Consider the following 72089-nt stretch of genomic DNA (forward strand, 5'->3'; position numbering starts at 1 on the left):
AGTCCAAATGAGTTTTTGAAAAATTTTATTAAAGGAGGAAATGTATTAAATATGCTAGCTGCATATGGCTGACACAGGGCAACAGAGACAAATTGTGCAGCCCCCAAAAATAGTTCAGGGGCTGTTTATATACTCCTCATTATACAGGGGAGGGGAGAAAACCCGACATCACAGCATAAGTTTATACCTTTTGTTTAAGATATATACATTAACTACATGCTTTCAGGAGGGAACCGTGGTTTCCATAGAGACAGATGCCTGTAAATGACTCATCAGCATAAGAAAAGATTTTACTTTAACCTTTTTTTCTTCCCATACCTGGCTAGCTATTCACTCCTCCTCCCATGGGTATGGGAGAAGGTCAGGGAATCCAAGTCTCCTTCCTCTTCTGCGTTTACAACACAATGCCATTGGCCATCTTAGTTTTGATGCTAATCACATAAGAATAGAAATCACACTTACAAGACCTTTCTGCACACCTAGCCCAAATTAATAAAATGTTCTTTAAATTTCCTAAAATATTAATATTAATTCTGCAGCTTTTGGCACTTTACACTACAAATTGGTGCTTCCCAATTCTCCCTTGCTCTTTTTCTCTCTCTAAAATAAAATAAAATAAAATAAAATAAAATAAAATAAAATAAAATAAAATAGTGATTAGTTTTCTGTTATATATTTTACCTCAATTTTTTTAAAGGAGGTTTTATCAGTTAATTGTTCTTCCCATCCTTTACATCGTAATTGATTAATAAAAGTTAAATGAACTGATCAAAGCTCTATATTATGTAATCTCCAGTGTGCTCCCCCAAGCACCCTAACCGTGAGGGCAGAGATTGTAGCTTACTCTGTTTTGTAATTCCTGCAGTACCCTTGCATATTGCTAGATACCCATTCTGATACACAGAATTCTGTTCAAAAATCTGGTTTTTGTCAAGGAGTCAGAATAATGATAGAAGTCATAACCTTTAGGACCTAAGGACTTAGAAGTATATAACAATGAGGGAGAGGCAAAAATCTAGTCTCCAATTTTTTCCGGCAATTTAAACACATGATGAATTTTTTAAATTTCTGAGACATAGAAAACCCTGGAAATAGCAAAACAGAAACAAGTTAGTACATACTAAATAGAGTGCTAGTTAAACAGAAGATAAACAAGAGTTCTCACAGATTATACTCATAAATAAGGTTGTTAGAAATCTGTAAATACTCTTTTCTTTCCAAATGCTCATTCCCCTTATAATTTAAATTATTACCTGTGTCTCAAATTTCTGGCCCTCAGACTCATTTTCAGCAAAGTTTCAGTCCCATCATCCCTGTCAGATGGTTATTTCTGTCTTAGTACTAATTCAACAAGCATGGACAAGTGCTCATTCTCTGCTCTGCTCACATTAAGTACGGAACAGTAGGAAGTCACACTGAAATATATACTGGGGATCACTGCATTCTACAGTTGCCTCCACACAAACCTTTACGAGATCCTATTTTCCTCTAAACTCTTGTAACAGTCATCCATTCGCATGTTATTTAGCATATTCTCTCTTGTAAAATTCTGCAACTGTGAGGGGTCCCAGTTTAAAGTCTGGGGTTAGTCTAAAATCTACTGACATGAGGCATGAAGAAATTCCTGGGAAATCATTAAGAGTCAGAGCATGAAGGTTTTGCCCAATAACAGGAATACTTTGGTCTTCAGCATTATGTCTGTCTCTTAAAGTTCTTTGGCCAAGGCTTCATGATTTATAATTGAGACCTAGGTGTATGGCCAGTGGTCGCCACCATTGTGCTCATGTAGATTACCATTGAATTTGGACAGATGGTAAAGAAACAGTAAGGCCAAAAAATAGTGGGACATTCCTTTATTTAAAGTCTTGCATCAGCCGATAAGAAAACACACAGGGAAGATCTCTTTCCTCTCATTCAGTGGCTTCTAAAGCCCTGACATATTTTCTGGTTCCACAACCAGGAGAATCTTCTCTGGTTCCTCCTAGAATCAAAGGCCCCCAAATCCCCTCAGCTCTGGTTCCCTATCTGCACACTTTCTCTTTCCCTGCCAACATGGCTTCTTTTTCCTTCTTCTCTCTCTGCAAAACTGGCTTCCTCTTCAGAACTCTGCATTCTCTCCACTCTCTCTGCTAGACTACCTGGGTCTACCAAGACTCCTCCTCCAGCAAACATTAGCAAAACAATGACCCCCTCCCAAGTAGGAAGGTAATTTGCAATTTCACAGACCACTTATACCTGGCACTGCCCAGAGCCATTTTTTAATAATAAAAGTGAGCAAAGTCAAAAAATACAAATTTTACAAACTCATTTGCACAACACTAGGGAAACAAGACTGTAAGTACAACTGGTAGAATTCTTTCACACACAAAAACCCAGTAAACCAACCAACCAAACAAACAAACTACATTAGAACTTGGGTAGCACTGCTTTGGACCTGTTTCAAAGGAATTTAACACAAAATTGAGGCAGACAGATTTTTTCAACTTTATTGAAATTATAGCTCAGCTTTACCATAGGAGGGCAGCAGGGGCTCCACGGGACGCTGGGGCTGACTTGCAAGGCTTCATGGCACAAGGAAACAGCAACTGTGATGGAAGCTATAAGTAGAGCCAGCAACAATGCTGGATGCCGAAATGGGGCTCCTAAGACACTCAGAGAACAGTGGACACCGACAGAGGGGGATCTAAGTCAGAGCCAGAAAACTGTGGACTTCATGTAGGAGCTAGGACTTGGGTGGGTGAAAATTTATGAGATATTCCACTGCCTTGAGGACACCTAGGGACAGTTGAAGAAAGGGCTTTTAAGATACACCAGAGATTCTGCAACCGACTAAAGGCAGAGACAAGAGAACACGGACTATCATTCTCAATATCCCCTCATGTTTACCCCAGCTTGGTGTGTCCTAAGGATTATTGATATGGGTATATAATTTTTCTTGTATATGTTGTTTCTTTTTACATTTGTATTAGTTTTCTGTTGCCGATGCAACAAATTACTACAAATTTGGCCTAAACAATACAAATTTATTATCAATATATCATGTTTTGGAATATTATGGCAACCATATGCTCCACTCATTTCTTTCTTCCCCTTTTTCTCCTTTCCCCAAGATTCTCAGAATCATTCAGTGCAATTTAGAGATTATTAACCTACAGATAGTTAATGTAGCTGACATCAACATGGACAGGTGGACCTTTCTGGGCCTCAAGTTTCCTCACTTGTCAAATGCAAAGGTTAGAGTAAATTAGCCCCAGGTCCTTGGTAAGTTTCATATCCCACGATTCTCCAATTCTTAAACACGAAAACTCATCTGTTCCAAATTCTTGCCTCCTGGAGACACTGACCACAGCGGAACATCTCTGGCAAGTAGTCATCCAGCTCTGTGTCAATTTTATCAGTGCTGAGGACCTGCTACTAAGCAGCTCATTCCATTCATAACTGCTCTAATTTTCATAAAAATTTTTCTTTATACCAGCAAAAAACATAATTTAACATCACCTCACCTTTTTTTTTTTTTTTTTATTCAGTGAGAGGAGGGGAAGCAGAGACAGACTCTTGTATGTGCCCCAACCACTAGGGGGTGATGCTCTTCCCATTGTTCTGTTGCTCAGCAACAGAGCTTTTCTTAGCATCTGAGGTAGAGGCAATGAAACCACCTTCAGTGCCTAGGGCCAACTCACTCCAATTGAGTCATGGCTGCAGGAAGAGGAGATAGAGAGAGAGAGAGAGAGAGAGAGAGAGAGAGAGACAGACAGACAAGAGGGAGTGGGTTAGAGAAGCAGATGGGGCTTTTCCTGTGTGCCCTGACTGGGAATCAAACCTTGGGACATCCACATGCCAGGCCAATGCTCTACCACTGAGCCAACCGGCCAGGGCCAATTTAACATCTCTAACTTAAATTTATTTATTCATTAAATGGAGGTGAAAAATATGTATCTCAGAAAGTTGTTGAGCAATATAAATTTATCTTTTAAATTTTTTCTTATTTCAATCCCCTTCAGGCGTAACATTAAAAATAATCCTGAATCAAATCTCACATGTACACCTTTCTGACTAAATTATCACAATATGGTCAAGTACAAGTTAATTTTTTAAAACTCTAGCTACCTCAACCAGACCTGTGGTGGTACAGTGGATAAAGCATCAACCTGGAACGCTGAGGTCCCCAGTTTGAAACCTGGGCTTGCCCCATCAAGGCACATATGGGAGTTGATGCTTCCTGCTCCTCCCACACCTCTAAAATAAATACAGCCTTAAAAAAAAAAAAAAATCCTCTACCTACCTCATTGATAATGGTAAAAATGAGAGGGTTTTAATACATGCCAGTAATAATTCTCTAAATTTTTATACTAATTAATTGATAAACACTCTCTGGATATGATTTTTTTTAAAGTTGCTTATCTCCCTAAGGGGCTATAAGCTTCAAGCTGAATACCATGTCCACTTAACTGCAAATTAGTAAGCTCGGGAATGTTGGATCAATACTTATTACTTTTTCAGCTCATTCCACCCCATCAAATAGCACCAAGTACAGTCCTCCTACCTTGTACATCTCTATAATCCCTCTTTCTTATTTTCCATAGTCTTGAGTTCACTCCTCCTTTTCTTGCCTGAATTTTGCCAATAGGCTTCCGACTGGTCTCCATTCCTTAGTCCAGGGGTAGTCAACCTTTTTATACCTATCACCCACTTTTGTATCTATGTTAGTAGTAAAATTTTCTAACCGTCCACCAGTTCCACAGTAATGGTGATTTATAAAGTAGGGAAGTAACTTTACTTTATAAAATTTATAAAGCAGAGTTACAGCAAGTTAAAGCATATAATAATAATTACTTACCAAGTACTTTATGTCGTATTTTTGCTAAGTTTGGCAGAATAAATCTTTATAAAACAACTTACTATAGTTAAATCTATCTTTTTATTTATACTTTGGTTGCTCCGCTACCGCCCACCATGAAAACTGGAACGCCCACTAGTGGGTGGTAGGGACCAGGTTGACTACCACTGCTTAGTCTCTCTCACGCTCCCTCTCAAATTCTGTTATATTGCTGCCAGAATGGTCTCTCCAACAAGCAAGTCTTACTATGTGAAGACTTTTAAACTCTTTCAAGTATTATGGAATGAAATCTCCTAATGACTGCACATCTCCAAAAACATCTTATTTCTCTTTTCTCAGTATCTTCCAATCACACTATTCATATTCCCTACCACAATAACAAAAAATAAACATGGAGTAATAAGTAAATGTTCTCAGCCTACAAGTATTTGCATGCTCTGTTTCCCACGCCTGTAATCCTTTCTCTCCTAATTTCCCAGTTCCTCCTGGTTCTTTAGGACTCAGTTCACTTCCAAGAAGAGCTCCCCGATCTTCACTTCAAATTGTTTCCTGCACAGTCTGTCCTGTTTTCTCAGCACCCAGAGTGCTTCTCATTTGTGAAAGTTTGTCTGTTTCCCTAAGGGAAAAGTCTACAATTTATTACTATATCTAGACACTAGCAAAGTGCCTGGCACATCTTAGTCAGCTATGAAAAGCAGATAAGAAAAAAAGTGATGATCTTAACTCTTTGAGTAGTGAGTTTTTTTTCATGCTTGCTGACCCTTGGGAGTGAGTTTTTTTTTTTTTTCTAAAAATAAAATCAGCTCCAGTTACAGTTTTATTAACTTAAAATCATGTTTGATAACCAATTTATGGAAACAAGAACATACATTTGCCTCTTTTTTCCTTTTTTTTTTTACAGAGACAGAGAGAGAGTCAGAGAGAAGGATAGATAGGGACAGACAGACAGGAATGGAGAGAGATGAGAAGCATCAATCATCAGTTCTTGGTTGCGACACCTTAGTTCTCCATTGACTGCTCTCTCATATGTGCCTTGACTGTGGGCCTTCAGCAGACCGAGTAACCCCTTGCTCAAGCCAGCGACCTTGGGTCCAAGTTGGCGAGCTTTGCTCAAACCAGATGAGTCTGCACTCAAGCTGGCGACCTCGGGGTCTCGAACCTGGGGCCTCCGTATCCTAGTTCGACGCTCTATCCACTGCGCCACTGCCTGGTCAGGCCATTTGCCCTTTTTTTTAATGTTGTCTTACACATTTTTAAAATAAAAATTTTTGTTTTTTCATGCAATTATTGCATACCTCCCATCTGTAAATAAAGAAGTTCTGTTAGCAGAATCTCAAATATGTACTCGCATATGATGATATTCTTAGGACAATTTATAGGCATTTTTATTTATTTGCTTACGATTAAAAATTTTTCAAACTGTGGTATTCCTCAAAACATGGTTGCTTATGCTTTGAGGCTGTTGCAGGGACTGGCTTTGGGAAGTGACGCCCTGAAAGACGAAGGTGTCTCTCCTACTGACGATGGTTGGCCTCCTCTGGGTGATTTCCTCTCATTCACAAACTCCAGAAGCTGACCAATGAGCTTCAGTCTGAAGTCATATAGCTGTGGTCTTCTTCTAGTCTTCATTTGGTACACAATGTATGAGTTCAAAACAGCAATGTCAATTTCATGAAAAGTTTTATAAACCATTTCATGGTTTTTCTTACATTTCCTGTGAAACTTATTTGCACATCAGCCTGTCAGTCAAGCCCATATTCTCATTATCCCTAACCACACTCAGTGGCTTGGTGATGCTTTGCCCAGTAGTGTGATCACTGCCAGTTTCAGTCATCAAGTCCTCATGAACTGTAGTTAGCATGTTGACCTCTTTTTTGTCATGTGCTATCTTTGAGCTAACATGACTGTAGTATGTCTTAAGACATATTCACCCTTTTTTATATTCTTAGGAAACTCGAGCATTCTCTTTCAGTTTTTTCTAACAGTACCACAAGCACCAGTTTTGTTATCATGTAAATATTCAAACAAATTAGGACTTGTATACCAATCGTCAAGGTAAATATTATGGTTTTTTCCTGTGTAAGGAGTATGTAATATCTTCACCACAGAACCTGAGATTCCAATTTTTTCATCATACTCACTCTCAGTTTCCTTACTTGTATAAACTATGTGGTCAAGGACAAATCCTGTTTCACAGTCACAAAAAAGGAACATCTTTATCCCAAATCTATGCCATTTAGATAGAATAAACTGTTTCCATTGAAGGTGCTCTTTCTAAACCACTATGCTTTCATCAATGCACAAATTTCTAAATGGATAAATAACGGACTGATGTTTTCTTCTGAAGTGATCTACAACAGCCCTAATTTTATACAGTCGATCACCTTGGGGTTGAGGATTGTTATCACAAAAGTGCAACAGTCATAGCGTCAGCTGAAAACTATCCAACGACATAATTTTTCCAAAGGTTGGTGTTTTAATCAAAGAATGTTTTGACCAGTAGTCCTTTAGTCTGTTCTTTTTTATGTGCCTCATCAACATAACAGGAGCTAGAAAAATATACATACAAATCTTCTACAGTAATTCCTTTCCACTGTGTAACTTTTTTTTAAATTTATTTATTAAATTTAATGCAGTGACATTGATAAATCAGGGTACATATGTTGAGAGAAAACATCTCTAGATTATTTTGACATTTGATTGTGCTGTATACCCCTCCCCTAAAGTTAAATTGTCTTCTGTCACCTTCTATCTGGTTTTCTTTGTGCCCCTCCCCTCCCCCAACCCCTCTCTCCTTCTTCGCCCCATCCCCCTTCCCCCACACCCCACCCCTGTAGCCATCACATTCTTTTTTTTTTTTTTTTTTTGGTATTTTTCTGAAGCTGGAAACGAGGACAGTCAGACAGACTCCCGCATGCGCACGACCAGGATCCACCTGGCACGCCCACCAGGGGCTACGCTCTGCCCACCAGGGGGCGATGCTCTCTAGCGCCTAGGGCACTCTAGCGACCTAGGGCAGAGGCCAAGGAGCCATCCCCAGCGCCTGGGCCATCTTTGCTCCAGTGGAGCCTCGGCTGTGGGAGGGGAAGAGAGAGACAGAGTGGAAGGAGAGGGAGAGGGGTGGAGAAGCAGATGGGCGCTTCTCCTGTGTGCCCTGGCCGGGAATCGAACCCGGGAATTCTGCACGCCAGGCCGACGCTCTACCACTGAGCAAACCAACCAGGGCGCCATCACATTCTTGTTCATGTCTCTGAGTCTCATTTTTATGTCCCTTCTATGTATGGATTCATATAGTTCTTAGTTTTTTTTTCTGATTTACTTATTTCACTCTGTATAATGTTATCAAGGTCCATCCATGTTATTGTATTGTAAATGATCCGATGTCATCATTTCTTATGGCTGAGTAGTATTCCATAGTATATATGTACCAAAGCTTTTTAATCCACTCGTCCTCTGACGGACACTTTGGCTGTTTCCAGATCTTCGCTATTGTGAACAATGCTGCCACAAACATGGGGGTGCGTTTCTCCTTTTGGAGCCGTTCTATGGTGTCCTTGGGGTATATTCCTAAAAGTGGGAGAGCTGGGTCAAAAGGCAGTTCGACTTTTAATTTTTTGAGGAATCTCCATACTCTTTTCCACAGTGGCTACACCAGTCTGCACTCCCACCAGCAGTGCAGGAGGGTTCCTTTTTCTCCACATCCTCGCCAGCACTTACTCTGTGCTGTTTTGTTGATGAGCACCATTCTGACTGTTGTGAGGTGATATCTCATTGTGGTTTTAATTTGCATTTCTCTAATGATTAGTGATGTTGAGCATTTTTTCATATGCCTATTGGCCATCTGTATGTCCTCTTTGGAGAAGTGTCTATTCATCTCTTTTGCCCATTTTTCGGATTGGATTGTTTGTCTTCCTGGTGTTGAGATTTACAAGTTCTTTATAAATTTTGGTTATTAACCCCTTATCGGACGTATTGTCAAATATGTTCTCCCATTGTGTAGTTTGTCTTTTTATTCTGTTCTTGATGTCTTTAGCTGTGCAAAAGCTTTTTAGTTTGATATAGTCCCATTTGTTTATCCAGTCTTTTATTTCACTTCCCCGTGGAGATAAATCAGCAAATATATTGCTCCGAGAGATGTCCGAGAGCTTACTGCCTATGTTTTCTTCTAAGATGCTTATGGTTTCATGGCTTACATTTAAGTCTTTTATCCATTTTGAGTTTATTTTTGTGAGTGGTGTAAGCTGGTGATCTAGTTTCATTTTTTTGCAGGTAGCAGTCCAATTTTCCCAACACCATTTGTTAAAGAGGCTGTCTTTACTCCATTGTATTTCCTTACCTCCTTTGTCAAATAACAGTTGTCCATAGAACTGTGGGTTTATTTCAGGGTTCTCTGTTCTGTTCCATTGATCTATATGCCTGTTCTTATGCCAGTACCAGGCTGTTTTGAGTACAATGGCCTTGTAGTATAACTTGATATCAGGAAGTGTGATACCTCCCACTTTATTCTTCTTTTTAAAAGATTGCTGAGGCTATTCGTGTTCTCTTTGGTTCCATATAAATTTTTGGAATATGTGGTCTATATCTTTGAAGTATGTCATTGGTATTTTAACTGGTATTGCATTGAATTTATAGAATGCTTTGGGTAATATAGACATTTTAATGATGTTTATTCTTCCTAACCATGAGCACGGTATATGCTTCCACTTGTTTGTATCTTCCTTTATTTCCTTTATCAATGCTTTGTAATTTTCTGAGTACAAGTCTTTAGTCTCCTTGGTTAAGTTTACTCCTAGGTACTTTATTTTTTTGGTTGTAATTGTGAAGGGGATTGTTTCCTTAATTTCTCTTTCTGTCTGTTCATTGTTGGTGTATAAAAATGCCTCTGATTTCTGAGTATTGATTTTATATCCTGCCACTTTGCTGAATTCATTTATCAGGTCCAGTAGCTTTTTGACTGAGACTTTAGGGTTTTCTATATACAATATCATATCATCTGCAAATAATGATAGTTTTACTTCTTCTTTTCCAACTTGAATGCCTTTTATTTCTTCTTCTTGTCTGATTGCTGTGGCTAGGACTTCCAGGACCATGTTAAATAAGAGTGGTGAAAGGGGGCACCCCTGACTTGTTCCTGATCTTAAGGGGATTGCTTTTAATTTTTGCCCATTAAGTATGATGTTGGCTGTGGGTTTCTCAGTTGGCTTTTATCATGTTGAGGTATGTTCCCTGTATTCCCACTTTACTGAGAGTTTTTTTTTTTTTTAATTATTTTTATTTATTTATTTATTTTTTTTAGAGGGGGGGGAGAGAGAGAGAGAAAGAGAGAGAGAGAGAGAGAGAGAGAGAGAAGGGGGGGAGGAGCAGGAAGCTTCAACTTCCATATGTGCCTTCACCAGGCAAGCCCAGGGTTTTGAACCAGCAACCTCAGTGTTCCAGGTCGACGCTTTATCCCACTGCGCCACCACAGGTCAGACCTTACTGAGAGTTTTGATCACGAATGGGTGCTGAATTTTATTAAATGCTTTTTCTGCATCTATTGAAATTATCATATGGTTTTTCTCCTTCTTTTTGTTTATATGATGAATCACATTGATTGATTTACAAATATTGTACCAGCCTTGCCTCCCCAGAATAAATCCCACTTGATCATGGTGTATGATTTTTTCCATATATTGTTGGATCCGGTTTGCTAATATTTTGTTGAGGATTTTAGCATCTATATTCATCAGAGATATTGGCCTATAATTTTCTTTCTTTTTTTTTTTTTTTTTTTTTTTTTTTTTTTTTTTTTTTTTTTTTGTCTTTGCCTGGTTTTGGAATCAGAATTATGCTCACCTCATAAAAGGAGCTTGGAAGTCTTCCTTCCTCTTGAATTTTTTGAAATAGTTTGAGAAGGATAGGAGTTAGTTCTTCTTTGAATATTTGGTAGAATTCCGTTGTGAAGCCATCGGGCCCTGGACTTTTCTTTGTTGGGAGTTTTTTGATAACTGTTTCGGTCTGTTTAGGTTTTCTGATTCTTCCAGATTGATTTTTGGAAGATTGTATGTTTCAAGCAATTTGTCCATTTCATCTAGGTTGTCTAGTTTTTTGGCATACAGTTCTTCATAGTATTTTCTTACAATATTTTGTATTTCTGTTGTGTCAGTTGTTATTTCTCCTCTCTCATTTCTAATTTTATTTATTTGAGTCCTCTCTCTCTTTTTCTTGGTGAGTCTAGTTAAAGGTTCATCAATCTTGTTTACCTTTTCAAAGAACCAGCTCCTAGTTTCATTGATCCTCTGTATTGTTTCTTTAGCTTCTATGTCATTTATTTCTGCTCTGATCTTTATTATTTCCTTCCTTCTACTACATTTGGGCTTTACTTGCTGTCCTTTTTCTAATTCTTTTAGAAGCAGGCTTAAGTTGTTTATTTGAGCTTTTTCTAGCTTCTGAAAGTGTGCCTGTAGTGCTATGAACTTCCCTCTCAGCACTGCTTTCGCTGTGTCCCATAAATTTTGAGTTGTTGTATGCTCATTGTCATTCATTTCTAGGAATTTTTTTATTTCTTCTTTGATCTCATTCTTAATCCATTCATTATTTAACAACCTGCTATTTAGTTTCCATGTGTTTGAGAATTTTTGAGCTATTCTGTTGTGAATCATTTCTAGTTTCATGCCGCTGTGGTCGGAGAAAGTGCTTGATATGATTTCAGTCTTCTTAAATTTGTTGAGAGCACTTTTGTGCCCTAACATGTGGTCTATCCTAGAGAATGTACCATGAGCACTTGAAAAGAATGTATATTCTGCTGCTTTAGGTTGAAAGGTTCTGAAGATATTTATTAAATCGAGTTGATCTAGTGTGTCCTATAAGTCTGCTGTTTCTTTGTTAATTTTCTTTCTTGAGGATCTATCTAGTGATATTAGTGGGGTATTGAAATCCCCTACTATTATAGTATTGCTGTTGATCTCGCCCTTTAAATCCATCAAAGTCTGCTTCATATATTTGGGTGCTCCTATATTAGGTGCATAGATATTTATAATAGTTATATCTTCCTGTTGGATTCCTCCCTTTATCATTATGTAGTGGCCTTCTTTATCTATTACTATATCCTTTGTTTTAAAGTTCAATTTGTCTGATATAAGTATTGCTACCCCAGCTTTTTTTCATTTTCGTTTGCATGAAATGTTTTTTTCCATCCTTTTACCTTCAATCTATGTGTGTCTTTTGTTCTAAGGTGTGTCTCTTGTAGACAACATATGTATGGGTCCTGTTTTTTTATCCACGCAGCTACCCTATGTCTTTTGATTGGATCATTTAACCCATTTACATTTAAGGTTATTATTGATATGTAGTTGTTTATTGCCATTTTCTTCTTTAAAGGTGTATTCCTTTTTTGCTATATTCTTTTCCCACTTTGATCTGTTTACAACAGGCCCCTTAACATTTCCTGCAGCATTGGTTTGGTTGTAATGAATTCCTTGAGTTGTTTTTTGTCTGGGAAGCTTTTTATTTCTCCTTCGATTTTAAACGATAGCCTTGCTGGATAAAGTAGTCTTGGTTGTAGGTTCTTGTTCTGCATTACTTTGAATATTTCTTGCCATTCCCTTCTGGCCTCAAGTGGTTCTGTTGAGAAGTCAGATGTCATCCTTATGGGGGCTCCTTTGTAGGTGATTATTTTTTTCTCTTGCAGCTTTTAATATTTTCTCTTTATCACTTAGCTTTGGTATTTTAATTATGATGTGTCTTGGTGTAGGTTTCTTTGTGTTTCTCTTTAATGGAGTCCTCTGTGCTTCTTGGACTTGTGAGTTTCTCTTGCATTAATTTAGGGAAGTTTTCAGCTATGATATGATTGAACAAAGTCTCTATCCCTTGTTCTTTTTCTTCTTCTTCAGGAACCCCTATGATGCGGATGTTATTTCTCTTCATGTTGTCACAGAGCTCTCTAAGAGTTTCCTCTGACTTTTTGAGTCTCTTTTCTCTTTTCTTCTCTGCTTTCATGCCTTCATTCCAGTTGTCCTCTAACTTGCTGATTTGATCCTCTGCTCTATCTATCCTGTTTTTAATTCCTTCCATTGTGGTCTTTATTTCTGATATTGTATTTGTCATCTCCGACCGATTCTTTTTTATACTTGCTATTTCTTTATTTAGGTGTTCATAATGACCATCCATTGTTGTTCTAAGATCCCTAAGCATCCTTACAATTATTATTTTGAACTCCGCATCTGGAAGTTTGATTATTTTCATATCACCCAGTTCATCTCCTGAAGGTGTCTCTTGTGGTTTCATTTGGATTGCACTTCTTTGTCTTCTCATTATCTGTTTTTGGGTGTTTTATTTGTAGAGTTGGTTGAGTCTAGGGTTGGTGTTGTCTGCCTCCAGTTTTCAGTTGTGTTATTTCTAGGTCTTCTTGGGTTGGTATCAGCTGTTATCTGTAATCCACTTTTGAATTTGGGCAGCTTTGAAGTTTTGATTTGTTTGTTTTCTTAACAGGTGATAGTCTTGTTTACTGATCTCAGCAGGGGGCTTCCTTGAAACTGTATCCAGGAATGCGATGAGTGTAACCTGAGACTCTGAAGGCCTCTTTAGCCAGCTAATCTCACCTGGGGCAGGGTGTTTTCTCAGCTTCAGTGGGGGGAGGTGTATCTCAGATCTCCATGGAGACCTGAGTTACTGCCCCTCCTCCCCACTTCTTGTTTTCAGCTGTGTCTTGTTTGCTGATTTGAGCTGGAGAGATGTCTGGAAATCTCTGATCCGGGAGCACTTCAGCTCTGTTTTGTGAAAGGTTCAGTCCCTTTTTCCAGCTATGGCCGCCTCCAGCACGGATGAGTCAGCTTTTTTAGTTCGTTTCCTGCATTCCTTAGCCCCTCACAGTCTGTCCCTCTCCCTGTCCTTTGCACTTGGGAGATAAGCTGGTCTTTTCAACACACCTCACTCCCTGGTCGCTAGGCAAGTAGCTGTGAGCAGTAGTTTCTGCTCTTCTCCCTGTGTGAGATCTCCTCTGGGCTCTCAGCCTCACCCCCCCCCCTCCATTCCTGTAAGCAGAGGAGATTCAGGCACTCATTACCAGGTTTGTTGTGCCTTCTTCTTTGCTCCTTGGTTTTTGAGAGCTGTTCTTGCAGTTCAGAGTTGGTTTTTCATGCTGATTTTTCCTAAATTCATTTGTATTCCAGTTTGGTGGTGAGAGCTGGGTGTCTGTGCGTCTGCCTACTCTGCTGCCATCTTTTTCCTCCACCTTCCACTGTGTAACTTTGATTTTTCTTTTACGTCTGTATTTTACATCAAAATTTTCATTTTAATCACAATTTTGCTCAGAAAACCTTTGTCAACAATCTCTTTAAAAATTGAAATTTCCAGTCTATTGTTGTCATCAGCGTCATCCAGTTTCTGAGAAAAACTATCAAAAATACCCAAATTTGAATCATCAAAGACAAGAGAAATTGTTGGAAGAAACTTTCCCGCAGATAGCCACTTCCACAACACAGGTGTTTTATCTGGTGTCAAACGAGACCTTTTTGCTTGTGTTGCTGGCCCAAAATCAGAAGAACTTTCATCAGATGAAGAATTGATTATTTCATCATTGAAATCACTATCACAGCAAGATGAATATTCATCATTGGACTCTGCATTTGTCTATTATGAACATCTTCCAGAGCTAGCCTTCCTGCCTGATTGTGTCTGTGACATCTTTCCTGGGGAAGAGCTGAAAATTTTAGATGAATAAATAATGTATATGTTGAGGAAAAAGCAAAAAAATTATAAAAACAAGTGTACCATGCAAGATCCTGAATATTGTGGTATTAGAACAATAACTTATAAAGTGACAAAAACCAGCTGTGAATGCAATAAGAACTGTCACCAGAACTACAGCAACTACATATGTTATGCACGTCCTCAAGGCTGAGAGTAGTTACCAGTATTATGGAACAGGTGGTAGCACCCTTCAGAGATGCTTTATAGTGATAAATGGGCTCACCAGCCTCCAGCATAGATGGCAACACATGCTACAGTGCTTCTGCAAGGGAGGCATGCATGCACGCCTTTACTGCTCCAGCTCAAAGTTTAAAGACGTACGATCGTACTCTGTATGGTCAGGAGGCATGAGGACATACATGAACATTCGTACTGCTAAAAGGGTTGAACTGTAGTCTCAACATACTTTCAGACTGATCATGTTTGGCCCCTGTAACAGGTTTCTGAGGCACAGAGGCTAGAGTGAAGAATGTTTTTGTTTTTTTTATTGTGCCGTACAGCTTCCCCTCCCTATTCCAGAAACTCGGGTGATTGTGGAGCTAGGTTATCAGATGAAACCCTGGGAAAAGACCAAGCTGATGCAGTCTACCCTTGCCACTGACAAGATCAACTTATTTGCAGATTTAAAAATCAGCACCTATTTTCTTTCTAGATTTTTCCTATTAAACAAGACACACCATAACATAAAAAAAAATCATTTCTCTGGAGCCAAGGTTTTTTCCCTTTTCAGCTGAAACCAAGTACTAGCTTCCAGAAGTTTTAATCTGTGTCAGCTCTAAGACTTAAAGAACTTCATGATTTCTAATCTCAAAGTATTAGCCTTTATAAGTACATTTTCCCACTCCACTAGAAGTATTTTCAAAAATTGCCTCTTTGCAATCATCACAGGAGCCCTTATGATACTGTTGTAATTGAGGTATTTGTAATATGAAAGCTCCCAGATCACCTTTGGAAAATAGTAAGTAGTCACTTAGTGGTACATGGCTACTGTCTAAATAGGTGCTATTCCATCTGATATGCAAATCTCAAGAGCTTCACATTAATACCAACCACAGCTAATGTGTGATCAGGAGCTGCCAGCCTTCGAGTTCATCTCTGGCTGTGCTCTCACCCAGGGAATCTGTCTCTTTAGTAAAACAATACAAGTCTCTGATCCCCTGCTGTGAATGAACTTATTTCAGGCTCATCCTCAAATCGTATCCAATTTGTCTCCTGCTATATTTTCAACCAGTGTTTGCAGGCTGTCCAGATGTCTACGACCAAAGCTAAGATCGTTTTTCCCAACTTGTTAAATTGTTTTAGGTAGGAATAGCTGTAACCCTGAAACAGATGGTATTTAGGAGCAACGGTGTTGGAATGATGAGATAAAGTGTTTATAACTGCAATTTTAAAAACCCTCCATAATCAATAATAGAGGACAAAATTATGGAAAGCTAGAATTAAATGTTATATAGCCAGTACAAATGATAAGTGCACACTGGTAGTGGAAAAACAGTAAAAATATTAGGTGAAAAAAAACTCAGTGCCAAAAAAACACATGGTACATTTTTTAAGACATTTAAGTGAGGACCAAGTGGATAGTGAAGTTACCAAATTTTAACAAGCTTTTTCTAATGATATATTGTCGTGGTAAGCACAGATAAAACCCCTTCCTTCTCCCTAAGTGTGGATCTTTGGATCCATTTACCAATCTCTCTTACACACACTCACCACAAATATATCTGAAAAAGATGTATTTTTTTTTTAAGAGGAAAAGAAACAGAGGAAGTGAGAGAGAAGCATCAACTCATTGTTCCATCAATTGTTTCTCCTATGTGCCTTGACCAGGGATCAAAATGGTGACCTCGGACACAAACTGGAAACGTTGGGGGGCCAAGCCACTGACCCCGCACACAAGACCTTGGGATCAAGCCAGTGGCCTCGAGTTTTGAACTGGTAACCTCTGGTTATGAACCGGCGATCTTTACTTTCCAGGATGATGCTCTATATACTGTGCCACTACTGGTCAGGCTGAAATAGATGCTTTGTTTTTTTTATTTAAAGCATGCAAATTGGTTGCCTTGAGGGAATCAGGACTAAAATAGGAGATTTCTTATAAAATATTTTTTTATGCCTTTGAATATTTTTACCTTGTGCATATTACCAATTTTGATTTCTTTTTAGGCTTGTAAGGCAATGCAAGGTTCTTGAACAACCCACTTTCTCCTACTTGCCATTTCTTAACCAGGCCAAGTATGGTCTGTCCTTAGTCTTCGTATCTGCTCCCCCCGCCAGGAATGCTCTTCTCTCAAGATATTCAAGTGGTTACTGACTTTCTGAGTTAGGACTCCATGTATGCACTCTATTACCATTCAGGAAACCCCTCTCCCCGTTAAAATAAACATACTTCCTGAAATTATGCCAGTTTCCATCCCTTTATCATGTTTTACTTTTCTGTATAACATTTATTGCCATCTGACATTAAATTTTACATTTGTTTAATTCTCTGTATTCACTCACTAAAATATAAGCTCATTGCGACTAGAGTGTTTTGTTCATTTGTTCCCTCCCAGCCACTAGGGTGGTGCCTGGCACAAACCTAGGCTCCATATGTACTTGAGACAAGTATAAATCATTTCAAAGGTGCCGTGGGCCTGAGAAGTTATCTATACAGCATGGATGTATGCTGTGTGTGTGGGGGTACCATCTACTCCCTGGGGAAGAATTTGTTATGCAGTTGCAGAGCCACTGTCCCTCTTTCTGAAAGGTACACATATAAACACACAATACAACCTCAGGTCGGAAGTTCAAGGATGTTAGTGCTAACTCTGTCATCAACCTGAAGGAAGCTGTTTAACTTAAGTACCATCCAGTCAGCTCAATGAAGATTACTCAAAATATACCAAGGACCAAACAAAAACACAGCATGCCTACTACTGAACACAGATGCAAAGGTGTTCTTTCCTAGCTGCTCGTCTCTAAGGGAACCGTCTTCTCTCCTCTCACTCCTGTGCCTGCAGTCATTAACTAGCACTAATGCACCCTACGCTTGGCTTTGTGTTTACTATGAAGTCCAGTCAATGCAGTAAACACTGCATCCATAAACACTGCCTGAGTGTTTATGTCCCCAAAGCCTAACAAAAACGGTCAATCTCAGGCTTATTTAACCACCAAAACTGCTCTTTCTTCAAAATCCCAATGCAGATGAGGGGATGGTCCAGGTGGATCACAGAACTACACAGTTTGGAGTGATCTGTGCTATTGTTGAAAAATCTATGACATTTAAAAAGACAAAACATGCTAAGATAAAAAAAACATACTCCAGTTATACACCTTTTCCTTTTCAAGGGTAAAATTTTATTTTTGAGGAACTTCATGCTGCACATTTTCAAAGAGAGTCACATAAGAAAGCAAAAATGTTATCATCCCCTCATCCTAGAAATAAATAAGAAGGGCATAAAATTTCTTTTTAAATCATGACACTTGGAAGTTTAGCACCAGCATCCAAAATGAACAGAAAAAAGGGAAAAAAATCATTTACTATATATTTCAGATTTCTTTGATTGGGGTTCTCCCCAAGTGGTATTAATATTTCTTCTTTCAATTCATATTACCAAAACAGTAAAAACCAGGAAAAAAATATAAACCTAGTGGTTGCTAAAACCGGGGAGGTTGCTCTCTTGTCTTCTGTGCGGCAGGAAACACTGGCTGACATCTCCTTTGCACTTTTTGTTTCTGTAAATAATCGTAAACACTCCAATGTATGCATCTTATTCATGAGTCTTCCACTTTATTGCTTGATGTTTCTTTGGCGTTGGTAATGGCATCATGGTCTGCTTTTTGTTTTATTGTTTGAATGGTTAATTCTTTAGGTCACCTGGAAAAAATTAAAATCAAACTTATTAAGAGTGGCAAAATGACCAAGAGTTTAAGAATTGAAAAGCAAAAATAATCTGTTTTTCCTGTAATTCAAAAAACCAGTAGTTCAAAGGCTCTAAAGGCTATGTTTGTCTTCTCTTGATTTGTAAACTATATATTGATCTAATAGAAACTCTTGTTCATAAATTTTTTTTTTTTTTTTTCAGGGACAGAGAGTGAGTCAGAGAGAGGGATAGACAGGGACAGACAGATAGGAACGGAGAGAGATGAGAAGCACCAATCATCAGTTTTTCGTTGTGAGACCTTAGTTGTTCATTGATTGCTTTCTCATATATGCCTTGACCGCGGGCCTTCAGCAGACTGAGTAACCCCTTGCTCAAGTCAGCGACCTTGGGTCCAAGCTGGTGGGCTTTTTGCTCAAACCAGATGAGCCCGCGCTCAAGCTGGTGACCTTGGGGTCTTGAACCTGGGTCCTCTGCATCTCAGTCCGATGCTCTATCCACTGCGCCACCATCTGGTCAGGCCATAAAATATTTTTATAAACCGTAACAGTAAGTACGTAAGAGTGAAACCACAATAAAGATAGTAAGCTCATCTTTATAAGAGGTTATTCTTTACTGCTCCCTATTTAACCACTTCATAGGCGTTATCTCACTAAATCTCTGCAAGGATCTTAGTGGGCGTGTGTTGCCATGGTACCCACAGCAGACGCCACTGAGGCAGAGGGAAAATGACCTGCCCAGGATCCCCCAGCAAACAAGCAGCAGAGCCCGCACTGGATATACAGACCTCTCAGCTCATACACATCATCCTGCACTGCCTCCAAACAATGCTGCTTATGAAAGGGACAGGGGAGGGAAAACACTAGTTCATTCTACAAATCAGTCTCAGTTATTAAAATGAGGCCTGGTCAAGCACTTTAAAATTATCAATTTGGCCACTAGATGTCACAGATGTAAAACTCACAAAAGTTTTCTTACCTGGTATACCATATTAACAACAGTTAAAAACTGTCTATTGGTAGAAAGAATTTAACTTGCATTGACTCTGCCTGAGTGTTTATGTCCCCAAAGCCTAACAAAAACGGTCAATCTCAGACTTATTTAACCACCAAAGCTGCTTTTTCTTCAAAATCCCAATGCATATGAGGGGATGGTCCAGGCAGATCACAGAACTACATAGTTTGGAGTGATCTGTGCTACTGTTGAAAAATCGATGACATTTAAAAGGCAGTATCAGCTTCAGCCCGGCCGCCCACGCCCTTACCTGCTGATGGTGAAGGTGCCTGGGAGCCTGGTGTTACTCAGCACTGCTCTGCTCGGTGGCGGGAGCAGGGTTCTCAGATGGCACTTCACCTGCCTTGGTCTAAGACACAACACCAAACCACAAACCAGAAATGAATCAATTCAGGTAACAGAGGGCAGTTCAAGACTAAACAGTCTCAACAGTTGGAGTCTTCTTGCCTATGAAGGTAAGTCACTGTGCAAAAAGTTAACTACTCTCAGGTGTGAGCCCAAAATTAGTACCACAGAAGAATGGTTTCCAAAGAGCAAGTAAACACCACCACTCTCCACAATAGAAAGTCTGTGACAGGCAAAGACACTCACACACTTAGTCACAGGTGCCTCACTTTCTGTAAGCTCTCAATCCCTACCAGTATGGATCATTCTATCAGAGACTGTTCATTTAGTTAAATTCAAATATTGGGTTTGAATTAAGTGCAAGACATACTCTTTCTATATACATGTGGACCTTAAGTAAAATGTTAACATATTTATAAGTATAAATAAAATATGTGAATATATATTATATGTAACATGTATATAGCAAATGTTAAGTGTAAATTATTTATAAATAATATTTTACATAAACTGTTACATATAAAGATATGTATCTTTACATATAAGTGTCAGTAACTGGACTATAAAACCACTCTTAGAAAAGAATACCAAAGTCTGACATGATTAAGGACAATCTGGCAATAGCCCCTCTGGCTGGCTGGAGTCACCTCTTTGCCATCTTGTGAAGGAGCATTAGGAGGACGCGGGCGGCGCCGGTAGTTGTACGGGCGCCGGTACCCACGGAGAGCAGACGGCTGGTTGGGACCATTGGCTGCTTGTTGATTCTCTTTATCTTCAGCCTCTCCCACAGCTGGGGCAGGTCGTGGGCGAGGAGGTCCCCTACAACACAAAGTACAGAACAATAAGAGAAAAAGTGCAACAAGTCAGGGGTCCTCAAGAGCATAGTTTTGGTGGAAAAAAGCCCTGTTTTTCCACCATTTCCCCCCTTCATGTGAATACTTATTTGTAGTAAATAGACACATACTGACAAATGCTATGTTCCTACCAGCCGCTCTGACAGGCACCATGGAGAGGAAAACGAAAGAAGAGTGGTCTGGGATCTGCCCTCCATGAACAGAGCTCAGTGGGGACAGAGCTCAAGAGGATTAAACATGGGAGGAAAACCACCACCACTCACTCTGTGCCAGAGCCTGTGCTGGGTGTTTGCAGCGGTCTGGTCTCTGAGTTAGATGTATAGTGTGAAAAAGAAGAGGTGTACAAAAAACAAGTACTTGTCTGAATCATATGGTACTGCTGCTTTTATAGGTCAGAAAAGGCAACTGGCCTGACCTGTGGTGGCACAGTGGATAAAGCATCAACCTGGAAACGCTGAAGTTGCCGGTTCAAAACCCTGGGCTTGCCTAGTCAAGGCACATATGGGAGTTGATGCTTCCTGCTCCTCCCCCTTCTCTCTCTCTCTCATCTCTCCCCTCTCTATAATGAATAAATTTAAAAAAAAATCTTAAAAAAAAAGAAAAGGCAACTGTAACTTAGCCAAGATCACACAGCTAGGAATCGACAGAGCTGGGATTCACAAACTGTCCTGTTTTTCCACCATTCCAAACTGACTCCTCAGTTTTCCTTAAGCCATTTCTAGGAAGTCTCTTTTATTTGAAAGTCCTTAGTAATTATGTCTAAAACTGGAAGGAATCCTATGAGAAAAAAGGATGCAGAGTGGTACAATAATCCCTTCCCCAAATAATACTCTTAGCCTGCTTTCAATAAACCCATATTGCCAAACTTCAAGGTGGTATAAATATCACTCAGAAATAAAGTTTCCTCACGGACAGGGTAAATAAACAGGAAGGCTTATAATATAAAAAGCTGAAAAAGGACCTAGGGGTCTAGCTCAATTTGCAGTCTTCACAGAGATAAAGCACAAATAAAATAACCCATCCATTAATATTAACATCATGGGTAGTAATAATACTATTTATTGAGCACTTACTATACCAGCCACCATTATACATTTAAACGTACCAACCACCATAGAATATTCCTAATGTCCTGGTGCCTAAGTCTAAGTTCACAAACTAGCCAAACAAGTTACAGCTGTTAAGCACAGGGCAGGAATTTAAGCGGCCAGTTTGCTCTATAGCCTGATCTAAACCTCGTGCTGGATCGGCTCGGTTAACAGAACAGGCTGCATCCCAAACCCTCTGCCACTCAGTCAGCTGCCACTCACAACACTGCCGTGGAATCAATCACCGTCTGCTTATCTCACTAAATATAATAAAAAATAACTATTAACTTATAGCATGTGAAAATTATCAAATACAAATAATGCTTTGGTAGAGATAACTAAAAACTCTAATTGTTTAATTAGAATTGATTAATATGGGGGAAATGTCAGCCACCTGAACACATATACTTTAGAATTTGCCCCAAACTTTGCCATGTAATCAAAGCAGCCATCTCTTTTATTTCATAATAAAGCCACAAAACATACCCATGATCATCCTCATTCATTCTGCTCTCACACACAGTCCTTCAGAGGCCCCAAGTGAGTGGGAAAGTGTTACATACCTACGGTACCTCGGGCGGTAAGTTGGATTTCGATGAACTGGCCCCTGAAGCTGCGCTCCGTCTGGGACGCCATCCTTCATCTCTCCAATCTCACCGGCCTAGAGGACGGGAACAGGGCTGAAAATGAGGGTCATGGGGCACACAGTTGCATTCATGGCTTTTTTGAAAAGTAAAAATAAAGTTCTCAACTATAACAGTGAACTATTTTCTGAGTAGGTCTTTGTGAATGATAGAAAAGGAAGAATAACTCGCTCTTACTAAAAGAGTCTTCTGCCCCATTCCAGAGCAAACAATTTTATTTCATAGTATTAATTTAACATTCTGAAGTGTTCCATTCATCTCTTGAAAGAAAACCTACAGTGTAAAAGGAAATGCACTGTTATACTTACTACCTTTGAGCAATGAGAATCTCTTCAAACTCAGACCCACTAATTCTACAAATCGGGTGTCCCTTTAATATCACTAATGGTTTCCACATTCAAAGCTTCTCCCATGTCTCTTAAACATGCCTTCACTTCTGATTTCTTCCTTGTATCTATTTGCACTATTTATTTTAGTATATTATTTTAAAAAATAAAATACACTTTCTCACTGAAAAATTTAAGTAGGGAGAATAGAAAATTTTAATGTAGAACATCCAGGGGAAGAAAAAAATAACTAAAAACTAAAGAAAAACAAAACAAAAACCATCAATAACCTCTGAAATTTACTACAATATAGCCAGGTCTCAACCTCCTTTTTTTCCCATCAAGACTAACATCCCTTCCTTCTCTATATTTCACGAAGAGGCAATCAAAAAAATTTGCTACACTCTTTCAGTAAAAAACCTTCCAAGTTATCTACATTTGTATTTATTTTCTTCTTTCGCCATACTGGATAAGTGGTCCAAGATCCTATCTAAAGCCAGCCCCTTCTCTCCTGCCTGCTAGGAAACATTTAACTCTTTATCCCTCTTTCATTGTGTATTTTCCCCCTTTTCTACTCCATTTCCACCCAGGCAATATAAACATGCTGAAGTAGCACCCATCACTTTCGATTATTTTATTTTAAAATAATCATAAACTTACAAAAAGTGGGATGTATGGAATCTAGTCCTCGGGCCCCATTCAAGTCTCACCAACAATGTCCTTCACAGTGTAAAGACCCACTTAGAACCACGCACTGAATTTACTTGTCTCTCTTTCTGATGCAATCCTTCAATCACTACTTGGTTTCCGTGACCGTGACACTTTTCCAGATTACAGGCCAGGTATTTTGTACACTGCTCCTTCATGTGGGTGGGCATTTCCCATACTTTAGTCCATGCATACATGGACGGCAGGAAAGCCACAAAAGTGACACCACTTTCTTTTCGATGCACCTGTCAGACGGAGTATAACTCACTTTTTACCCCTGCTGACAGTGCTTAGGCTGAGCAGTAGTTACGGTGATATCTACCAAGGCTCCTATGCTACAAGTTTACTCTTTTCCTTTCTGTAATTAAGAAGGATTTTGTGAAGAAGTACTTTCAGAGTCTGTAAATATTTCACCCTTCATCAAATTCTCAATATACTTATTTATTTATATCTGTACAGACTCATGTTTCTCTATTTTATTCAATGAGTTATAATCTGTTACTATCATTACTGGCCAATGGGAACCTAGTCAAGCTGTCTCATGTCCTTTTGACATGCCTCCAACATTCTTTGAGTACTTCCTTACTTTCTGGCACAACAAGATGTTCCAGGGTCATATTGTACTTTCTCTGGCCCAGGTCTGAAATCAGCCATTTCTCCAAAGGAGCTTCCTTTTATTGGAGAATGGTATTTAGAAAGTTTAATGCTCAAGGTGTCACTGATTTCAGTAAATAGCAATGAGAAAAACACACACACAAATATGTATGCACATACATACACTATAAATTACACACATATAAATGTGTATGGGAGAGACAGTGAGTGTGTATGGCATTTGATCTGCCCATCTAATGGATTATAAGTTGTTGGTGTGGGAAGGGATCAGGGAAACCAGGACAGAACTCAATGTAGAAACAAAGTCAAATCAAACCAAAACCTTGCCCTAACCTCATATCCTCCTCCAGGTGCTGCCCCATTTCTCTGAGCTCCTTTACAGATATATCTACTAAAGGAGACCCATCACCATCACATAAACTTCCTCAAGGAGAAGAAAATACCTGTTCTTCCTCCCTCCTGAATTCATCTAATCAGATTGTGATCCTCACCATACCACTAACCTTCAAGTTACCAAACCCAGTAATCAACTCTCAACCGAACTTCCTCTGCTTTTAGGCAACATTTAACACAGCAATTCCTTCATGAAATACATTTTTTTCTATCTGCTCCTTCTCACTGTCATTTGATAGACTCCTCATCTTCCTAATTTTTAATTGTTGGTATGCCCAGGTCAGTTCCAGAATCAATTTTCTACCCACACTCATTTTAGAGTCAATCTCATGCCGTACCCTGTCTTTCCGTGTCTATGTCTCCAAAGCTGTATCTACTGCTCACTTCTCTCCCTCGGGTTCCCTTCAGCCTTGGTACTGGCCAGTCCCTCTGCCATGCACGCCATTCCTAGCACCGACAACTCGCTCCCCTGCTTCCTTAGGTTTCTTCTCAAATACAGTACCAAAGAGTCTGCCAACCACCCTATCTAAGATGACACCTTAACTTAAGCCACTTGCTACGTCTTGACTGACTCGGCTTTATTTATTTGTTTCTTTCTTTATTTAGCCTACCTGACATCTCCACTTGGAGGTAAAATTTAATGCGGGGAACAGACCTCTAAATTATTTCCACCTCTCTCCTAAACCTAATCTTGCTTCAGTTCTCCTGTATTTGTTGAAATTAAAGACCACAGAGGTACCCTTTACTCCTCACATCACACATACACCTCAGCATTAAATGCTGACTCTTCTATGATGAAAACACTTCTTGAATCCAACCACTTGTCACACTGCCCCCGAGGGCACTCTAGTCCACACACCATGATGTCTCTCCCCAGGGAAATTATAGTAGCTGATCTCCCTCCTTGTTGCCTCCTGGGATCCAGCCTTTAAAAACAGTCCAATGACCTCTTAAATATGTTTCTTCCCTGCTTTGAATTCTTTACTAGCTTTTTATCACATTTAGAGCAGGTCGACAGTTCCAGGCATTTTTCGTCTACTCTAAGGTATCACCGTAATCCCATCTCCTGGCTCTCTGCTCTCCACTCATTCCACCCCAACCATATATGCTTCCTTTTAGTTCTATGAACAAGCAAAGATGCTTCTTTCTCAAAAATTTTGACTAGGGGAAAAAAACAGACAAACAACACAAAACAAAACCCACACCCAGAAACAACAATTAACAGTTACAGAAGACGAGAGTTTACTATTGAATAGAATGCCAGAATGGGAACACAATGGGCAAACAGATTACAACTCTACCACTTCTTGCCCATGTCACCGTAGGTAAAAGGTGCTAACTTTTTCAAATACTCATCTCTTCATTTGTAACAACAACAGTATGGAACCATTACCAACTTCAGAAAGCTGTAGGGAAGACTGAGAAAAATTAATTTCAAATGTCAACCACTTGGCAGATGCCAAGCAATGTTAGTCCCTCCTCTCTATCATTTTTTTCTCAAAGACTACAAATAGTATTAGTTCAGTAACCAATTCTACTTAATTTTCAAACACACAGAATCATTATCTTTAAAAATTGTCACTAACCATACTTTATTATGCCCTTGGTACAGAAGGGAAATACTCTTGGCCTGTATATATTTTTTTCTGTTGTGTCCAATAAATTTAAAAGCTTTATTTACAATAGAAAATGTTGGAAAGATTTAGAATTCTCATTTGGTTAGGTTAAGTAGACCTCTAACTCAGTGAATATCCCAGCACAGTATGTATTAAAAGATTCTAAGGAAAACTGTTGAAGGAGTCTAATACAGCTTTTACTTCAGGTATGAAATGGGTAAGAAAACCAGCCCAAGGAAGCCCCGGCCAGGAGCATCATCCTGATACGCCAAGGTTGTGGGTTCCTTCCACAGTCAGGCACATACAAAAATCAACCAATGAATGTGTAAGTAAGTGGAACAAATCAATGTTTCTCTTTCTCTCTCCCTTCCTCTCTCTCTTTAAAAACCCCCCACAATATTATAAAAAAAAAAAAAAAAAATCCAGCCCAAGTTAGAGCAGCTATGTGCAGTTAGCAGAGTAAGCGCGTATTTTTAAAATTAGTTTACAACCAGTTTTTGCAAATGATCTACATGGTACTTAAGAATCACTTTGCTCTCAACCTTCAAGTCCTAAGATGAAATATACTTTATTTCAAACAGTACAAAAAAGAATCATGTTCTCAAAAAAGATGACATGTGTATATTAAATACTAAAAACGATTATTTCCGGAAGGTACTAACACACTAAAAATAAACGTGCACCACAATCTCACTGACTCTTCCTGTCCTCATTTCCTAGAAGCCCAAAGTGCTGCCCTAAAGAAATCTACCATGCCTCATGTACTCAATCCCTCCATATACGTAAGTCTACTTGTTATTTTTAGCACATTTGTCAGAAACAGCTGTTAAAGAGTGGAAGGGAAAAAACAAGAAGCAATGTAGAAAGAACACAGTCATGCATGATGGGATAGGAGAAGGATAGTGGAGAACAGACTGAACATAATGTTCAGTCAAAACACTTAAGTGGAAAAACAACCCAAGGACACTAAGAGGAAAAATTTTTAACTAGTGATAACAAAAATGGTGTCCTCCTATCCTAAATTTTCCAAGTTTCCACGGACTACAAAGTTGGTATAAAGCTTATTAATTACAGGTCAAGTTCATCACAGCTGTATCAATATTTTGTGGTTAAAAAGAAAAAAAGACTTAATAATCAACAATATCCACTCTTTGGTAGGGTTCCTTAACACCCTCTCATCTTTATAGGTGTCAGCTATTCTAAGACACTGCACTAACATCTTTGTCTTTGATTTAATCATTGTAAACCCCATGTTGGAAGCACGTTATTACTGCCACTTAATGGATGAACAAGTTAATCTCTCTATAGTTCAGTTTTCTCTAAAGCTCACAAATAATGACTAGCAGAGACAAGTTTCAAATCAAGGCCTGTCTGACTTCAGAGTTTAAGCCCTTACACATACCATCTGTCTCTCTACTTTTACTCTTCCACAAACTAGAAACTGTACCCTGTCACCGGGGTCCCCAATTACAGGCATGGCCCACGTGGTTGTGCTTTTAGAAATGTTACTAGAATAAAGAGCTGACTAAAGGCCTTGCCGTAGCTTTTGTAGCACTGGGAAGCAACAAGCAAGGTTTTGTTTCCGGCAGCTGGTGTTGGAGGAGGAGGAGGAGGAAGAGGAGGCAGAGGAAGGACGGAGGGGTGAGGATTGCTGAAGAGAAGTCCCGGTGCAATTTTACCTGCGTTCTGTTGGGATGGGAAAAGACCCGTGAGCGACGGTCAAAGGTCTGTCCCACGTGGTAAGGCGGGAAACGCCGCCGGTACTGAGGGCGGTACTGTGGGCGGTACTGAGGGCGGTACTGGGGGCGGCGCGGCTGATTCCGGGCCCCAGAGTACGGCCCATCAGTGGCAGGGGGGTCAAATCCTTCACTGCTGCCGCTCCCTTCCTCCTCCTCCTCCCCAGCGTACTAGCGAAGCAAAGAAACAGAGATTCAGAAGAAGTTTCAGCAAGGAAAGAACCAAAGAATACCATTTAGGATGAATATCACCAAAAGAAAAATATCTCCCCAAAAGGAATAATTCTTTTTTATACAGACAAAATGCATTTAACCCAGATCATCATGTGACTACCTGGTTTAAACTACATTAAGATTAAAGTACATAGATCTATGCAGATAAAATACCAAGAAGCAGAAAAGCAAAAGCAATCAATCTATAATACTCTTAACAGTCATCTGATTAAGACTGATGAATATCAGTTGACCAACCACCTAAAAAACATCTACAATGTTTATAATATTTAGCTTGGTCAAATGTGTGTCTCCCAATATTCGCCATCCCCTAGGGCAAAGTCAGGGAGGGCAGTTAAGAAAAAAATATATTTTGTAGTGTTATTAACAGTTTTTTCTACATAGTATACTTCCTGCAGCTGTTCTTAAAGTATGGACAGGGTCTTCGAAATCCTTTGGGGGGTTAGCAAGGTCGAACTATTCTCATAATGCTATGAGGATGCTATTTGCCTGTTCCCATCTCATCATCTCATGAGTGTGTGGTGGGGCCGCCCAGGGCTAGGAGGACATGGGGTCTCTCAGCAGACTGAACGCAGGAGTCATGAGTCCAGCTGTCTTCTATTAAACCAAATGTCAGAGTTTGTAAAACTATCAACACCACCACTCTTCTCACTCAATTAAATAATTTTTATAAAAATGCTATTTATATTTACATGTAATGAGTTTATTTTACATCAATTGAACAATTTTTCAAACCTCTGCTTTAATTTCTAATATAATAAATTGTAATAGATATAAACATACATAAACAAAGACTCTGGGATCCTCAATAATATTTGGGCATATAAGTAGGTCCAAAAACCAAAAAGTTTTAAGAACCACTGACTTACGGCATGATTTTCTTTATATTTTAGGAATAAAATACACGTTAACAGATGATAATAAGTAATACAGTAATAATATTTAGATACAGGTAAGTTTCTAAATATAGGCTTACTAACAAAAGGAATTATTGACTCATTTTATATTTTTCCGAGTTTAAACTACCATACTATATACTACCATTTTACATTTAAAAATAAAAACAGACCAAAAATTTTTTTAAATAAAAACAAACAGCCAAATATCCCTCAAAGAATGTATTTCAAACTTTACTTTAAAGGGGATACACAAATAGCCTCTCAAAGGAAGCATCTATAGTTATTAAAAATAAATTAATTAGCCTGACCTGGCAGTGACACAGCGGATAGAGCACTGGCCTGGGACACAGAGGACCCAGGTTCAAAAACCCCAGGTTGCCGGCTTGAGCACAGGGTTGCTAGCTCAGCTGTAGCCCTCGGAGTCAGACACATACAACAAAGCAATCAATGAACTGAAGAGCCGCACCAAAGAACTGATGCTTCTCATCTCTCTCCCTTCCTGTCTGTCTGTCTGTACTTGTCCCTTTCTATGTCTCTCTGTCTCTCTCTTGCTAAAATAGTAAAAACATAAAAAAATTAATTAATTAAAAATTAACAAAATAGCCTATTTCTTTTGGAGGGGCAGGATATTTAAGATCTAGAACACTGAGATCAAGCACATATGTGCAAGTAAATTCCCAAGAGCTCAACACAGCATGAGCGAGTCTAACTGCAGACAAATCCAGTCATTCTACACTTCGTAAAACCTGCATTAAATATTATATACCCCAATGTTCGCAAAAAGAGTAACGTGAGACTTCATCAACTGGTTTTCTTTGTGGCCTGTTCTGTACTGTTCTGAGTTGTACACAGCCTAATCTTTCTTTTTTACAAAATAAGACTAATGGCAGCACCACTGCCACACATTCTCTCTGTAAGGACTTACAAACATTACAACAGAAAACCTTCATTTACATATACTTTCAGAATTTTGACATTTCTAAGTATCTTTTACAGGCATGACTTTACTATTTCCACCCGAAAAAAGTCTTTAAAGGGAAAGTCTTCACTAAAGGTTTTCTACCACTTTTACTTCTGAATTAACCTAGGAATCAAAATAAGCACTACCAGAACTCTCTGAATCTGACAAAGTTGAGTTAACCTGACATAGCAAATGCTATAGTAGCTCAGTCCTGCCTCCACCCCCCTGCACAGTTTATTATTAAAAATCAAACAGATTAAGTAAACCATGGGTAAGAAAACAAGATGCCATAAGCAATCTGATAAAAATCAATTTGGACAGGGTGTGAAGATGACAGACTGGAGAGAGAAAACTTTTTTTTTTAAGTGAGAGAGACAGAGAGAGGGGATAGATAGGGACAGAGAGGAAGGGAGAAAGATGAGAAGCATCAATTCTTCACTGCAGCACTTTAGTTGTTCATTGATTGCTTTCTCATTAGTGCCTTGACTAGGCGGGGCTCCAGCTGAGCCAGTGGCCCCTTGCTCAAGCCAGTGATCTTGGGCTCAAGCTGGTGAGCCTGCACTCAAACCAAGAACTTGGGGTTTCGAACCTGGGTCCTCTGAATCCTAGGCCAATGCTCTATCCACTGTGTCACCGCCTGGTCAGGAAAGAAAGCATTCTGCTAAACAAAAAGATGTAAATCTATCAAAGTGTGGAGATAAAATCACTCTCAATCTGCAGGTATTATTTAAAAAGTTTTCCCTGGATGGCTGACATAGCCACAACCCTGTGCTCACAAAGCATTTTGAGTTTTAGTCTATGGTGCCAATTCCAGGTACTAATTCTAGAAACATCAAAAGTCACTAATTTTTGAATTGTCATGACCACAAATGAATGGGATTCTTTTTTGGGCGCTTTGAGAGTATTTCTATTGAGTCTCCTAAGAAAGCTCTAGCCAGACTTGGTTGCAAACCCTCTCACCTAGATTGGTACCAATCTAAAAAACTAAAAAATCTAGGCCCTGGCCGGTTGGCTCAGCAGTAGAGCGTCGGCCTGGCGTGCGGGGGACCCGGGTTCGATTCCCGGCCAGGGCACATAGGAGAAGCACCCAATTGCTTCTCCACCCCCCTCCCTCCTTCCTCTGTCTCTCTCTTCCCCTCCTGCAGCCAAGGCTCCATTGGAGCAAAGATGGCCCGGGCGCTGGGAATGGCTCCTTGGCCTCTGCCCCAGGCGCTAGAGTGGCTCTGGTCGTGGCAGAGCGACGCCCCGGAGGGGCAGAGCATCGCTCCCTGGTGGGCAGAGCGTCGCCCCTGGTGGGCATGCCGGTGGATCCCGGTCGGGCGCAAGCGGGAGTCTGTCTGACTGTCTCTCCCCGTTTCCAGCTTCAGAAAAATACAAAAAAAAAAGAAAAAAAAGAAAAAAAAAAGAAAAACTAAAAAATCTAGAGAATTACTATGTCTTTACTTTAAAATAAATGCAATGCTAAATAAAATAGCCATTTACTTGAGCTAAATTTAACATTTCTGTGGCCAGCATTGTTTATTGCCTAATCCCAAGCTATTGCCCATTCTTCCCGGCCAAACATGGATTTTCTTAGAGGTCAACAGTACCAAGTGCCAAGGGATGACCAAGTCTTATCATGTAAATGACACTCTCCTTTACCAGTGAACACCCTAAGACTAGGTTCTGGCCAGGTAAAAGAACCCAATGAAGAGAATGCCTTTTTGACAAACTTGGCATAGCCTACCTTAATTAAATTTTCTTGTTACAAGATAATTAAATGTCTGTTACTTGTAGCCAAGTACATACAAACTAAAAATTGATACAACTTTTCAAAGGCAAGTCTCTAATGAAACCATTGGTTGTGAATCAATTCTGGGCACTAAAAATTCCCCATTAGAAAAAAAGATTATTTTTTGTCTCTAGAAAAAGATACAGTATTTATCTGCTCTAACTATATACACTTAATTTTAGATGTAGACATTTTTTCAATCACTGATTAGGAAGAGAGACCAACATACATTACGGGGAGGCCCACGGCGTCTGCCGTAGTAGCCGCGTCTGTAACGGCGCCGATCAGCAGCGTAACGGCTCCCTTCCACGGGAACTCCATCTGGGCCAGTCACATTGGCTGCTTCAGCACCCTGCGATAGAAAGTAAGACAGCTGCAAAATTTAAAAGAAGCTAACCCCCCAACACACACACTCAAAAAACCTCCACATTAGCTGGAGTGTTAAGTGAGACCGGCCTAACATACTAACAATTCCTATAGTTAGACCCTAAAGATATACCCAAGTTTTAACACAGTAAGCAAAGGTATTTGTTGTTCTGATTGAAATGTACACAGCTTGCTGCTCATTCAGCCTAAACTCTGCTTTCTTGTTTGGTCATACTAAGTTCAAGTTATGTTCTTTAAAGAACATAAACTGGTAAATATAATACAACTGTAAAAGAAGTCATGCTAGGTTCTCTGCTCCTCCTGTTAAGACAAGCAGCGTGTCTCCCTGCACAGTGCCACCTGCAACCCTGGACTGAACGGATTTGGTCATAGTGGGTACCTGGTCACCACCGCTGCTTTTAACACTGGCAAAGTGGATATGGTTCCCCATCAATGACCCCTTCATTGACCGCAACTACTTGGTCTACGTGTTCCAGTATGATTCTACTCATGGCAAGTTCAAAGGCAGAGTCAAGGTTTCAATGGGAAGCTTGTCATCAGTGAAAAGTCTACCTCCATCTTCCAGGAGTGAGATCCCGCAACAAACGGGGTGGTGTTGGTGTTGAGTAAGTTACAGAGTCCACTGGTGTCTTCACTACCTTGGAGAAGGCTGGGGCTCACCTGAAGAGTGGAGCCAAGATGGTCATCATCTCTGCTCCTTCTGCAGATGCCCTCATGTTTGTGATGGGTGTGAATCACAAGTATGATAACTCCCTCAAGGTTGTTAATAATGCCTCCTGCACCACCAACTGCTTGGCACCCTGGCCAAGGTCATCCATGACAACTTTGGCATCACAGAGGGACTCGTGACCACAGTTCATGCCATCACTGCCACCCATAAGACTGTGGATGGCCCCACTCAAGAAGTTGTGGCATAATGACCAAAAGGCTGCCCAGAACATCATCCCTGCTGGCATTGCAACGGTTGTGGGCAAGGTCATTCTTGAGCTGAATGGGAAGCTCACTGGCATGGCCTTCCATGTCTCCACCCCCAATGTGTCAGCTGTGGATCTGATCTGCCCCCTGAGAAAGCTGACCAATACAATGACATCAGAGGGCCCCTTGGAGGGCATCCTGGGCTACACTGAAGACCAGGTTGTCTCCTGTGACTTTAATAGCAACACTAGCTTTGATGCTGGCGCTGGCACTGTCTGCAGTGACCGCTCTGACAAGCTCATTTCCTGGTATGACAATGAATTTGGTTATAGTAACAGGGTTGTGGACCTTATGGTCCACTCCTCCAAGGAGTAAGAGCCTCCTGGACCACCAACCCCAGCAAGAGGAAGAGAGGCCCTCAGCTGCTGGGGAGTCCTTGCCCCAGATCGCTCCCCCAATAATCTCCTGACCAGCAGTTTCCATCCCAGACCCCCTGAAGAAGGGGAGGAGCTTAAGGAGCCCTACCTTGTCATGTACCATCAAAAAAGTTCACTGTACCCAGCCAAGAAAGAAGAAAAAGAAGTAATGCTAGACCAGAAAAAATATTCCTCAGTGGAAAATAACTGAGATAATGGTATTTTCCTAGAAAATGTTGAAACCTATGTTACTTTAAGAGGAACCAAGAGAATCCCTAGTCATGGGCTCACATGGCTCCGTGCAGCAATGGCCGAGAGTAAAACCTGGCAGCAACAGGAACGAAGGGTCCTTGAATTTAGAAGAGTTTCCACACATGTAGCCCCTCTTTAGACCTTCCTATTATCCTCAGAACAGGCTTAGTGTTCTTATTCTCATATGGACAATGAATAAAATAATGCTTTAACATATAAAAAAATTCAGTCAAAGAAGACTCAAAAGAGTATTATTTCACACTCTGTATCAATTTGTAGAACCCCAAGTTCTGAAAACATACATAGATATAAAATCAACCTGATAAAACAAAATATCAGAGATCGTTACAGGCCAGCATTTGGTGGGAGATGTAAGGTGCCAAGAAATTTGCAAGATACCCTGGGTACAGTATCAGTAAAGGCATCGTGTAAATTACTAGAGTAAATGAAGTAAAGTTGGGAACAACTAAGAATCCGGACTATAGAATGGTCTGTGTGTGTGTGTGTGTGTGTGTGTGTGTGTGTATATATATATATGTGTGTGTGTGTGTGTGTGTGTGTGTGTATATATATATATATATATAGTACATATAATATAAGTGGAAAAACACATGTATCAGGGTTGAATAATCATTCATTTGGTTAGTTTATAATTCAGCTGCTGTGATTGCCTGCCATGGTGTTTGTACTATATATATATGGTTATAAAATGTCTTATTTTTCACTATGTGTTTTACTGATAGCTATAATAGCTGACTAAGAACAAAACATAAAAATATTAATATTAGAATTAAATATATAATAGCATTAAAAAAAATCAGAGATACAATTCAAGATGATCAATTAGCTTTATCTGAACAAACTTGTGGGGTTTTTTTTGCTTGTTTGTTTTCTATTATAAACAAAGTTGTTACACAGTTCATCAAGTGCCCTTGGCTTTCCAAAATCCAAGCCAAAGAGAAAACACAATGATTATGTTCAATTTGAATTTTTTTTTTAACTGAGATTAAAACATTCTTCCCTGGCTATGGCTGGTTGGCTCAGTGGTAGAGCATCGGCCTGGCATGTGGATGTCCTAGGTTTGATTCCCTGTCAGGGCACAGAGGAGAAATATCCATCTGCTTCTCTACCCCTCTCCCTCTCCTGCAGCCAAGGCTCAAATGAGGTGAGTTGGCCTCCAGGTGCTGAAGACGGCTCCATGGCCTCCACCTTAGGTGCTAAGAAGAGCTCAGTTGCTAAGCAACAGAGCAATGCCCCAAATGGATGAAGCACTGCTCCCTAGTGGGCTTGCCAGGTGGATCCTGCTTGGGGCGTATGCAGGAATCTGTCTTTGCCTTCCCTCCTTTCACTGAATTAAAAAAAAAAAAATTTCATTGTGTATTACTTGTATTATTAAAACCCATAGCCTGAAAATTTTATTCACATCAAAGAAGTTAAAATTTTAATCTCGTTATATATTTGATATCAAAATAAAATGTAATTTTAAATCTTATGAAATTAAAATGTCCTTTTAAAATAAGTATCAAAGAATATTTATAATGACATCCAATTATCAGAAGTATTTCTACTTAATAGTCACTTCTCCCTGTCATAAAGAATCCAAAGTAACATGGACTCAGGAGGGGCTGAGAGACCATCTACTGTGCAAGAAAACTAGTAAGTGTCAGCACACTTTGCTACCCAACCACAGCTTCCTCTCACCTTCTCTCCTTCAACCACATCAAACTCCACGGTTTCTCCATCTCCTACGCTGCGCAGGTATTTCCGCGGGTTGTTCTTCTTGATGGCAGTCTGTAAAGAGAAGAGAAAATTCTAAATAAATTATATGTTAATATTGGTAAATTTCATCGCTTTCAAGTTTACTGGGTATACTGAAGAAACTGTTGACCTATCATTACTTTTAAAAATTATCATTCTCCTACTAACCTGAATCTCCAAAACAACAACAAAGAAAAAAATGCTATAAAAACTGTTCTACATTACTTTCTTGATTCATGTTATTCTTCAGAATTCACCTCTGTAGGTGGATTAAAAGTAATATGTAGTTAATCTGTCACATTCCAATCACCTAGTCATGATACTGGATTATTAGTTCCCTCAAACTAGTAATCATCGGAGATTCAGATTGCTGCTCCGTCAGGTGGGGAAGGGGGAATGCCTTTATGAAATTTCATACACACACAAGTATACACTTTCAGTGTTAAAGGTTTCTGTAGACAAGACAAACTGCTAACCTCAAAAGGTATTAAAGAATGGGTGAAGGGGAGGAGGGATGATGAATAGGAAAAAGGAATTAGAAAATGCCAAGGGGTATTTCTGATAGAATACACAAAATTACCTCAGGAATCAAAACATCACTGATAATCTGGCTTTTCCCCCACCCCTACCACCCATTTGATGGAGGAGGAAACATGAGGCTAATAAGCTAATAAGTAATGTATCTGAGGTCATATTAAAGATGCAGCCTGGGAAGAGGGGTAGATGAGGGAATTCATATCCCTGTACTGTATCTGTATATTTACTCAATAATTTTCCCATCACACCATACATACATCCCTGACAATACCGTATTTCCCATGTATAATATGCTCCTATGTATAAAATGCACCTCAATTCTGGGGCCCGAAATTTGAAAAAAAATGTATTATATAAAGTTATTGAACTCGTTTTATTTATCACAAAATACATACAACTCCTCATCACTGTCAAAACTCCCATCCATTAGCTTGTCCTCATCTGTGTCTGATGTCAAATCACTGTCTTCAACAATGAGCGCAAAAATAAGCGGGAAATGCAAGTAAAAAAACTACAACCACTGTATAGGGCACACCTAGTTTTTAGACCCCAAATTTTTCGAAAAAAGGGTGCATCTTATACATGAGGAAATACAGTACTCTAAACATCTGCACCTAAATATGTGCTTATGAATAGACCTTTCTTTTCCAAACCCTAGAAGGGAGCAGAATAATTCCTGCAATGAATTTCCATTTCTTTAGCTGGTATCTCTAAATAGTTAAAGGGGCTCTGAGTGTCTATGGAACTAGGTCAACCTTATTTTATAAAGCGATTAGGCATGTGTAATCCAGCCCTTCCCTCAGTCTGAGTAAGAGGGAGGGGAAAAAAATCAGAATGAGCCAATAGACAGAGACTTAACTCACAGAGGAAAAGGCAGTTCAGGACAGGATATATGCGCACGCAGCCTGAACATTCAGCCATTCCATAGCCAGCCCCTCCCTGCCGGCTCCTTCCCTTTTTCCTGTTGAACTGGGCAGGCCTCAACACAGTGAGGTGACTCACCACAGAGCCTCACACGGGCTGGAATCAGGTCACACACTCACTCACAGGCTAACATAGCAGGCCACCAGTACAGAAACTTGTGAGGTCCTTTTACTCTCGCAGTTACCAAACACAGAGCTCTCGCCCCACAAGGTCTATTAACCTCTTGGTATTATAAGAAACACTTCCTGTCAGTCTGTTATGACTTTAAGTCATTGTATGTGATCAAAAAAGCTACTCAAATTATCTAGCTACAACTGAAATATATCCAGTCAAGCAGAAATATAAACAATAGAAACCACAACTAGAGAGAGTATATTCTTAGATATCACTGTCCCCAGTCACCACATCTTATCCCAACACACGAACTATCCAAACAGAAGGAAACAAAAACACTCACAACCAGAACCTGATAAAGCCCTGGGCTCCATGCTTTCCTATTGCTATACACTGAGCACTACACACATATTTGAGACAATTTATTGAAAACTGAATACACAAAAAGAACAGCAAGGGTAGGTATTTTTTTCTTTTAACTTAATTTGTAAAGGAAGTTCAGCATACATGATAGTACAATAAATAACAGCCAGGCTAATAATGTAAAGAAAGGATGAGATCCTATAGCAGAGAAGCCCATATTTTCCATATTTTCTACATTTGCTTTGAATCTAAGGGGGTGTGGACCTTTTGACTGGGCCATGCGCTAATCATGCCTACTTTTAACAAGAGTGAAGACTACCCTGAGAATTGGGAGTTTCCTCACATCTCACATACACAGACCCTACCCCTCTGCTTCCCTGTGCTGTTTACTTCAGTTAAAGCTGCTCTTACAGATCTTTAACAAATACCCACCCAAGCAAAAGCCAAATGGGTTCTGGCCAGACTAAGGGGAAACTACACAGTCAGAATAGGACACTAACACAGAAACAAGTCTTTTGCTAATGACTCAAAAGCTTTAAACATTAAAAAGCAGTCAAATTGAACATTACACTTCATGTCATTCAAAAATAAAAACTGTTTGAAAACAGTTACTACGAAGGGACAGAAGAGCTTATCTACCAATCTTAAAATGTGGAATTGAGCTTTGTTGCCGAAGTAAAACCACAGAAAGAGTTTAGGGTGGAAGAATGATGTACAGGACCACATCTGGAATGGGACAAGAATACATTACCGACACCCCTCTCTGCACGTATAAAATTTAACATACTCCTCTTACCTGATGTACAAACACATCCTCTTTGGTGTCATTTCTGTTGGAAGACAAAAAAAACACAAAAGGTACTAGGTATGTGGGGGAAAAAAACTTAAGAAGAACAGATGTTTTATGATCCCAAAATTTCAAAACAAAACAAATTTTTGTTTATCCTCTAAACTCAGTTCAAAAGCCTGAAATCAATCCTCACTGAAAACTTCTAAACCCCAAGATACCTACCTTACTCCGCCTCCACATTACCGCAGTGCTTAGATCCAAGTGTACAGATTCAACACACAGAAATATCCCTTTCCGCTCATCTCTAAGTCACGTGGGATGTAATCAGAGCCCCAGATTTCTCTCCCAGCAAAAGCAAAGCAAGACAGTTAAAAGGACAGGGCACAGCTGTGAACTAGGCTCTCCTTACACTGAAACCAGAAACAGTCCCCCACCAACACCCTACCCTAACTCCTCCCCTACCCCACCAATACAGATAAGGAAGAAACTGGAGGGATTTTTTAAAAAAGCATGGGGGGGGGGGCAAAGAAAATGATAATATCTAAGAACATAATATTCCCAACAGCTTGCACATACATTCTCATTCCCAAGTTGGTTAGAAGTTACCATGGTTTACAGAAAGTACTACCTACAGTTTCTACACAGGACTTGGACCAGACCTGGGTGATAGTTCCAGCTCAATTACATTCTAGTTGTGTGACCTGAGGAAAAGTAGCTTAACCAGTCTAAGACTCCATTTCTCCATCTCCGAAATCATGGATATGGACTGCTCTCCTGATCCCTTCCCATTTCTGATACATCCTCCCCTTTTTTCTTGAGATGACATTTTATAAGTGACTTGTCAGTGTTCTAGAAATGTACTTTAATTACTATTTAATCACCAGTAGGTTTGAAATGAGAACATTTACAGTGCTTATAAATCTTAAAACTTATACAAGTCATTAACAAAGTATAGTAAAGAATTTATAACTACTAAAACATGTAAACATACACATACACGTACCGATTTATAAATCCATATCCATTTCTGACGTTGAACCATTTGACAGTGCCAAGGACTTTGGTGGCTAAAATAGGATTAAGCAGATATATTAGTAGCTGGCCTACAAAGAGATAAAGCTCATATCACAAAGCCCTGATAGCATTATATACAGCCTAAACATACCTGAGGAAACTATTAAAAGCTTAATTACCAAATATATTAGAAAAATAAAATGGAGTAAGAAAAGATATTATAGAGAAATACTTCTCAGAAGAAGAAATCTGTCTTCCCTGTTTAACTTTTCAGTAAAGTCATAAGATAAAGAGTGGTTGGTTATAAGTCTACTCAATTCTGTAATCATTAAAGCTGAAAAACAAACAAACAAAAACTCTAAAGTTTTAACACTGAAAAATACACTGCTCACAAAAATTAGGGAATACTTTTATCGCTTCATATTCGTTTTGAAATATCCTCTAATTTTTGTGGGCAGTACATTATACATGCAAAAGAAGGGTCAGAACGAAAGAGAGTGCAGATAGATGAACAAGGTAAATACAAATGACCTTAACACATCGCTTTCACAGGTGGAAATATTGGCAAACTTTACCAAGTGAAGTGGTAGCTCCTTGTTAATAGCTAATCAACAAAGATATCAAGTAACTTGTCTAGCCCCAGATGTGGGTCTATCAGAGGAGTCAAGAGTAATAATAGAACTGATGCTGTTTCAATCAGGTCTGTGCTCACCACTCTGAGAGGTGATGTAACAGGGCTTTTCAAACCACAGTGATGAATTTGGGCTTCTGTTTCATTGTTTACCCTACCCTCTGCAGCTGGTGGGAATCAAACTCAGCATTTTCTATACAACCCCACTTAAACTTGATTATGGTCTCTACTTTCCATCATGAGTAGGACCATTTCTGTACACCAGATTTTAACAGAATATAGGAGAAAACCAACAGTATGCCTATATAACTCATACTTCATAGATTCATAATTATTTTGGCCATCAAGTTTTAACACTATGATTTGAGATGACTCCTTTAAATCAGCTCTGAATACCAAATTCAGTACCTCTAGGAAATGCCTATGCCTAAATTTAGAAAATCCATAAAGCAATTATCAAGACTCTATGAAACAGGAAATCTGACCAGAGTACCTTAAAAAACTTAGTAGAGAATGAAAGTAACAATTAACATTAATCCATGCTGCCTCTCTATGAGATACAAAATTTATAATTTCCAAAGATAAACAATAAGGATTCAGTTTTTTAACTCAAGACTAAAACAGTAATTAGGACTTGATTAGTTGTGGGCACAGTTGATTCTGAGTACTGCTAGACTGATATGCTTAAGGAAATATTTTAGCTTTCTTTGCAAAAAGAGAAAACTACTCTTTATGCCTCCAAAGTCTTTCAGCCCACTACTGGCTGAGCAATCTCCAGTTCTGACAGCAAGTAAGGAAGAACTCTCCAATGAAGAGATCAAACCAGTGGAATCTTCCGTTTTAGGCCATTCTAATTAGAGCAGAAGGGCAAAGAAAAAAAAGTTTTATATCCAAATGTACATAGGAGTGGCCCGTTTTCTGATAAACATGTTTTTAAATCATATATTACTATTTCAACTGATTTGCCATTTGTGCCTCCCTTCATGTGCCCTAATTAATGAACTAGGAAAATATAAAGGAACTGTTTTTTACTCCTTTTCTTGTAAGTTAATGTCTATCACCGTCAAAGGAATAACCCTGATCAGAAAGGCAAGACTATATAACAGGGGAAGAGATAAAAATGATTTTCAAGACTAACTTCAATCAGGCTGAAAGTTATTTTTACTCCCCAATGTAGTTTTTTCCCCAAAATTTGATATGGTCAAACACATCCATGTAAACTTCTTGCTTTAAAACCATAAGCTCACTTCACATATACAAAGGGCGAAGGGAAGATAGTGGAAGACAATATGGCTTCCACACTGTTCATCAGAAGGAAAGTGCTGTTCACTCAGGTAAACTATTTTTCCTGGCCTATAGCTGTACCTACACTAAAGTTGAAAACCATTGGTAAAAACTAGAATGGGAGGATCCAAACCCTGAATTCCATTTTAGTCAGCACTGTGCCTGGCACATCTTAGGCACCCATGTGTTTTTTTGGCAAAGGGAAGGAGATGGCATAGCACAGTGGACAGAGACAGTGTTGAAATGTCATGTAGAAGGCTGCCCTTCGCTTTGAGAGAGTGGAAAAGTGAAAGACTTCCAGACTCATCACCAAAATGTGGTAGAGGCTTAACAGCAATTGGAGGTTGACAAGATTAACCTTATCTGTTTCCTTCATCTTTATCAACATCTGCTTTAAAATCCAAAGGTTAGTTTAAGGTTAGTTGATCCAAACGTAGAAGGATTAAGTGAAAAACTGCAAAATTCCCTTTATACAACAGAAAAAAATAAAAGGGTCTCTCTGAACACCACTTTGGATAACCCGAGGTTGTCTCTCTTGGAACAATTTGCGTTAAGTGTTACAAGAAACACTTGTCAGATATATAACAGTTCAATATTGACTAGACTTGAGCAACTTTTAGTCCAGCAAAATAAGAACTATTTTATTTCTTAACCTACAGAGGTTACAGTTAGCATGTTGTTGGCAATAACTGAGTAAAAGATCTGGAAAAAAAAATAAAAAAAAAACACCAGGCCTCTCAACGTGGGGAACATGGGATCATAACATTCTTCATTATTCCCTTTTCTTCCTAAAAAAACTGGGAAGGCTCAGAGAGTTCAACACACCCCACCCAAAAGAATGAAAATTTCTCTTAACCATCCTACATCATCTCTTAACTTTCCTGTCCTAGAGAGTGAACGAACAGGCACCCCTGAGAAAGCCTGTTCACCACCGCCTGCTTTGTAAGCCTGTTTCAAGCCTCACACAGGGCGTTCCTTGAGAGAAGGCTGAAGTATGTGACAAAACCAACAACGAACACAGAAACCCCTCTGATGCTCTACCCCCAAACCTGACCGTCTTATCTGCCTATTTCATTTCCTAAGTTACAAGTTCTAAGATAACGATGTACCAAACAAACGTCATACCCACACTTCCTACAAAGTTTTTCCAGCTGCTGCACCAAGTGCGTTCCCACAGTCCAGGAAAGAAAACGTGTAGCGATTAGTAAACAGTGAAACAGGTTCCTCGCAGCACTGGGCACAGGAAGGGAGGAGGACATGGGACCAAAACCCAAGAGGATTGCAACACCCCTTTCTCAGCATGTAGCCCACAGAAGCATGGCGCCTTTCCCGTGCCTGTGTAGGAAGGGCGTCAGGGACAGACACCTGAGCCTCCCCAGCAAGAAGCCCTTCCACCTTTCCCTTCCCGTCTCTTACTAGCGCCTTGCTCTTCCCCAAAGGAAAGCCTCTACCCAACCCAGATCCCAAGCAACGACTCCAAAGTCGCCGTCCCACGTGTCTGTTACTCCCGCCTTACATCCCATCCACCTCCATCCGCACCCGGGGGCCTCCCCCCGATTGCCACTCTTTTTCTCAGGAACGAAGCATTCGCCACTTAGGGAATGTGAGACAGGGACCAAGACTGAGACCCAACTTGCTGGCTCCGGACCAGGAGGGACGCGCACTGGACAGCAAAAAGCGCAGGGCGCCACGCGCTCACCTGGGAGCGTCTGCAGGACCCCAGGGCTACAGCCACCCACGCTGGGGTCCCAGGGGGGGCCCCGACGTCCCCGGGGACCCCGTACGCCGCTCCCCTCCCCAAGGGGAAGTGCAGCTGGAGATGCCCACACGTGCTCCGCGGCCGGCTGCCGCCCGCGCCCGCCCCTACGCTCCCGGGCCTGACTCACCGAGAACTTTTTTCTCCGCGTCTTCACTGCCGGCGGGGGCTGAAGAGGCAGGGGCCGCGGGGCCTGTGGGCGCGGGGCCCGCGTCCCCGCCGGGATTCCCTGCGGCGAGGGCAGCGGCCTGGGGTGCGCCGCTGCCCGCCGGGCTCTTGGGCGCGGGGTCCGGCGGCACCGCGGCGGCCGCCTCCGCCGGAGCCTGCGGGAGGGTGGTGGTGGTGGTGGCCTCGCCCGCCTCGCTCATGCCGCCTCCTTAGCTCTCACTCGGGCACCTCGGTGGCGGTTGGTCGGCGGTTAGCGCGGCTGGTGGTCGCGGCGGCCGGGCTCGCTCTCGGGAAGGCCGGTGCGGATCTCGCGGCGCGGGCGGCGGCGGCCGGGGTGGGGTCTCGCGGCGGAGGCGGCTCGAGCTCTCGGGCTGCGCGCTCGCTCTTGGGCTCCTCGCTCGATCTTACTGCCCCAAAAATGGCCCCGCACAAGTTTTTCTAGGCGGCGCACGGGCCGGGGAGGGAAGGGCGGGCGAGGGAAGAGGGTGGGGAAAGTTGGCTTCGGAGTTGGGCACCGACTCTTATTAGCATTTAAAGGCGCCTGGTGCCCTTTCCACTTCACCCATCGCTGGGCCGGGAGCGCAGGGCTGAGGTGGGGAGTAAAGGAAGGCAAGGGTAAGTCTGGCTTTGCACTGCACCCCGGAGCTTTCTGAGAAGTCCACTCTGCTGTCCCTTTGTTGGGGATGGACAGACGGAATCCCGTTCCTCACGCCCTCAAGACACCTGAAACTGACCTTTAGGAGAGAAAAATAGGGTATCCAGCTTCTCTCCCCCCAAGCACTAGTTTTTATTCAACATTTATCGAGCACCAGAAACTACTAATATTTGATACAGCAATTAAGAACTAAAATGGTAAAATCTTAAAACCATCTGTCAATTTACTCCTAAAAGGTAATTTACAGATAATTTCATCTAGAACCCACAGGTGAGGAAATTGAAAGTTCCACCCTCAGAGAATTAATGTAACTATCAGAGTTTACACCCACTTAACAGAACAAATAACTTAATGTATTTTTAATACTGTAGTTGAAGAAGAACAACAACAACAACAAATAAAAAAGCCACCTCCTACTGTCTGCTCCAATGAATTGCCTGGGCCATCTGGTGAAAGCATAAGCAACTGAGCCCTCAACCTCCGGGATGACAAGTACAGAGAAACATCACCCAATAAACGTTACTCCCAGCTGAAAGAGTCCACATGGCCTTTAGAGAATGGACGGGGTTATGCTCAACACGTGCCAGAGGGACTGTGACTTGTACCCAAGAACTATTTGGAATACAGAACTATTTGGTCTTCTTTGCCTCTACGGTCCTGGCAAATGTAGGTATAAATTTCTAGAACTGCTCCCCCCCCCCCCATGAATGCATCCCCTACTACCGCAAATTACGCAGTTTCCCCACATTTGGGGAAATGGCAGGGGTCAGCACACCGGCAGCAGTGGATAAGCCTCTCCCTGGAAAAAGCACCTTTGTGATCATATTATCTCCCCGGCCAGATAAGTCTCTAGGACTACTGTTTTTAACGGAGTTAACTTGGGCTAGGCATTCAACATCCAATTTAGTTTCCTCCTTCATGAGAGTTTTTCAAAAGTACTATGTAAAGTAGATGATATCATATGTAACTAGTGTCTGGTTTCACAAAAGCTCCTTTTATTCCTTTCCTATTTATTTCCTTAAACTGTTTACCTATTTTTTTCCTCTGGAATTACGTTATGTGGCCGTCTGCCCCACATCAAGTGTAACTCATTATGCTCCACTGGTTAGCGGAGTACTTAGCATAGAGCTGGAACACAGTAAATGTTTGACCAAAAAACCCACCAAAATTTTTCAAACTTAATTACTTATCAATACATTCATTATCAGTAATTCTGAAACCATATTTCATTATAACTTTTTTACTCCAGCCATGAAAAAAATATAAAGAAATTAATTCTTAGAAAAAAATAGCAAATATGGGATATTTTTTACTGTTCCATATAATTCATCAATATTTTTTAAATTATAAACTCCTGTTAGTCATATTTTAGTTTGACTTTGACGTAGAGCAGACAGTAGTGTTACATATATGTGGATGATTAAAAAGGTGTAGTCTAAAAAAAGTTTTTAATGCTGATCTAATTCTAAGCATGATTAAATTATTTCTTAATTTTAAAGATTCTAGTCTTAAATTATAAGCATGATTTATTCTGATGAGGACTGGCATTGACGTTCCCATCCAACAAAATGATTATCAATGCTGTTTACTATGCAAAATTGGATTTCAAGGACAACAGAGAAGGCTTGAACTTTTTAAACTCCTATCCAGGAGTCAAGACTTTTAAGTATAAGTACATATATTCGCCCTTGGAAAATAATTTATAACTAACAGGTGTGGCCTCCAACCTCTGGAAGACCCTAAAATAATTACAGATGCATCCTGGAATTTCCTCAAATTTGTGCTGGAATGGCTCCTAAATCTACTTATTTTCATCCAAAAAAAGCAGTAAGCAGCTGGGATTTCTTGATACTGTGCTAAATAGATCTAGAGAAAATTAGTTAGAACAAACATGATCCATATTGGTTTAAAAATCATAACTAGAGACCAACTTGGATACAAATGCCCATAAAATCATCCATTCCTTCATACACTAATCCACACACTTGCTCATGAGCACACCTTTACTAAGCTCACACAATGTGTGCTGGACAAAGTGCCGCATTATGAGTACCCAGGGCTGATAAAGAGGAAGCTTATGCTAAGGCTTTTTTCACATGTTAAATCATTGTTATCCTTTTATTTCTAGTGTAAAGAAATGTTATTTATTAAATTAGACATTAAGTGGAACAAAAGAAGAATCATAATTTAATTGTTGACAGCAGTCATTTTTAAGCAATGACTGATTTGGTCATTAAAATAAAAATCACTCTGTTCCAGTGACTGTTTTTTGTTTTTTTGTGTTTTGGGGTTTTCTTTTTTTTGTTGTTGTTGTTTTGTGTTTTTTTGAGAGAGAGAGTGAGAGGCAGGGAGAAAATGAGAAGTATCACCACATAGTTGTATCACTTCAGTAGTTCATTGATTGCTTGTCATACGTGCCTTACCCAGCGGGCTCCAGCTGAGCCAGTGAACCATTGCTCAAGCCAACAACATTGGGTTCAAGCCAGCGACCTCTGGGCTCAAACCAGCAACCATAGGATCATGTTGATGATCTCATGCTCAAGCCAGTGACCTGAGCTCAAGCTGGTGACCTTGGGGTATTGAACCGTCCCAGATTGAAGCTCTATCCACCGTGCCACCACTGGTCAGGCTCTTTGAGTTAGAGCATATACAACTGCTGGCAGGGCACGGGAAGTGAAAGTCAGAGGCTCCACTGAAGATCTCTAACTCCAGCCCCAAAGCAGGAGGTTCTCAGGAGTACTACTCTTCAAGCCACTGAAGTCACAAGCTCTCTGGGAAGCTCTTAACCATTCAGAACTAGAGTCAAGTTTTGTGAACCATAAAGCTTATAAAATTTAGAGAGCTTTCTTTAAGAAAAAATAAATAAAATTATTAATACAAAAGTGCTAAAGTTGGCCCTGGCCGGTTGGCTCAGTGGTAGAGCATCGGCCTGGCGTGCAGGAGTCTCGGGTTCGATTCCCGACCGGGGCACACAGGAGAAGCACCCATCCTTCCTCTCTGTCTCTCGCGGAGGATGGCTCTGTTGCCTCTGCCTCAGGCGCTGGAATGGCTCTGATTGCGGCAGAGCGATGCCCCGGATGGGCAGAGCATCACCCCCTGGTGGGCGTGCCGGGTGGATCCTGGTCGGGCGCATGCGGGAGTCTGACTGCCTCCCCGTTTCCAACTTCAGAGAAATACAAAAAAAAAAAAAAAGTGCTAAAGCCACTCCAAGAATCCCAGACAGGGTCCATGAATGAAAGGGGCGCTGAAGTTTAAATTTTGTTAGCTTCCCTGTGTGCATCAGCTCTCTCAGTAACATAAGTGCAGCAGTTCCTCATGAGATGTATCTAGAAGCTGCTTTGAACCTTCATCTGCCCATGCACATTCTTGTAACTGACTCTGGAAAACTGGTCTCCTCCTCTTCTGCTGTAAACCTTGAGCAAGTGTCCCTCATTAACAGACTCTGACCTGGAACCATACAGGAAAGGAGATTCTGGGAAACGTAGTCCTGCCTGGATAAGGCTAAGGATGATGCTGAGTTGACAAAAAAACTACCCAGCATATCACTCTAAAGGAAAAAATGCAATTAGTTGACCAAGGAGATTGGGGAGAGCTTAATTCATTCAAGGTACTAGAGTTTAAAGTATGGAAGCATTGATATATTAGCATATCTGAAACTGGAAAATAGGGAAGTATTCATCTAAACCCGGTTAATACTAAATGCAGAAAGGAGATGGTCAGTTGGAAATAATAAAGGAATAAGAAAGCAAAGGTTTTTTTGTTGTTTTTTGTGACAGAGAGAAAGGGACAGACAGACAGCAAGGGAGAGAGACAAGAAGCATCAATTCTTCATTGCGGCACCTTAGTTGTTCATTAATTAAGCAAAGGTTTTTTTCATGGTCTCTGGTAATGTTCAGAGGAGACAGTATCCTGAGTATAAGTTTCCGTGTGACATTCACAAATAATGCTTTCAACACATTTATTGATCATTCACATTAGGTGCTAAGAATAGCATGCAAATCAAGACCAGAATGATCGTATAATCAAGGAGCTTATGGTCTAGACCAGCACTGCCTAAATGAAATATAATTTGAACCCCAAATATGATCTAATTTTAAAATTTCTGGCAGCCAAAACAAACATGTACAAAGAAACAAATGAAATTAATTTAACACTTTTTACTTAACATGATATGGTATTTTAATACTTAATCAATATAAAATTATTTTAATTATTAATATACTTTCCATATTTTTGATACTGTCTACAAACTCCAGTGTATATTTTAAATGTACAGCACATCTCATTTTGGAGTTGCCATCTTTAAAGTGATCAATATGACTAGTGGCTACCATATTGACTTGTACAAGTCTCCTAGGCAACTAGAAGTATTAGCCTGAATAGTTCTCCTGAGACCTATTGTGAAAATGTTCTGGACCTTTAATTTGGACCACACATCAGTTTGTGGTAACCCATCAAGATGATGCTACCTCTTGGTCTTGTTTGAGTTTCCTTATGACATATAATATCTAAAGAATTTACATGAATCATAATTCCATAATTCTGAGTAGCTCTATGATGGTGTCACTGATAATTATTAAGGTATGCAAATAAAGTTAATTTACAATATCTATTCTATGCTACTATTAGACTCTTTCCTACATTAGCTTTAATATATAATGCCATACTAAAATGCAGATATATTATGGGTGTTCTTCATCTTCATTAAGAGAACTAAGAGATGGGTGGGGGATTGTGACTTAATTCTCTCCAATGGGAAGCTGGATAGGAGGATTTGGAAAGTGTACTGCTAGATCTGAGATTATTGAGAGGAGTGAGCAATCACTGAAAAGTTTAAAAAACAGGTTTTTAAAAACCTGATAATTTAAGCATAAATTGATTTTACATAAAAGTTGCAGCTTCTAAAAGACTGTTGTGTTAGTTTTGCTTCTATTGGTTTTATCTAAACTATTTAGACTTTTTTTTTTAGCGAGAGAGACAAAGACAGAGAGAGGGGCAGATAGGCATAGACAGGCAGGAAGGGAGAGAGATAAGAAGCATCAATTCTGTGTTGTGACATCTTTATTGTTCATGATTGCTTTCTCATATATGCCTTGACTGGGGTCTCCAGCAGAACGAGTGACCACTTGCTCAAGCCAGCGACTTTGGGTTTAAGTCAGTGACCTTGGGCTTCAAACCAGTGACTTTTGGGCTGAAGCCAGTGTGCATGGGCTCTTGTCTATGCTCCCATGCTCAAGCTAGCAGCCCGCACTCAAGCTGGTGAGCTTGTGCTCAAGCTTAAGGTTTCCAACCTGGGTCCTCTGCGTCTCAGTCTGACGCTCTATCCACTGCACGACCGTCTGGTCAGGCTAGATAAATTCTTTTTTTTTTTTTAATAAATTTTTATTAATGGTAATGGGATGACATTAATAAATCAGGGTACATATATTCAAAGAAAACATGTCTAGGTTATTTTGTCATTAAATTATGCTGCATACCCCTCGCCCAAAGTCAGATTCCTCCGCCACCCTCTATCTAGTTCTCTGTGCCCCTCCCCCTCCCCTAACTCTCTCCCTCCCTCCCTCCCATGTCCTCCCTCCCCCCACCCCTGGTAACCACCACACTCTTGTCCATGTCTCTTAGTCTCATTTTTATGTTCCACCAATGTATGGAATCATGTAGTTCTTGTTTTTTTCTGATTTACTTATTTCACTCCTTATAATGTTATCAAGATCCCACCATTTTGCTGTAAATGATCTGATGTCATCATTTCTTATGGCTGAGTAGTATTCCATAGTGTATATGTGCCACATCTTCTTTATCCAGTCTTCAATTGAAGGGCTTTTTGGTTGTTTCCATGTCTTGGCCACTGTGAACAGTGCTGCAATGAACATGGGGCTACATGTGTCTTCACGTATCAATGTTTCTGAGGTTTTGGGGTATATACCCAGTAGAGGGATTGCTGGGTCATAAGGTAGTTCTATTTGCAGTTTTTTGAGGAACCACCATACTTTCCTCCATAATGGTTGTACTACTTTACAGTCCCACCAACAGTGAATGAGGGTTCCTTTTTCTCCACAGCCTCTCCAACATTTGCTATTACCCGTCTTGCTGATAATAGCTAATCTAACAGGGGTGAGGTGGTATCTCATTGTAGTTTTGATTTGCATTTCTCTAATAACTAATGAAGCTGAGCATCTTTTCATATATCTGTTGGCCATTTGTATCTCTTCCTGGGAGAAGTGTCTGTTCATGTCTTCTTCCCATTTTTTTATTGATTTGTTTGTTTGTTTGTTGTTGAGTTTTATGAGTTCTTTGTAAATTTTGGATATTAGGCCCTTATCTGAGCTGTTGTTTGAAAATATCATTTCCCATTTAGTTGGCTGTCTGTTTATTTTTATATCAGTTTCTCTTGCTGAGCAAAAACTTTTTATTCTGATGTAGTCCCATTCATTTATCTTTGCCTTCACTTCTCTTGCCATTGGAGTCAAGTTCATAAAATGTTCTTTAAAACCCAGGTCCATGATTTTAGTACCTACGTCTTCTTCTATGTACTTTATTGTTTCAGGTCTTATATTTAGGTCTTTGATCCATTTTGAATTAATTTTAGTACACGGGGACAGGCTGTAGTCGAGTTTCATTCTTTTGCATGTGGCTTTCCAGTTTTCCCAACACCATTTGTTGAAGAGGCTTTCTTTTCTCCATTGTGTGTTGTTGGCCCCTTTATCAAAGATTATTTGACCATATATATGTGGTTTTATTTCTGGGCTTTCTATTCTGTTCCATTGGTCTGAGTGTCTATTTTTCTGCCAATACCATGCTGTTTTGATTATCATGGCCCTATAATATAGTTTAAAGTCAGGTATTGTAATGCCCCCAGCTTCATTCTTTTTCCTTAGGATTGTTTTGGCTATTCGGGGTTTTTTATAGTTCCATATAAATCTGATGATTTTTTGTTCCATTTCTTTAAAAAATGTCATAGGGATTTTGATGGGAATTGCATTAAATTTGTATATTGCTTTGGGTAATATGGCCATTTTGATTATATTTATTCTTCCTATCCAAGAACAAGGAATATTTTTCCATCTCATTGTATCTTTTTCGATTTCCCTTAACAATGCTTTGTAATTTTCATTATATAGGTCCTTTACTTTCTTTGTTATGTTTATTCCTAGGTATTTTATTTTTTTTGTTGCAATCGTGAAGGGGATTATTTTTTTGAGTTCGTTTTCTAATATTTCATTGTTGGCATATAGAAAGGCTATGAACTTTTGTATGTTAATTTTGTATCCTGCGACCTTACTGTATTGGTTTATTGTTTCTAATAATCTTTTTGTGGAGTCCTTCGGGTTTTCGATGTATAGGATCATATCATCAGCAAAAAGTGTTACCTTTACTTCTTCTTTTCCGATATGGATGCCTTTTATTTCTTTGTCTTGTCTGATTGCTCTGGCCAGAACTTCTAGCACCACGTTGAATAAGAGTGGAGAGAGTGGACAACCCTGTCTTGTTCCTGATTTAAGGTAGAAAGTCCTCAGTTTTATGCCGTTTAATAGGATGTTGGCTGATGGTTTATCATATATGGCCTTTATCATGTTGAGATATTTTCCTTCTATACCCATTTTGTTGAGAGTCTTAAACATAAAATTGTGTTGTATTTTATCAAAAGCCTTTTCTGCATCTATTGATAAGATCATGTGGTTTTTGTTCTTTGTTTTGTTGATATGGTGTATTACGTTAACCGTTTTGCGTATGTTGAACCATCCTTGAGATTCTGGGATGAATCCCACTTGATCATGATGTATTATTTTTTTAATATGTTGTTGTATTCGGTTTGCCAGTATTTTGTTTAGTATTTTAGCATCTGTATTCATTAGAGATATTGGTCTGTAGTTTTCTTTCTTTGTGCCATCCTTGCCAGGTTTTGGTATGAGGGTTATGTTGGCTTCATAAAATGTGTTTGGAAGTATTGCTTCTTCTTCAATTTTTTGGAAGACTTTGAGTAGAATAGGAACCAAGTCTTCTTTGAATGTTTGATAGAATTCACTAGTATAACCATCTGGGCCTGGACTTTTATTTTTGGGGAGGTTTTTAATAGTTTTTTCTATTTCCTCCCTGCTGATTGGTCTGTTTAGGCTTTCTGCTTCTTCATGACTCAGTCTAGGAAGGTTGTATTGTTCTAGGAATTTATCCATTTCTTCTAGATTGTTGTATTTGGTGGCATATAATTTTTCATAGTATTCTACAATAATTCTTTGTATATCTATGATGTCTGTGGTGATCTCTCCTCTTTCATTTTGGATTTTATTTATTTGAGTCCTGTGCCTTTTTTCCTTGGTGAGTCTTGCTAAGGGTTTGTCAATTTTGTTGATCTTTTCAAAGAACCAGCTCCTAGTTTTATTGATTTTTTCTATAGTTTTTCTGTTCTCTATTTCATTTATTTCTGCTCTGATTTTTATTATCTCCTTTCTTCGGCTGGTTTTGGGTTGTCTTTGTTCTTCTTTTTCTAGTTCCTTAAGGTGTGAGGTTAAGTGGTTTACTTCGGCTCTCTCTTGTTTGTTTATATAGGCCTGAAGTGATATGAACTTTCCTCTTATTACTGCTTTTGCTGCATCCCAGAGATTCTGATATGTCGTATTTTCATTTTCATTTTTCTGTATATATCTTTTGATCTCTGCGCTTATTTCTTCTTTGACCCATTCATTTTTTAGAAGTATGTTGTTTAGTTTCCACATTTTTGTGGGTTTTCCCCCTCTTTTTTGCAGTTGAATTCTAGTTTCAAGGCTTTATGATCAGAAAATATGCTTGGTACAATTTCAATTTTTCTAAATTTGCTGATATTGTCTTTGTGGCCCAACATATGGTCAATTCTTGAGAATGTTCCATGTACACTAGAGAAAAATGTATACTCTGTCGCTTTGGGATGAAGTGTCCTGTAGATGTCTATCATATCCAGGTGTTCTAGTATTTCGTTTAAGGCCACTATATCTTTATTGATTCTCTGTTTGGATGACCGATCTAGAGCCGTCAGCGGTGTATTGAGGTCACCAAGTATGATTGTATTTTTGTTAGTTTTTGTTTTAAGGTCAATAAGTAGCTGTCTTATATATTTTGGTGCTCCTTGGTTTGGTGCATATATATTAAGGATTGTTATGTCTTCTTGATTCAACTTCCCCTTAATCATTATGAAATGACCATTTTTGTCTCTGAGTACTTTTTCTGTCTTGTAGTCAGCATTATTAGATATGAGTATTGCTACACCTGCTTTTTTTTGGGTGTTGTTTGCTTGGAGTATTGTTTTCCAGCCTTTCACTTTGAATTTGTTTTTATCCTTGTTGCTTAGATGTGTTTCTTGTAGGCAGCATATAGTTGGATTTTCTTTTTTAATCCATTCTGCTACTCTGTGTCTTTTTATTGGTAAGTTTAATCCATTTACATTTAGTGTAATTATTGACACTTGTGGGTTCCCTACTGCCATTTTATAAATTGCTTTCTGTTAGTTTTGTATCTAGTTTGATTCTTCTCTTTTGTTTTTCTATCATTTGTTTTTGTTTGTTTGTGTTCCATACTTCTTTCCTCTGTTGCTACCTTTTTTAAGTCAAGTGTTTTTGTGGTGGTTTTTTCAAGGGTGGTTACCATTAAGTAATGAAAAGGGTACCTACCATATTCATTGTAGTACCCTATCTTATAAGTATTTCTGCACTTCATCGTCCTTTGCTACTGTTAATCTCCAACCTCTCCCCCCTTTTTTTCCTTTGTTGTCACAGTTTAAGTTTGGTTTTATTGTGTTCTTGGTGGAGCTGTTACTTGTGGTGTTGTTTTCTTTTGTTCTTTGAATCTGGTTGGAAAACCCCCTTTAGTATTTCCTGGAGTGGGGGCTTTCTGCTGATAAATTCTCTCATCTTTTCTGTATTTGTGAATGTTTTTATATCTCCTTCATACTTGAAGGATAGCTTTGATGGGTATAGTATTCTTGGCTGAAAGTTCCTCTCTTTCAGGGCTTTAAATATTGGGGTCCACTCTCTTCTAGCTTGTAGAGTTTCTACTGAAAAATCTGATGATAATCTAATAGGCCTTCCTTTATATGTTGTACTCTTCTTTTCCCTGGCTGTCTTGAGAATTTTTTCTTTGTCATTGGTTTGTGTCATCTTCATTATGATGTGCCTTGGAGTGGGTTTGTTGGGGTTAAGAAAACTCGGTGTTCTGTTTGCTTCTTGAATTTGAGGCTTTAGTTCCTTCCACAGGCTTGGGAAGTTCTCGTCTATTATTTGTTTGAGTATATTCTCCATTCCATTTTCTTTCTCTTCTCCCTCTGATATACCTATTATTCTTATGTTATTCTTTCTGATGGAGTCAGACAATTCCTGTAGGGCTTTCTCGTTTTTTATTATTTTTGAGTCTCTTTCTTCTTCTCTCTGTTGTGCCTCAAGTTGTTTGTCTTCTATTTCACTAATCCTATCTTCAATCTGGGCTGTTCTGTTAGCTAAGCTTGTTACCTCGTTTTTCAGCTCGTGAATTGAGTTTTTCATTTCTGTTTGATTTGTTTTTATAGTTTCAATTTCCTTGGTAATATATTCTTTGTGTTCATTGAGTTGTTTTCTGATCTCCCTATATTGCCTTTCTGTGTTTTCTAGTATCTCTCTGAGTATTTTTAAGATTTCTATTTTAAATTCTCTGTCATTTAGCTCCAAGGCTTCCAATATGTTGTCTTTTCTCCATAGATTTTTCCACATCTATTTGTGTTACCTCTCTTTCTTTTGTATCCATAATATTCGATTTCCTCTTTCTTATCGGCATCTGAGGGTGGTCTTGTTGATAGCACTAATTAGAATTAATAAAGAGTAAAAAGTAAAAAAAAAAAAAAAAAGTAAAAAAAAAAAAAGGTAAAACACCCCACAAAAAAACAGTAATAATTTATTATTTCCCCCTTTTTTCTTTCTTCTCTTTCCCTCCTCTCCCCTCCTCAGGGAAATATCGTGCCTATAATGGAGGGCCTTATTTGGGGTGAAGAGTTCAAGGGGCAAAAAAAAAAAAAAAGGGTGTAGGGACCTATTAAATGCAAAAAAAAAAAAGGAAGAAAATCTTAGACAAGCATAAGATGATTTGCTTGTAAGTGATGGTCAACTAAGAGATATAATGAGAGGGATAAGAGGGAACCAGAAAAAAGGACCAAAAAAGAATAATAAAGAAGAGAAAAATAAAAATAATAAGTAAAAATCTGTTGTATTAAGTGGAGCGAAGACTAAATACAATGGAGACCTTGGGTTGGGAGGACCCAAAATGCCACAAAAATAAACAAACAAGAAAAAAAAATAAAAACAAAAGCAAATAAGAAAAATAAAGCCAAAAAAAGCCTTGAGTCCCAAATTAACTAATTTGTTTGTGATTGAGGATTAAATGGGAGGAAAGTACAATGAGAGAAGAAAAAACAAATAGAAAGGAAAAAATAAGAAAAAGAGAAAAACGAAGGAAGAAATAAAAAGGAAAAGAAAAAAAAATAAATCAAAACAAACAAAAAAAAAACAAAAGAGGAGAGAGTGAGAGTTAAGTGTTTTGGAGTATAACCTTAAAGGAGGGTGAGGATGAAGAAGAGAAATAAAATGTAACACTCATGGGTAGTGTAGTTCAAGAAAAGGGAAGCATAAGATGGGTAGAGAATAGAAGGACTGAGGTGGAGGAAATAAAGGCAATAAGATAGAAGAAACAAACAACAACAACAAAAAAAATTAGTGGAACAAGTTGTAAAGTCTGTGGATTTTTCTTGATTTTGAGAGGTTAACTTCTTCCTTTTTCTTTTCTCTCCCTCTTCCTGGTCGGTGACTCTGTACCCCAGGCTCTTCCCCTGTGTCACACTTAGGTAGGGATTTGCAGTTGATGGGATTCTATGGCAATGTCCTATAATTGGCTTTAATCTTGCTGGTAGTCAAGGCTTGTTGGCGTTTGTAGGGTCCAACGATGAGAGAGTTTGCTTTCTTGGATTCTCTCTCCTAATCCCCCCTTTCTGAATTAGCAGCCTGGTGATCCAGCTATAAGGCTGCAACTGCTTCTGCCTGGGGAGTAAGAGGCTCAAAGAGCTGGGAAATCCCCACTCTATCCCCACTCAGTGCAAGGCTTTGGGAAAGGCTCTGGTAGTCAGGGCCTCCAGTGTAATCAGGCGGGGGTGGGAGTCAATTGTTGTCAAGGTGACTGTTCAGCGCCTAGCATTCAGTTGGACCTCTCAACCCAGGCTTTCCACACTTTGTAGCCTGTTTTTGCTGGGAAGAAGAGGCACTAGTCTCTGCTTGCGACTAGTGTAGTATAGATCTTATTATCTGCCAAGTCCTTCTTGTTAGCGTTTATCCCTGAATATGGAGGCTCTATCAATCAGAAGTTGCCCCCGCCCCTTTAGCGAGAGGCACTAAAAAATATCACGCCTCTTGTCTTGGGTCGCTGAACTGAGAGAGATCTTATCAATTAGAACCGAGGGTGCACAGATTTCATGGGTTAAGCTAATTTCAGTGATTGGGTCGCAGCTGAGCTCCCGAAGGTATTTTACGCTGCCTGCGTGCTCCCCTCCCCCAACGCTTGATTGTTAGCTTGAATGGCTGGGTGAGGTGCCCCGCCAATGGAGAGAATCTCCCAAGTAGGGGAAGACCACCCTGATGCCTCTCCCGCTCGCCCTGCCGCTGGCGGCTGGATCGCACCAGGCGCAGGATAATGGGGCACCCTGGGTGTGCGGGCCAGTAGGGTGCTCTGGGCGCGTGGAATGCCCAGGGCACGCGCGCGAATGGGGTGCTCCGGGCACCGGTGGCTGGCGACTCTCACTCGCAGTGCGCGGGCCGCTGGGAACGTTAGCGGTGCTCGCTCTGCAACTGGACCGGGCGCGCGCCCGTGGCCGCTCGCGGCGGCTCCCGGCAGCGGCTCGCGGCGGCTCCCGAGTATGGGCTGACTCACCACAGGTGCACAACCTCGCGGCTTGAATGAATGCCCCTGCGGTAGCTTCCTCCACACCCTCGTCTCTCAGATTCAAGTGATAACTGTCCTTTCGCTATCAGTTTGTGTGGATCTCTGGAATGCTCCGAGGATAAATTTTTCTGTTTCTAGTTGATAAATTTGTTGTGATTTAGGGGAGAGCTGTCGGACGCGCTGCTCATGGCGCCATTTCTGTGACGTCACTCTAGATTAATTCTTAATATTTCACTAAAGACTAGCAAATTGGCTTACGTTGGGTTGAAAACTTGAAAAGATTGTCTAATAGATAAATAAGAACTGGAAAGAAATCTTAGAAAGTAACCATTTTGACCCCACTCATTTTATTCATTGAAAATCAGGAAGTTTAATTGACATTATTAACTAATTCATCGATGTTATGGCATAGCTAGAACCAAACCCGAGCTTCCTTACACTCAAGCCTGTGCTCTTTCTACTCCCCAATTTGTGTGAAAATCCCCGTGCTCTGGCATTGAGTCTAGGAGTGTTTAAATTCTTGTCTTTAATTAAAAATATATTTAGTAAAATGTAAGAAATATGCAGAGAAATCTGTAAACACTCTGAACTCAGCTCAGAAAACAGTCAACTGAGTAAGGCTTTCTGGTCACTAGAAGATGTTCATATCTTTCCAATTAGGGCCATTGGAGAGGAAACCGAACAGCTGTGTGAAATTTTATTTTATAACACTTTGGCACTAACTCTCTGAGACAATGAGTAAAATATACTCTCTTCTCCCTGAAAAAGCTTTCTTTGTCTCTTTCTGCAGCGATCACTTCTCTTTTTCTTCCTGTTTCAATTCACTTTTTCTATTCATTTTCATTCTCTTTATTACTTTCCTTTATATCCTCACTTATTTAGGAAATCTCATGGAATATAAAATCTAATATCTAGAAGATCTAATGTCTTATGTTCTTGGTAGAGATAATAATTTTGGATAATAAATCCTCAACCAGAAAAAGAAAAAAGAAAAAGCATTTAATAGATCTCTTCTTCAGTGTGTGTGTGTGTGTGTGTGAGTGACAGAGAGAGACAGAAACAGAGAGAGGGACAGATAGGGACAGACAGATAGGAAGGGAGAGGGGTGAGAAACATCAATTCTTCATTGCGTCTCCTTAGTTGTTCATTGATTGCTTTCTCATATGTGCCTTGACTAGTGGGCTACAGCAGAGCGAGTGTCCCCTTGCTCAACTCAGCAACCTTGGGCTCAAGCCAGCGAGCATGGAGTCATGTCTATGATCCCACGTTCAAGCCAGCCACCCCACGCTCAAGCTGTTGAGCCCTCACTCAAGCTGGATGAGCCCACACTTAAGCTGGCGACTTTGGGGTTTTAAACCTGAGTCCTCTGCATCCCAGTCTGATGCTCTATCCACTGCACTACTGCCTGGTCAGGCACTTTTTCAGTTTTTTTCTCTTTGAAATTCTTTCTACTCTAATTTAAACTTTTTCTCTTAGTCAGACTTCCATTTGACCACTGTTAGTATCCTTAATTGCTCACTGTAATGATCTTTTTAGTAATCATTTTTGGAGATACCTGTTTAATTTGATTTTGATTGTCTATTAGCATGGGAACCTTGGAGTAGAAATTGAGAATGAGAAAATTTGGGAGGATAAAAATGAGCTCACTTCTGGCCCTGGCCGGTTGGCTCAGTGGTAGAGCGTCGGCCTGGTGTGCAGAAGTCCCAGGTTCGATTCCCGGCCAGGTCACACAGGAGAAGCGCCCATCTGCTTCTCCACCCCTCCCCCTCTCCTTCCTCTCTGTCTCTCTCTTCCCCTCCCGCAGCCAAGGCTCCATTGGAGCAAAGATGGCCTGGGCGCTGGGGATGGCTCCTTGGCCTCTGCCCCAGGCGCTAGAGTGGCTCTGGTCGCGACAGAGCGACCCCCCGAAGGGGCAGAGCATCGCCCTCTGGTGGGCAGAGCATCGCCCCCTGGTGGGCGTGCCGGGTGGATCCCGATCGGGCGCATGCGGGAGTCTATCTGACTATCTCTCCCCGTTTCCAGCTTCAGAGGAATACAAAAAAAAAAAAAAAAAAAAAAAAAAAAATGAGCTCACTTCTAATAAAATTGCAAGAAAGCCCTGGCTGGGTAGTTTAGTTGGTTAGAACATTGTTCTGCTCTACCAAGGTTGTGGGTTTGACCCCTGATCAAGGCACATACAAGTATCAGCCAACGAATGCATAAATAAGTGGAACAAAAAATCAATGTTCCTCTTCCCTCTTTCTAAGTCAATAATTATTTTAAAAGAGTAGAAAATAAAATTGCAAGAGAGAAAGATTAGTCAAATGCCATAATAGATTAACTTCCAGATGATAAGGTCAAAATGTTAAAGAAAAAATATACATGTGTAGGTCTGAGTGTATATTTTGATATTTGAGTTAAGTAAAAACAGAGAGTCATATCAACCTCTTCCAAGTGTTTAGATCTCTAGAAATCTTACTGCACTGCAAGCAAACTATATCTAGACATCTTTCTTCTACTCTGCCTTTACCTGAATCCCATGCATTTATTACTACTATTGATGTTGGCCTTTAAATAAGTATAGGTTGTTGGGGAGCAGAGTTTGAGCAGAAGAAAGTATTATGATGTATACCTGTGTCCTTAGTAGGGGATTGTTTATAATTTACAAGTACAGATAACCTTGTAAATTTACATAAACATATCCACCGAATGCTGGTTTGCTTTAAGCTAAAATATATTTTCAAAATTGCTTCAGTAAAATATGCTTTCCTTTATTTGTATTTCTGTTTGGGAAACATACAGTGATTTTCAACATCTTGACTTTCAGGCCAGTTTTTCCTTCCCTTTGGATTTTTATGGCATTTAAGGTGAAAAGCAGTAATAAAAGAATGGTTTTACTGCTAAAGATAAGCAATTTTAGAATTTTTAGAGAAGCAAGTAAAAGTTTTAGAGTTAAAAGCTATACCCCACAATAAAACTTTACATAGAAAGTAAAAAACTTAAGAGTTGTGAAATATTAACAGGAAAAAGTGAAATTAGGTAGGCTGCTAATTTTTAAAAATTGCAAGAATCAAGTGGAATGATTTTGTTTGTTTTCTGAGGTGGTTACTTTGTTTTGGTGATAGTTGAAGATGATTTTTTGTGTATGTATATATGTATGTATGTATGTATGTATTATTATTATTATTATTATTATTATTATTAAACCCCACTAGGCTCAACACATGTCTTCAGGGTGATGGACAATATGAAGAAATATGTTACAGTAAAGGAAAAGAGAAAGAGCAAAAATGAGATAGATTAACTCCATAAAAAAAGCCATAGGCATAAGTCTCCAGAAGCTGCACATGGCTTTTGAGGACAGAGCATTGTGGACATCACTCATGGCTGCCAGGAGTTGGAGTCAACTCAACAGCACACAACACACACACATTACAATAAAGACATATTTCACTATTTGGCTGTGGCCACTCCTATTCTCCTGTATCTCAATTTCATGAATTTATATTCATAGTCAAGGTTTATAATCTATAAATTTAATGAAATGAAATATTGTACTAAAGCTAAAGTATGGAAACTGACATTTAAAGGGACCTAAAAGGCATATTTGGGGTCCAAGAAAGTAGAAGAATGCCATTTTACTTGCATTTCATTGATGTGGAATGATACTAGCCAGCTATTTTGTTATCTCTAATGAGAATAAACCAAAAGAACACAAGCTGTACCAAAAAGGATCTCTCACTGTGAGATGGTGAGAAATTTATATGACAAAATAATTTTAATATGTCCTTATTTTAGGAAGTGCTAAAGACAATCTTTGTGAGCAAGAGGTTGGTTGTTGGAGGTAGTCCTGACTACCTCCAACAACCATGGGGAAGTAGTAAAAGTCCATCGGGATGTGCTTAATTGGTATTTTATTACCCAGATTTGACAGGAGCAGGAGTCTGCTCTGGAGAGTGAGAAAGTTTTCATTGTCACCTTCTTCACAGTTTAGGAAACAAGATTCACTATAGCCACTCAACAGGTATAACTGGACACACCTTAGCCCTAGTTACTGATTTCAGTGTATTCAGGTCCCTCAAGATGAGTTGCCACTTTCCTGACCTTTATTATGGCTGAAACTCTTAAGCAAGATGTGCTTATCTACAAAAATAGGCCACAGTACTGTTTGAAATAGAAGTCTATCCAGAAAACACTGGATTGGGATTATTGATACAGTTTCCTATGGGGGACCAAACTCATACTGGGGTATGTTTGTAATCCGAGGGTCTCTCCTGTCTTACCATCAAACAAAAACAAGAAAGAAGAGGTAAAAATATCTCCAAGGTCTCTACTTTTGGTTTTGTTCAGTTGACCCTTTCCATTTGCCATTCTTATTGTTTCATTTGTTCTTAAATCTAGTCCAGTTCATTTTTGAATCCATCAAATTCTCAGATCTTTTTTCATGTATATTTCACTTTTCATGTAGTAGTTAAGGTGGCACAATCACTTGAATATTAATAGAAGGCACATTTATCTGGTATCTATCATTGTCTAGGTACTAAACAAGGGTCTCATATTTACTAATTCTAATCCTTACATGAGCTCTGCAAAATTAGTATCATTATCCTATTTTACAGAGGATTACAGTAACCACACAGAATGGTTATGGTCATTCATTGTCTAACCCAGGACTACCTATTCAACTCTACTCTAACATTTCCTATGGCTCTTATCAATATAGATTATGGGAGGACACCAGCTCTGGAAAACAATTTAACATTCATTCAAAGAAACAATTTTGTTTGAAATTTTCAGATAAAGCATAGTTACCTTCCTCCTCATATGTCTCTCCATTTTTATCAAACTCAAGAGTTCAGATGCATAGAAGCAAAGTAAGGGAGAGAAAAGGATATATGTGACTAGTCCATTGCTGTGTTCTTGTCTTTTTAAAATGTTTATTTTACAATTTTAGAGAGAGGAAAGAAGAGAGAGGGAGAGACAGGAACATCAATCTATTCCTGTATGTGCCCTGACCAAGAATTGAACTGGCAACCTCTGCACTTTGGAACGATGCTATAATCAACCAAGCTATCCAGCCAGGGCTGTTTCTGTCTTTGTACACACTGACTTTCATATGTATGTTGTTTCTGTCTTACATGCTAGAATTAATCTCAATTTCCCCTTCTGTTGTAGTACCCCAACACCATTTAAATTTCCAATTTGTTGCATGTAAATTAAATTACATGTTATTTACATTGCAACAGAAGAATAAGAAAGAATTCTGAGTTTGTTTCTATAATTTTCTTATTCCAAAAAGAAAGTGAAGATTTTGGCAGTTGGTACTCTATAGCAGTGGTCCCCAACCCCTGGGCCACAGACCAGTACCGGTCCATAGGCCATTTGGTACTGGTCCACAGAGAAAGAATAAATAACTTACATTATTTTTGTTTTATTTATATTTAAGTCTGAACGATGTTTTATTTTTAAAAATTGACCAGATTCCCTCTGTTACATTCGTCTAAGACTCACTCTTGATGCTTGTCTCAGTCATGCGATACGTTGCCGCTAAAATTAAACCCATAAACTAGCAAAATGAGTGGAAAACAAAATTCCATCGAAAGTTTCTTTGCAAAGTGGAAAAGGGCCAGTGAGGAGACAGAAGAAGAACCTACAACCTCAAGGAAAAAGAAGGCTTCATTTAACAGACAATACCATGAGTCCTACTTGAAGTATGGATTTATCACAGCTGGTGATTCTCACACACCAAGGCCGCTCTGCATAATATGTGGCGACCGGCTAAGTAATGAGGCAATGAAGCCTTTAAAACTGCTTTGCAACTTGGAGAACAAGCACCCTACTTTAAAAGACAAGCCTTCTGAGTATATTTAGAAAGAAAAAAGCATGAACAAGAAGGACAGAAACAATTGATGTAGGTGGCCACTACATCAATAAATGCAAGTGCACTGAGAGCATCATACTTGGTGGCTAATCATATTGCTAAGGCTAAGAAGCCATTCACTATTGGTGAAGAATTGATCTTTCCAACCACTAAAGACATTTGTCGTGAACTTCTAGGAAAGGCTGCGGTTAAAAAGATAGCACAGATGCCTCTTTCGGCTACCACCATCACACGGCGCATTGAGGAAATAGCAGAGGACATTAAACCACAATTGTTGGAAAGGATTAATAAATCACCATGATACGTTCTCCAGGTTGACGAATCTACAGATATTGACAACAAGGCAATGCTACTTGTTTACGTGTGTTATCTTTATCAAGAGGATGTGCATGAGAATGTGTTATGTGCACTATCATTGCCAACCAAAACCACAGCTGCAGAACTATTTAAATGGCTGGATGACTATATATCAGGAAAACTGAAATGGTCTTTTTGTGTCGGCATATGCACAGATGGAGCTGCTGCCATGACCGGAAGGATGTCTGGTTTAACTACTCGGATTAAGGAGGTTGCACCTGAACGCGAGTCTACACATTGTGTCATTCACAGGAAAATGCTGGCTAGCCGAAATATACCACCGTAACTCAAAAGCATATTGAATGATGTCATTAAAGTTATTAACCACATTTAGCCTGACCTGTGGTGGCGCAGTGGATAAAGCGTCGACCTGGAATGCTGAGGTCGCCGGTTCAAAACCCTGGGCTTGCCTGGTCAAGGCACATATGGGAGTTGATGCTTCCTGCTCCTCCCTCCACCTTCTCTCTCTCTCTCTCTCACTCTCTCTCCTCTCTAAAAATTAATAAAAGAAGAAGAAAAAGTTATTAACCACATCAAAGCACAAGCCCTTCACTCGTGCCTGTTTGAGCAGCTTTGTGAGGAAATGAACGTGGAGCACAGACACCTTCTCTTATACACAGAAATAAGATGGTTATCCCGAGGAAGATCCCTGGCCAGAGTGTTTGAATTACGAGAGCCGCTGCAGAGATTTCTCTCAGAAAAAAAGTCACCGCTAGCAGCATATTTTAGTGACAAGGAATGGGTCGCAAAACTCGCTTACTTGTGCGACACATTTAACATCCTCAATGAACTCAATTGGTCACTTCAGGGGAAAATGATAACAGTCTTCAAGTTGGCAGATAAAGTAGCTGCATTTAAAGCCAAACTGGATTTGTGGGGATGACGCGTGAACAGGGGTATATTGGTATATTTGACATGTTTCAAACATTCGCGGGAATTTTGGAAGAGACTGAGCCCAAGCCTTCATTGTCCCAGCTGGTGCATGATCACCTGTATTTGCTTTTAAAAGAGTTTGAATGCTAATTCCCAATCACAAAAGACCCACAAATTGCCAAGGGTTGGATCTGAGATCCATTTGTCAACAAACCAGGTGAATCCAGCGTGTCTATGCAAGAAGAGGATCAACTACTGGAGATAGCAAATGATGGTGGCCTTAAAAATATATGTTCAAGACTACAACTCTGCCGGTGTTCTGAATTAAAGTCATGGCAGAACACCTCGAAATCACCACAAAAGCACTAAAAACTCTGTTGCCATTTCCGACATCCTATTTGTGTTTAGCAGGATTTTCTGCAGTGACAGCAACCAAAGCAAAATGACAGAATAGACTGGACATAAGCAACACACTTCGGGTGTCATTGTCTCCCATTACCCCTAGATGGGACCGTCTCGTTGCAGAGGAACTAGCTCAGGGCTCCCACTGATTTAGCGTTATGGTTGTTGAGAGATAGGCTACTATCTCTCATTCTATATAAACATTATAATAAATAACCCTGAACCTACAATATTCGTAACAATGGTGAGTTGTATTTTTCATGCACTTTATATTTGTTTTTGTGTTGTATCTTATTTTTAAGGCATGTTTAAACGTTACCATAGCAACTGGAAAGTGTTTGGAGGCAGAGAGGATGTTACTCATGTTATGTTGTTGGTGCGATGTTAAGAGGACGCTTCTAATAAAGTTGCATACGAGTACACAGTGGATTCATGTTTATTTTTATTGTCGTAGGTTCATGATTGGTAGCGAGCCTGAACCTATCATATTACATATTGATGTCAGACATGAAACGTTGTCAGAATAACAAATTTAAACACAGCCTGAATAATGAGGACATGCTCGTTCCTCCTTTAACTTAGCCCAATAAACAGTGTAAGTTCGACAATTATATTAAAAAATACCACAGGTTTTACACTGGTCGCATAATTTTATTTTGTGCATTTATCTGTCCCAACCTAAAGGCTGGTCCGTGAAAATATTTTCTGACATTAAACCAGTTCATGGCCCAAAAAAGGTTGGGGGACCACTGGTCTATAGGACTAAATTCAAAAGCTGACTCAAGAAAACCTGTCTTTATTTTGTGAAATCTAACCCCCCTGAAGATAATACTCTAGGACATTTCAAGTGGAAGATTCTCAAGCCCGGGAAAGAAACAATAACTTACAGGGAGTAGATGGGACTGTGGCCTGCTCTCTAATGCCCCCTGGCAGGACTATGTGGTATGGGGGATGTCTGCATGGTGGGCATATATATTTGGGTAGCATCATATCCCTCCGCATTCTCAAGGCTCCCATGAACACTGTGGGGCAAAGCCACAGGACCTCCAGATTTAGATGCTTTTGTAAGCTTGGACAATGCCCATCTCAGCAGCAAGTGTAGTAAGGTGTAGACTACAGTTTGCTCTATGGAATAAGGGTCTTATGTGAGATGGATGTGGGTGGTGAGGGGAGGCAATGCCCCATTATCGACTAAATTTCTTATAACTTTTGATGAAATAGCTTCTCCAAATAAGATTAAGTTTAAGAAAATAATGTAGGCTAAAGTTTTTGGTTTGTCCCCTAGGTTCATTCTCCACCTTTTCCTTCTCTGTTCTGAGCCCCAGGGGGCTAACCTGCTGAAGGGCTTCTACAGACTTTCTTGCCCTCCGGATTCCAGTTGTGTTGGCCACTGAGAGGCACTGGCAGGAGAACAGAGCAAGAGAGAAGAATGAATCGGGATGTTTATTTCCAAGGGTCCCGCCCTTGGGGTTGACTAGGCTCTTTTACTGAAGGCAGCAGAGCCTGTCTAGTAGCCCTTCCTTGTAGTTACTCTCTCAGGGTTGGATTTTGTTAACCACACCCTTCCTTGCCTTCTTCAATCTAAAATCTTTAGAAGCTTCCCTGTTGTTGTTACCCTGGGGTGGTGATGGGAGCTGCACTATTCCTAGTTGATTTCCTTTCATCATGTCTACACCTTTTAAATAAATTCTTTATTAAGTCCTCCTCTGTTAGTTCTCTTTTATCATAGAATCTTTGTCCTACCAGGACCCTGCCTTGTGCAATCTATAGGTTTTTATTTTTTTACACCAAAGTTTGTGTATTTATAACCCTCATTTGTGACTTTTTTTTTCTCTCCTGGATTACCAAAAAAAAGTCCTTGTGCAGTCCATATTAAGGACTGTAAATAGATTAAAACTCTCAGCACTGAAGCCAAGCCATTCTGAGATTTTAGCAGTGGAAGTCCCACGTCCTGGGAAATGCCTCTGTCCTAAGCAAATCAGATGATTGATCAACCTAGTTATGACTCTGGGGTAGATTTGATTGTTCACACAAAGAAGTCCCTACTGACTTCTGTCTGTATGATGAGGTAGAATTTGAAAATTCATACACAATTCCATATATAAGATTGTCCAAAAGGAGATGAATGAAATTAGCATAAGTGCAACCCTGCTGAATAAAGGTTCAAAATACTTTTTCATCAGACATGGATGTGAGCCCCTCGTTTCAGAATGAATGGTTAAAAACTAAACCAGGACTTGAAGGCGGAGGAACCAAGTTGCCAGACTCCTGGGTACATGGTGAAAATTATTCTTCACACCTAGACCTGACATCGCAGGCATGGTTTAACATGTTGAAACAGGTGACCGAGCTAGGAAAAGGTCAGTCAGCTTGAGATGGAGCTGATTACCAGAAACTGAGAGTGTTTTTCAAGAGGTACAGTTTCCATCCCAAGAGAAAAGACAGTTCCATCTTGGACAAGGCTGACTGGAGACGGCAGGAGCTGCGAAGAACAGGATCTGAGGAGGGTCCGAAGAAGTCGACCTGTAGAGGCCGCTGGTGCCCTTGAGCACATCTCAGGGGCCATGATGGAATGTACTTGAGAGCTGGCTCCAGGGGCTTAGATGAGAAGACAGTAGGTAAACTCCTGAGAGTTGCCAGAGTTCAGATAAACTGACTATCTGTCTAGTAGTCCTCCCTTATCTGCAGTTTGGCTTTCCACTGCAGATTAGGCTAGCTGCAGTCCAGCAGTACTAAATGGAAGATTCCAGGAATAAACAAGTTCAAATAGGTTTTAAATGGCCTGACGTTCTGAGTAGCATGATAACATCTTGCACTGTCCCACTGTGTCCCACCCAGGACATGAAATCATCCCTTTGTCCAGTATCTCCCATTTACTAGGTAGAGAAAGAGACGGAGACAGAGAGACCACATTGATGTAAACTTTTATCATAGTTTATTGTTATAATTAGTTTTTAATTAATTAGTCATTGTTGTTCATCTCTTACTGTGCCTAACTGAGAAATTAAACTTTGTCATAGGAATATATGTATAGGAAAAAACATAGTCTACACAGGGTTTGGTACTGTCTGTGGGTAAGGTAGTCACTGGGGCCCTTGGAGCATATCCAGTGGTGGGCTTCAGCTGGTTTGCATCATTTCGGCAGAACTGATACCTAATATATTGTTGAGTTCCTTGAACTGATTGTTAAAATGGCACTTGTAATCAGGGTTCTCTCTAAAGTGGGCACCTGGGCAGCCACCCAATGTGGAAATCACAAATTTATGTTCGTTACTCTTTTTTTTAACATTCATCTGCACAATAATGCATTCTGAGCACCTGTAGTAATTTTAAGGTTCATTTTATCGGTGAAAAAAATTTGACTGAATTATGCTTGAAAACAATCAGAAAATTGTTTTCCTGAGTTCTTTAAACTGCTGTAGCAAAGTAATCAAACCCGAGGAGAGGGTCCTGGGAATCTTAGATCTATAAAAAAAAAGAAAAGAAAAAGAAAAATTAAGCAGTGATGATACAGCGGAGAATGAAGAACACCTTGACCCAGTGATCAGAATGAATATCACCAACAGGAGGCAGGTAGATGAGCTATCCTGTGATGGACACAGCACACACCTGGATAGTATTCTAGCTCAAATGTGTAATCTGAATCTAATAATGAGAAATATCAGGAATGTCATGTTAAAAATAAGGAATCTCATATTAAAAGGAGGAGAGGCTATATTTTTTAAAGTGCTCGTGTTATAAAAGGCAAAAAAAAAAAAAAAAGCTGTGGACATATTCCAGATTAAAGGAGGCTAAAAAGACATGACGACTAAATGCAGTATTAGATTCGATCAGTGCACTGCAGGAGAAAACAGTGCTAGTATAAAAGACATTAGCTTCATTCACAACAGGGGAATTCAGATGGCAGGTTAGATAAAAATATCATTATCAATGTTAAATGTCTTGAAGTTGATAACTATACTGGAGTTATATAAGGGATTATCATGATCTTTAGGAAATACACATTGGAAAGTTTAGGAGTAAAAAAACTATGATTTATGTAACTTGTCCTCAAATGGTTCAGGCAAAAAATGGGGTCAAATGTTCATCAGTGAATCTGGGTAAAAGGTATGTGGGTTATTTTCATACCATTCTTAAATAGTTGTAACTTCTCTGTATGTTTGAAATTATTTGCTAATAAAAAGTTAAAATCATGCTTTTCATTCTTTCTGACTTTTTATATACATTTACATTGTTTATATATGTATTTATATACATATATAATACCCTAGAGTCCTATATTTTTCTGTCATTACAAATATAATTTTCTTCTAAAACATATTAACCTCACCACTGCTATGATAAAACCACAAAGGCAGGCGCTGGAGAGAAGTGGGAGTAGTTCTCAGTAGGGCATTGACAATAACAGGTCTCCAAGCAGACAGTGTGGCATCTTTGTAACTGATTATGATTTTACGGTCACTCAGTAGGGTGGGGAAGGGAGTGAAATGAGAGTGATGAAGAGAAGAGCGTAATGTGAATATGTTACTACATCTAAAGACCCAAAGTAAAATGTACTGTACAACACATTATACATAATAAATAGGGCTCATTATATATTTGACACATTGTGTCGTTTATCCATCTCAATATATGTCAGATTTGTAATTTGTGCAGCATTTATCATATTTCAGGGATTTAATAAAAGTCCAAGTCAACTAAGAAAATAATGTTATTTTATTAATTCCTGTTGGTCAGTTACAGTACTCATAACCAGATGGCCAAAGAGATCCCAGGTGTAAGAAAGACTCTGCTACTGACTGTCAGCTCTTCAGAAAAGAAACAACTTAAATGAAGTTTCTTTTTCCCCCTCTGTAAAGGGCCATAACTATCCTGCCCCATTTCTGCGCATTGCTCTGAGGAGTAGCTTGTAAAAAAAAAAGATAAAAGACTTCAATAACTTAGGAGTGCCGCACAAAACTGAGTTAATAATGGCAACTGATCTCTGTCCCATACAGCACTCTAGTCTTGGATTATAAAGGATGGAATGAAGGGAATTATAAAGACCTCTATGCCTGCAGGGGACAGTAATAAGCTTTATGTAATATTGTATGTGAACATTGTAACAGGAAAGATAAAAGTTACTGTTGTTACTTGGGGTCATAATTCCTAAAGAAGATAAAAGTTACTGTTGTTATTTGGGGTCATAATTTCTAAAGAAATGCACAATGTACCCAAGTAGAATCAAGTGAATAATGAAACATAATTTCAAAGCAGCTACCAAAAGCTAGGCCCTCAAATAGCCCAAGAAGGTTGTTTTCACATGCTTAAAATTCCCAGAGCTTGACTCAGCGTGCCCTTTCCTTGCTCCTTCAATCACTCTTACTCTCTCTCAGCCCCAGGTCCACCTTCGGCAACACTAACATCTTTCACCTGACACAGAGACAGAAGGCTGTCTGTCACCAGTGAGAAGAAATTTGAGTTTTACTAAAAACTTTTCCTACTATATTTGCCCCACTAGACTGAAATTCTACCAGATAGAAAGTCATATATTTCAGTTAGGGCATGTTGGGCAAGTAAATTTCATATCTGTACAAACTTGAGAAGGGAAAGATGAAGGGGATAAGAAAACTCATCTTTGTAGAAAAGCAAGCATTTGGCCTCAATCAGCTAACAGTTTGATTTTGAATGTTTGCCTAAATGATCTTGAGATTCTGTTTTGCAAAATGGAAATGATGATTGATGCTTATAGTGATGATGACAACTCAAGGGGCTTTTGTGAGGTTTAAACAAGTCAACACACCCAGATGAGTGCTTTGCACATAATAAGAGCTCTAATATATGGCGACTAATACTTGTGAATGCCTTCTATGCTAAACATTTTAATATATGTTATCTGTATCATACAGATAAATCTATGTCATATATACAAGGTTGGGCAAAAGTAGGTATACAATTGTGAGTACGCAAACATAGTTTAGTTTTGTATTTTTTATTGTATGATGTAATTATATGATAACTGTAAACCCACTTTTGCCCACCCCTATATGATAGCCTTCTCAACATCACTTTAAATAGGAATTATGAAAACCAGCATACAGTACAAGACTGCATATTTAGTAAATGGCAGACCTACACTTTAAATTCTAGATGATTTGAGAACACACTCTGTGATGATTCTGTTATACCATGATTCTTCACAGACATGTGAGAAATTGAACACATATTGCTTTGGTTTTCATTTGTCTACTACTAGCCTTGACTCCAGCTTTTGAGCTTTTTTCATTGTTGAGAGGATATGGGATGTTATTTACTTATCTATCTATATATCTTTCTATCTATCTTTGCCAACACCGTTATTCCCACCTTTAATTTGGGTAAACCAGAACCTTGAAAACTAACCAGTGAAACATTTTGCTGTTTGTTTGCTTGCTTGTAGTCAGTTGTGTTTGAACCCAGCAAATACTGGTTAGAAATGATCCCCCTCATCCTCAGCTTATCTTAGTTGTCAGGGTCCTCAAAGTTCCTTGACGTTAGCCTTGGCAATGATTTCTTCGATTTGACACCAAAAGCAAAAGCAAAATAACAGCAAACTAAAAAGCTTCTCCACAGCAAAAGAAACTGTCAACAGAATGAAAAGGCAACCTGCAGAATGGAAGAAGACAGAAAGTAAAAAAGCATTTGCCAAAGGGCTGGGGAAAGAGAGAGAGGTTGACAAGAGGGTACAAACTATCAGCTGTAAGCCAAACAGGCCTGAAGATCTAGGAACATAGTGACTATAGTGATAACACTACATTGTATAATTAAAATTGGCTAAGAGAGTGGAACTTAACAGTAAGTTCTCACCAAACAAAGAAACAAACAAGTAAGTGAGGTGATGGATATATTAACTTAAATGGGAGAAATCTTTCACAATATATGCTTATATAAAATTATCACAATGCACACTTTAAATACCTTACAATTTTATTTGCCAATTATACCTTATTAAAGCTTAGAAACAAAGACAGATTGGCAATCTCCAAGGACCTGAATGTTTGCACACATTTTAGGCAACACTTTGCATCATTGCAGGCCTTTCACACAGACAAATTTTGAATTTTGAGAAAACTTTATACCACAAACTGTCAAGAGAGCAGTAAGATCGTCACCAACTGAGATGCTATGTTAGAGAATTACGTTAAACTCTAGATTCCATACAAGTTCTCCAGCCTTCCTGTTAGCTATAACACACAGGCATCAACAAGGCAAATTCTTGACCTGAGCTCCCTAAACCATGCTGTTGGAGCAGGATAGATGCTTGATACACTATGCCATTGAACTTCTTGAAGTAAACATGGAAACAAACAATAGGAAAGTTAAGATGACAACCAATGGAGAAATAAATGTTCCTGCCTTATTTAAGTGAAGAAATGAGTGGTCCAAAATAAGTCTTAAAATTGAAATTGCTATTAGTAATCAAACCACTCTTAATAGAGTCTGGGAAAGTTATATTGTCCCATGCTAAAAATAAATCAAATCTTTTATGTGTCCCTTCAGTTATAAAGAAAATAGCACACATCCCAATTATGTATCAGTGAGGAGGGTGCTTACGAAAGAATGTTACTTGTGATAATCAAATGAGTTTTCTTCAGAGCTCTCAGCAAGTGTGGTGAGAGGACCATGGACCTTGACCAGAGACGCTAAGTTTTGAATTCTGGCTCTATCACTTACTATCACTGTTACCTTGGATAATTTACTTGCTTTCTGTCCTCCTAGTTTCTTCTGAAAAAGAAGGATGAGGATGGTGAAGTCTCCTCTGCATGACCGTGAGGATTGCAGAGGGTCTAGATCATAGTTGGTTCCCCTGTGGGAATCGCCATCACCCTCCTACTGTGTGAGTACAGCCTTTGTTCTCCAGCTTCTCCGGCATCAGTGACATCATAGAAACAGGGGAAGGGAAATCTAAACATTAGTCATTTGAAGGAGCCTGTTTGCCAGAATCCAACTCAGAATTTACTTTTACTTCACAGTTATTGCCACCTTGTGGATTTCTTGGATAATGAAACTGGGTCTGACACATTAAAAGAGGGCTTACTGATATGTTAGTCCGTTGTCATT

The 72089-nt window shown here is 39.6% G+C and overlaps 1 protein-coding gene and 2 pseudogenes across 2 annotated transcripts; 1 reads left to right on the top strand and 2 right to left on the bottom strand.

The window, feature by feature from the left end:
- Positions 1 to 17870: 17870 nt before the first annotated feature.
- Positions 17871 to 43353, bottom strand: YBX3 (Y-box binding protein 3). 2 transcript variants are annotated; one of them, XM_066264280.1, is made up of 10 exons: positions 42902 to 43353; positions 39090 to 39153; positions 38093 to 38126; positions 35302 to 35391; positions 31860 to 31982; positions 27709 to 27936; positions 22291 to 22388; positions 20433 to 20604; positions 19691 to 19789; positions 17871 to 18422 (listed from the first exon to the last, which is right to left on the bottom strand). In XM_066264280.1, the coding sequence occupies exons 1-9, from the start codon at positions 43137 to 43139 to the stop codon at positions 19724 to 19726; spliced, it is 1113 nt and encodes a 370-aa protein (XP_066120377.1). In that variant the 5' UTR covers positions 43140 to 43353; the 3' UTR covers positions 17871 to 18422; positions 19691 to 19723. The 2 variants fall into 2 exon arrangements, with proteins under 2 accessions (XP_066120377.1, XP_066120387.1); XM_066264290.1 differs by lacking the exon at positions 27709 to 27936 and having other exon boundaries at positions 42902 to 43350.
- On the top strand, positions 32176 to 33307 carry LOC136320996 (glyceraldehyde-3-phosphate dehydrogenase-like; annotated as a pseudogene).
- Positions 43354 to 44296: 943 nt separating the features above from the next.
- LOC136321426 (U1 spliceosomal RNA) lies at positions 44297 to 44443 on the bottom strand (annotated as a pseudogene).
- Positions 44444 to 72089: the final 27646 nt, after the last annotated feature.

The sequence above is a fragment of the Saccopteryx bilineata genome, chromosome 1 (assembly GCF_036850765.1).
Source record: "Saccopteryx bilineata isolate mSacBil1 chromosome 1, mSacBil1_pri_phased_curated, whole genome shotgun sequence".
Classification (NCBI taxonomy): Eukaryota; Metazoa; Chordata; class Mammalia; order Chiroptera; family Emballonuridae; genus Saccopteryx; species Saccopteryx bilineata.

What these genes read in the sequence shown, in the direction of transcription:
- YBX3 (XM_066264280.1), bottom strand. Translation starts at nt 43,139, where the DNA reads ATGAGCGAGGCGGGCGAGGCCACCACCACCACCACCCTCCCGCAGGCT. An exon ending in CCCATCCCAACAGAACGCAG is followed by an intron (nt 22,389 to 27,708) that starts GTAAAATTGCAC and finishes CCCGTCCTCTAG; the next exon opens with GCCGGTGAGATTGGAGAGAT. An exon ending in CTTCACAAGATGGCAAAGAG is followed by an intron (nt 19,790 to 20,432) that starts GTGACTCCAGCC and finishes GTTGTGTCTTAG; the next exon opens with ACCAAGGCAGGTGAAGTGCC.